The sequence below is a fragment of the Rattus norvegicus genome, chromosome 3, assembly GCF_036323735.1.
Source record: "Rattus norvegicus strain BN/NHsdMcwi chromosome 3, GRCr8, whole genome shotgun sequence".
Classification (NCBI taxonomy): Eukaryota; Metazoa; Chordata; class Mammalia; order Rodentia; family Muridae; genus Rattus; species Rattus norvegicus.
Genome location: NC_086021.1, coordinates 22,313,747 through 22,385,835, shown reverse-complemented (window position 1 = coordinate 22,385,835; position 72,089 = coordinate 22,313,747). Strand labels below are relative to the sequence as shown.

The following is a 72,089-nucleotide window of genomic DNA, read 5'->3' as shown; positions in this document are numbered from 1 at the left end:
ACACAAAAGAATGTGCTTCCAGACAGCTACAACTTCTGCTCTCAGTCTCCCCAGACTGACTGCTATTTTAACAGTACACACAAGTGTGAATGGAGCATGTGTAGCATCACAGGGGACAGGTGACCTGCATAGGAAACAGGACAGATAGTATGAAGGAAAAGGGAGTTTGTTAAACATTGTCTCCAGAAACTGACTCCAGGATGCTTAAGAGCAAGATGGAGGGAGAAGCGGGTACATGGGGGATGAGCAGAGAGAGGAAACTGGAGAACCTTGGTGTGGGCCATGGGTGCCCCTGCCATGATCTGCAAAAGGTGGAAGAGTGGATGCACCAATCAGCTCAGCTTAGCACCATTCCCCACCCTTCAGCCTACCTGTGACCTGGCAAACTGAATGAATATTACAAACTATTACAATAGTCCTTATTGTCAAAATACTCAAACATGAAGCCAAACAACTCCTCTCCTGAAGTTCAACACTTTCGTTCCCCCACCTTACACATTTGAAAAGAGTTTGCAAACACAAGAATCAATCAGTACTCTTCAAAACTGACTTTGCAAACCTGTTCTTTCCCCCCAGAAAGACAGATATTCAAATAAAAATCGCCCTCTCTCTCCCTCTTTCTCACTCTCCTTTATGAATTCAACTTCATCATTCCATTCCTACCCCTAGAAAGTTGCATGTTTCTCTGGACACACATCTGAAAAGATGAAAAGATAGATACAGCTTTATTTCAGGAGCTACAGACAGAGCTTCTTGCTAGCTGCATCCCCAGCAGGCCCTGTCCTGAAATGCCACAGTGGGGGGGAAAAGGAACTGAAGTTTGGGGAAATGTTTTTTTTTTTAAATCTATTTCCACAGCAGTTATTTTCACTAAGACAAATGACAAAACATTATTTGTGAGACGGAAAAATACACACGTTACAACGCAGTTCCCAAAGTCATTGTAACCCAATAGTTAGTCATAGAATGCATTCTGTTCACCCCTCACTATACCACATCTTTTGTGCCAATGGACAAATACATTGATTTCCTGTCCTCAACCATTTAAACTTTTAAGTGGAGTATATAAATATTGAAGCAGATTTCATTCCCCCCCCCCCCCGCTGCTGGTTTTGATTTTTGCTTGGAATCATTTCTGTATTCAATTTTTTAATTCTTTCATAACCCTATTCCATGTTTCTTTAAAAAACTAAATTCATATGGCTTGAATGAAACGCCTTGCTCTTGTAGAAGTCACATACAAGAACATGAGATGTCTTATTACGCACAATACAACCAATGCAACCTTAAACAACTGTATAGAGGAAGTTAACAGTTATGGCGTTACCCTAATAGGAAGAGTATGTGAAGCAACCTACAACACTGCTCTTGTGGACAAAGAAGGCATTCTGGAGAAGTTCCGTCCTAAAAATGTGGCTCCCCTTTAAGGATTCCAACAGTCATAGAAACAATGGTTGTAATCAATAAATCTGGGGTACCTGTTGCCATTGCCAAGGAAGTGGAACTTCAAATAGGAGCTGATTTGTCATATGTATTTACCCAATGTGTCGGCTTACTGAGTAAGTCTACTGAAGCTTCACGGGAATATTGAAAAAGTTTTACCAGGCCACAAGCTTGACAGAATTCCAACCTCTATATTTGGGCTATGATCAACATGTTTGGATACTTAGCAAAAGATTTGCTGGACAGTATTTAAAATGTGCTCATTATTTGTACCAATTGAGTAATGTCATTAAATGTACTCCTGTGCCAGAATATTATTAGTCTGTAAGGAATTTAGAAGGATTAGGTGCCAAAATACCCAGCACAATACTTGTCTATTTTTTAGTATCATACAGAATGAATACTCCAAGAACTAAGAACTCTGTAGACCTTCCGTGGTGTATTCCTTCAGACATCTCAAACACCATGGGCTTCTCTTGCTCTCTGACTGCTCACTCTATGTTTACATCTCCCACATTACAACAGAATCCATCAGGTTTGCGTTGCCATCATTCTATTTTTTAAACTAAGTATTGCGGTGATGATTTAATGTCTCTGTCCTAGTTTGTGCTGTTTGGGAAACCCCCGTTTGAAAATCAACTTTTTACAGAGGCACAAATCTTCAATAATGTCTCCAGACGATATGCCTTATAGCTAATTTAATGTTTGCACTCAGAGGTGCAAACTAACAAGAAGGGCCTGAAAAAGAGAGGAGAGGAGGCCATTAAATATTTTTTAGTAATATGTTGCCTTTGTCTTCTGCAGAACATGTAGAGTTGAAGGAACACCAGTATAAAATCCATCTGAGTATTCAGAGGGCCTTGAGACTTGATGCTCACACATGTCCTGCCTAAGTGGTTTCCACCAGGATTGTGTCACTGGCAAATATGACATGTTTTAGAAGCATCCTCAACAACCCTGCTAAAATTCGCCTGCCTGTTAATCTCATACTATTGCCAATTGATTTCTGCTATTATATATGATATCAACAGAAGCATTTTCACTAAATTCCATACCCAACATTTAGGCATCACCTATTAATTATTTGCAAAAGTGTCAAATATTTGTCTCCAATAAACATTTCAATTTGCTTCTTATTTTATTCCAGATCAAGAGTTAAGAATGAGAGTTAAGAATGCCTTCTTTGAATTATTTTTTCTGTATTGTTGTAGTGACACTTACTTGTCTTGGTTAATATGACTCTTTCTGACCTGTGTCACCTCTTTGGAAGTCTGTCCAAAGTGAGCGGTGGGGTGAACAATGGCGGGTAAGCAATGGGAAAGCACATGGCCTCACACCTATACCCGAACCCCACCCACTGTGGCCCCTCCCTCCTATTTCCCTCCCAGGCTGCTGCAGAGCTCCCAGCACTCAAGTGTATTTTCCCTATGTTTAATTTTGTCCTTTAACCCCAAACTCTGGTAAAATTAAGGAAATTTTCATTATGAAGTTTTAGATCCACTTTACATTTACACCTATCAGTTTTTCTAGGGTGTTTTTGCAGTAGCTAAGCAGGTTCTGAGTAACTTCCAAAAGAATGTTACATTGTATTCTTTTAGAAAGGCCTTGCTCTTTCCCAGGCCACAGGAGCAGCCTTCCTGCCAAGAATAAACAGGTTCTAACTCTGCAGACTCCTACAGCATTAGGAATCTATTACATAGGTAGGAATCTATTACTGAACTGCACTTTCAGCTTCACTAAAAAAATTTGAAAGAACAGGAAATAGTGTAGAGTGAATGGACGGGAAAGACGTGTTCCCTCAGAAGCCAGGATCCCTAGCAAGCTCCCTCAGGCAAGGGTGGGGAAGATGGAGCAGGCTGCAGTCTATGGGCACTAGCTATCCATTCATGTGCATAGCCAGTCAGCAGTTCCTTACACATAAGCACAGACCCCTCCACACACAAAAAGAAAGAAATTCATCTTCACAAGGAATAAGCACTAGTTTCCAATATGTGCAGAAGAGCAGCTACAATTGAAGTGGGACATCCCAGCGATGACACAGACTGAGGGTAAATCTGAGGAGAGAGAGAGAGAGCCCTTAAGAGTTTAGTCCAAAAGCTTGGATTACCCAAAATTGAATCCACAGAACACATAAAGCTCGAGAAGAAGAACGACTAAAGTGTGGATGCCTCAGTCCTTCTTAGAAGGAGGAACAAAAATACTCACAGGAGGAAATACAGAGGCAAAGTTTAGAGCAAAGACTGAAGGAAAGACCATCCAGAGACTGCCCCACCTGGGGATTCAGCCCATATACAGCTACCAAGGCCAGACAATACTGCTGTGCCAAGAAGGGCAAGCTGATAGGAGCCTGATATAGCTGTCTCCTGAAAGGCTCTTGCGCAGCATGACAAATAACAGAGGCTGCCAACTTGAACAGAGAATAGGGTCCCCATTGGAGGATTTAGAAAAAGGACTCAAGGAGCTCTAGGGGTTTGCAACCCCATAAGAACAACAATACCAACCAACCAGATCTCCCAGGGACTAAACCACCATCCAAAAAGTATCCATGGACAGACCCATGGCTTCAGCTGCATATTAGGAGAGGATAGCCTTTTGAGCACCAATGGGAGAAGCCCTAGGTCCTGCCAAGGATGGGCCCCTGCAGTGCTGGGGAATATCAGGGCGGGGAGGGAGAAAGTGTTGAGTGGATGGTTGGGGGACACCCTCAAAGAAGCAGGGAGAGGGGAGATGAGATAGGGGGTGTATGGAGGGGAAAGCAGGAAAGGGGCTAGCATTTGAAATGTAAAGTAAAAAAAAGAAATTTAAGAAAAAAAAGAGGTACCTGGCTAGGTCACTTGGACATTGGCAACCCCGCTGACAAGCTGAAAAGGGGAAGGGCACAAAGACTGGGTAGGACAGGTCCTTGCAGGCCTCTGCACGTGCACCAGGCTTCCTTCCTACCCTTCCTGAGGTAGGAAAGTTCCCTGGTTGTTCTTTTTTAGTTTCCCATTACTTTTGGGCTGAGGCCAAAGTCCCTGGACCCTGTTATCAGCACCCAAGGAGAGATGCCACAGGGTGATCTTTCAGGAATTGAGATAGCTGTTCTCAAGCACCTGTCCACTTGGTTTCGCAGTCATTATCATGTGAGTCAGGGGATGAGCTAAGGGTCTAGGGTGGTGGTAAGGTGCAAGAGCCACTCTAAACCTACAATAGAGAACTCTCTGAAGTTAGCCCCAATCCCCATCCTTGGTTTCCCTGGACTCAGAGAGCATTCAGACCAAAAGCCCAAGAAGAAGGATGACCAAAATGTGGATGTGCCATTTCTTCTTAGAAGGGAGAACAAAATACTCATGGGAGGAAATACAGGGACAAAGAATGGAGCATAGACTGAAGAAAAAGTCATCCAGAGACTGGCCCACCTCGGGATCTATTCCATAAACAGCAACTAAACCAGTCACTATTGCTGATGCCAAGAAGTGCTTGCTGGGGGTTGGGGATTTGGCTCAGTGGTAGAGCGCTTGCCTAGCAAGCGCAAGGCCCTGGGTTTGGTCCCTAGCTCCGAAAAAAAAAAAAGAATAGAAAAAAAAAGAAGTGCTTTCTGACAGGAGCCAGATAAAGGGTGTCTCCTGAGAAGCTCTGCCAGAGCCCTACTATACAGATTAGGATGGTTGCAGATAACCATTGGACTGAACATGGGGACCCCAATGGAGAGGATAGAGAAAAGACTGAAAGAGCAGAAAAGGTTTGCAACACCATAGGTAGAACAACAATATAAACCAATTGAACCCCACTAGACCTCCCAGGCACTAAACCCCCAACCAATGAGTACATAAGGAGAGACCCATGACTCTAGTCACATATGTGGCATAGGATGGCAGTGTCCATCATCAATAGGAGGAAAAGCCTTTGGACCTGTGAAGAACTTAGATACTTAGATTGTCAGCAATGACCTCCACCTTTACAAAATATTGGGAATAAAAGTTGTTAGTGAAGCTAGGCTGAGATGTTTTCTACTATTGGCTATGATGTAGAAAATCTTAGGAAATAATTTGAAGTTCAGAAAGGCACACTCGTATGGGTTAAGCTAGGATCTTTATGATCAGGAAATAAGTACAATGGCACAAGTAGCTGACATAACTGTCACTCAGGCTGGACTGGTGATAATTGATTTCTTACACCCATTTTCCCCTCAGCATCCTGATAAGACTTACTACGAATTTCTGATAAGTCAATATGCATTCTGAGGACTTAAGGAAGATATGACTGATTTTTATATAAAACTTTAGTGTAATTCTTTTAAGATTCTTAAAAGATTACTTTTAAGAAAAATAAGAAATTAATTACTCATTTCTTTGTAATTGCTAATTGCTGCCTGCCAGTAAGAGAAACTGGCTGAGAAAACTATCTTGCTTGCTTGCATTTTGTTAATCTATGATAACTTGCTTTGTTATGAAGGTTCATGAGTTTTTGGTACTAATATTTGTCCTTTACTTGTACTTGTAATGTTATTTCTTATAAGGTATTGAAAAACACATCATTCACTAACCATTCAGTACAATAAAACTAAAACAGAAACACGTTGTAATTTAATACTGCATGAAAGATTTTGCTGGGATATATATTGGATGAAATGAAGAATAAATTGTGGGGATTGGAGCATCCACCAACTATGTGTCTCTGTTGAGGTTTATGTGTGGTGGGCTGCAGCATTATTTCTTCTAGCATAAACTATGGGTATGTGTGAATATGTGTAAGGGTTGTGTGTGTGATGGTTAGAGCATTGTTCTTTTATCTATCAATTGTGTATGCTTGTATGCTTGCATGTATGCATGTATGCATGTATGTATGTATGTATGTATGTATATGTGCAGAGTTTGCATGAATGAGGGTTGGAGCTTCCACCCTCATTCACCACATATGTGTATGTGCAATGTTTGTGTCTATGGTAGTTTGGAATATTGTTCCTTTCACCCATCAACAATGTGTATGTATGTAGGTATATGTGTAAAGGTTGTTGCCTTTCTGGGTGTGTGTTGCTTTCTCAGGCCACCTATTGCGTGTACTTATGCATCCAGGTATGAAATATTTGAAGCCTGCTTGCTGGAGGTCTGCATTAACTAATCTATGTGTGAATGTACATATGTCTGTCTATAGGTCTCTATGCATATACGTCTGTGTGTTTGTACGCATATATTTGTGTATATGAAATTATTGGACTTTGTCTTTTGTTTCATCTACTCAGTGCGTGTGTTCCTGCCTCTGTGTGTTCATGTGTGTATTTGTGTTTGTATGTGTGTGTGTGTGTTTGTGAGTGTGTGTGTGGAGAGAGAGAGAGAGAGAGAGAGAGAGAGAGAGAGAGAGAGAGAGAGAGAAAAGTGTCTCTCTTTCCTTTTCTTTCTTGCTGGCCCCAAGGAGTTAGAAAAAGTTCGTACTTTTTCCAGTACCCTCAGGAAGTTCCAGCCCCAGTAATTTAAGCGTTGTTCCCTCATAAAAAGGTCTGCTGAACTCATTGATAAGTGGCTATTAGCCCAAATGCTTGAATTACCCTAGATCCCTAGAACAAAGGAAACTCAAGACGGATGATCAAAATGTGAATGCTTCACTCCTTCTTTAAATGAGGAAAAAGAATACCCTTGGCAGGGAAGGGAGAGGCAAAGATTAAAACAGAGACTGAAGGAACACCCATTCAGAGCCTGCCCCACAGGTGGCCCATACATATACAGCCACCCAATTAGACAAGATGGATGAAGCAAAGAAGTGCAGACCGACAGGAGCCGGATGTAGATCGCTCCTGAGAGACACAGCCAGAATACAGCAAATACAGAGGCGAATGCCAGCAGCAAACCACTGAACTGAGAATAGGTCCCCCGTTGAAGGAATCAGAGAAAGAACTGGAAGAGCTTGAAGGTGCTCGAGACCCCAAAAGTACAACAATGTCAAGCAACCAGAGCTTCCAGGGACTAAGCCACTACCTAAAGACTATACATGGACTGACCCTGGACTCTGTCCCCATAGGTAGCAATGAATATCCTAGTAAGAGCACCAGTGGAAGGGGAAGCCCTGGGTCCTGCTAAGACTGAACCCCCAGTGAACTAGACTATGCGGGGAGGGTGGCAATGGGGGGAGGTTTGGGAGGGGAACACCCACAAGGAAGGGGAGGGGGGAGGGTGATGTCTGTCCGGAAACCGGGAAAGGGAATAACACTTGAAATGTATATAAGAAATACTCAAGATAATAAAAAAATAAAATAAAAAAAAAAAAAAAGGTCTGCTGAGTAACTTCTCTGATTTCTGGTTTCCTTTGGCAGCAGCATCTTTAGGTATCTGGATCCAACCATCAGAAGCTCTAAGCACTGACCCCCAATGGCTGCCTCAGTTTGCCCACCAGATGGATGCCAAAGCTGGTCTTTGTCAGGAAAGTACAGATTTCCTAATGGTTCTTTCAACCTTAGTTCCTATTAGAGTAGGTAAGTGAAGAGGTATCAGAGATAACTCTTATGTTTCTTTAACATGATAGATGTCCCTCATATTTTTCTAAATTTAGAAATATCTTGACCATTGTGCCATGTAAAGTATTGATTATCGTTCATGTGCATGTTTTAACTTTTGCGATTTATTTATTGACTTTTAAAGCTTTTAATTTCAACATTAACTTCCAAATGGCAACAGAAGAAAAGTAAAACAACATTAGGAGCAGAAGAATAATTTGGATCATGTGCGTTGGAATAGAGGTACTCAACAGAACCACTGGAGTGGGAAGGTAAGAGTGTCCTTATCTCTTAGTGACTCATGTGGTAGAAACAGCACCATGACATGTGTGAGTGAAACTTTCCAAGAGCTGTTGACTGGATGGGGTGGTGGTACATGCCTTTAATCCCAGCACTCAGGAGGCAAAGACAGACATATTTCTGTAAGTTTTAAGCCGCCCTGGTCTACACACCAAGTTGCAGAAGAGCCAGGGATGTTTCTCAGGGACTAAAACGCAGGAGTATAACTGCAACTTTTTAAAACCTATTTTTAATGATGGTTCTTACGTATTTTAACTTTCCTTTTAGCCATTTTTACCAGAGGTAGTGGGAAAGAAAGGATATGGGGGAGTGGACTTGTTTAGAAATGGTTCTTTAGAGCAACTCCCATCTGTTTTTTCAGATGGAAAATCGGCAGTTCAGTTCACAGGTCAGCAGCAGCAGCTTGATCTACTCACAAACCCTTCACAGACAAATCAGCGATCCAGTTGGGTAGACTCTGGATAGTAAACAGCTTTGGGACTACCTGGCAGAGCCAGGCAGGCCTCAGCAGGCATGAGTCAGCAAGACATACTGATTTCATGACTCCCTGAAAATGTCTGCACAGCATGCATATCAAAATCTTTCTTAGCAGGGAGAGACTACTCAGTTCTTGCAATTATTCAGGGCACTAGCCTGGCATGCTCGCACACGCCTCTAATTCCACCATTTGGGAGACAAAGGCAGGCAGATCTCTGAGTTTAAGATCATCCTGATCAATAAAGTAAATTAGAGAATATCCAGAGGTACCTATATACCCTGGGGCTGAAGGGTAACAGGGCCCTTCAGAAGTTTTAGTAGAATTTCTTGATTACCATACACAAGATTTAAGGAAATAGGTGGTCCTTTCTCTGACCCCAGATATCTTAATCAAACAATCGGCTTTTGAAAATACTAATAGAGAAACACTGTCTCAAAAACCAACTAACCAACCAAACAGACAGACAAAGACAAATGAAAAACAACAACAACAAAACAAAAGAAAGAAAACACTAATCCATACTCTTAAGTGAACTCACCCCCAAGTTATTTCTGAATTGTAAATAAAAATGCCTACACTCAAAAGCTGTGCAGAATTGAAATCGGTGTTCCCAGGTGTTCCCAGCTTGGGGGTGGGAGGAGACCATGACAGGGGCAGATAGAAGAAGGTAAACAGAGCAGAGGAGAACCCACCATGAGGTAAGAATCTTTAGATAATGGCCATGTGAATTGGCTAATTGGGGTTAAAAGCAGTCCAGACAAAACCATGGCAAATTATGTAATGAAATTATTGGCTGAGAAATATACATAATAGTGTACAGGAGAGCTATCTGCACAGTTCATGTGCTAATTAAGGATTATCATAAATATAAAGCTTGTATGCATCTTTTATCCAGAAACTAATTGGACAAAGGATTGGTAGAAATTCATGGTTGAGATTAAATACTTTCTATCACACAAAACCAGACTCCAGCACCTAGAATTACAATCTTCCCAATCCCAGATACCTACAGACTAGTATAAAACCACAACCAGTAACAGCCAGGGCATTCAAATGTCTATTAGAGACCATCAACACTATCACAGAAGGCCCTGAATATGTCAACATGACTGAAGAACGAGAATAAAAAAGAGTGTAAAACAGCATTTGCACATATGATAGAGGTCTTTAAAGAGAAAAATAAAGAAATCTGTGAAAACCCTAACTGTGGAAGGAAATGAATAAAGAAAACCTAAACAGGGAGATGTCGATGAGAAAAATGTAGGAACTCAAATAGTCTCTCAGAGGCAGATTTTAATAACAGACTACAACAGATGGAATAGAGAATCTCAGGCACTGAAGAGATGATAGGAGGAATGGATGCATAGATAGAGGAATATGTTAAATCCAAAAGGAGGAAAAGAGTGGAGGGGGAAAAGGAAGACAGGAAATGGAAAGAAAGAAAGAAAGGAAGGAAGAAAGGAAGGAAGAAAGGAAGAAAGGAAGAAAGAAAGAGGGGTTGGGGATTTAGCTCAGTGGTAGAGCCTTTGCCTAGCAAATGCAAGGCCCTGGGTTCAGTCCCCCGCTCCGAAAAAAAGAAAAAAAAAAGAAAGAAGGAAGGAAGGAAGGAAGGAAGGAAAAATAAATAAAGTCAATCCTGTAAGAAAACATCCAAGAAATAGATAGGGCTTTTCTACAAAATAACAAAGATAATAATAAAATGATAAAGACAATAAAGTATATAAGAAGGAGGAAAAGAAACTCGGGTCAAAAGCAAAAAACCCAAAAAACAAAACAAAGAAAAATACATTCTCAACAAAAATACAGAAGAAAATGTCCTTAACTTAAATAAGAGACTTATCAAAGTGAAAGGAGCAAACAGAGTATGAAATTGCCTGGAGTTGAAAAAGAATACCCCTGGGCGTATATTACCTAAGCCAGTAAGCCTGGAGAACAAATAAAGGGTAATAAAAGCTGCAAGTGGAAAAGGACTAGTAACATATAAATTGAGTCCTCCTATAAGAATTACACACTACTTCTCCCTAGAGACTCTAAGAGCCATAAGAGCCTAGATAGATGTGCTGCAGACTAAGAGCCCAGACTAATAAAATTGTATTTTAGTTGACTCTACAGCTAGGGCACGGGCTCGGGCTCGAACTCGGGCTCGGGCTCGAACTCGGGCTCAGGCTCAGACTCGGGCTCAGGCTCAGGCTAGGGCTAGGGTTCAGGCTTGGGCGAGGTCTTGGGCCAGGGATAGGGCTAGGGTTTGTGCTCTGGCTCAGGATAGGGTTTGTCTCCTACTCGGATCAGTTCCGGAGCTCGGGCTCGTGCTCAGACTAGGGTTAGTTCTAGGGCCAAGTCTAGGGCTAGGTCTTGGGCTAGGACTCAAGCTGGGGCTTGGGTTCTTGCTTGGGTCACAGCTAGGGCTTGGGCTCAGGCTAAGGCATGGGCTCGGTCTCAGGCTCAGGCTAAGGCATGGGCTTGGTCTCAGGCTACGACTTGGGCTCAGGCTAGGGACAGGATGGAGTTGGGGGCTCACCCTTGGAAGTGGACTCTGACCGGGGAGAGCAGGGGCACCAGGAGCATGAGGGTATGTGTCACACCTAATACAGTGCTGCAGTCTTTGTACTGGACAAGGTAAGGAAGCAATGAATCTGTAAAGATCCTGGCCCTGGTTTTTCATGCTATGAAACCAACCAAATCAGAGGGAGGGGTATTTTATGATTTATGTACTTGAAAGGGGACACAGAGACTCTATGTGCAGGGGCAGAGAAGCCTAGTCGAAAGACTCCCCTCAAAGATAAAAAGGAGTCAAAGGTTCTGTCCTCTAAATGTGAACAAAAACTATTGTTAGGCACAGCAGAATTCAAACCACTAAGGTTAATGATTGAATTCAACTTTGTGGCTATAGGATATTACCAGGAGTAAATCCATCACAGCATGGTGTTTTTTGAACAGGCACCATGGCCATCAGAATACAAAGGGAAAAGCACAGAATCATGGGAAATCAAAGTAGTAATACCATGACACATGGCAGAAAGATGCAGGCAAGATGGAGCTGGAGTCAGGTAGCAGGGAAAAAGGAGATAAGTACACGGTGGCTTAGGAAGCAGAGCTAATGGAATCTACCCTCTGACTCATGGGATCCACCATGTGATTGGGGTCTGTGTCCTTTCAGTTCCATTGCAGTTGACCACTTTCTGTCTCTTGAGTGTCTGTGTTCCCATAAAATGCTTGTGAATGGAGAAGCTCTGTGAAAGAGTGTCTCTTCCTCCTGAATTTCCAGTTTTCCTGGAGAATAGGATATGATTCCTGGCTGAGATTCCTGTGGATTTTGACGAGCTTAAGTGAAAGTTGATTGGCTTTGTCACTTCTCTGTTGCTCTGATTAAACATGTGTACAAAAGCAACAGTTAAGGGAGAGAAGTTTACTTTGTTTTATAGTTGCAAGATGCACCATAGTAGAAAGTCAAGACAGCAGGCGCTTGAGAGCTCTTGTACTGACTGCAAGCAGAGATCAGAGGGAGATGCTGGTATTCAAATCACTTCATCGACCATATCCAGTCCACTATCCCAGTCAACCATAGAGGGTGGGTCTTCCCACTTCAATTAGTCTAATCAAAAGAGTTCTGCACAGGCATGTCCAGAGGCTAACCTAAATCTAGCAATGCCTTATATAGTAGAGCTAATAATCAAATGATCTTCCACTTGGGTGCCTAGAGGTGTGTCTCCAGTGAGATTCCAGGTGCTGTCAAGTTGATGATCAACAAACATTACCCACCATGCAAACTGTGAAGACAAGTTATTCATTTAGACTGAAGCCTACTTGCCATGTATTCCTAGAAGTTCTGAAAAGAAGAAATCCCATAAATATCAAAACCTGAACAACCTCCTCACTTACCAGTCAGGCATACTAGACCAACACTTCTGAAACTGTAACCTGGACAAGCACCAGTAACTTCATTTCCTTGGGAATTATCAGAAATGCAAATTTTAACTCTACTCAACCTATTTTCTGGATGAAGCCAATCACTTCCTCTCATTGGACTGCCTGGAATGGATGGCTTTCTCTTCCAATAATGGCCTCCATGTGTAGCAAAGCTAAGTTCACAGCGAATTGCAGTTGGGTGTTTGGAGCTTCCTTTTCCTGCCCTTCACTATTACCTGACTTAGTAAACAGAATCAGCAGGCCCCATCTGTTATTGACAAGGGGACCATTCCAGTCTTTGAGAAAAGCAAGATTTAGAAATCAGTATAGTCTTGAAAATCATCACAATGAAGGTAGGTAGATCTTACCATGCCCTGGCAAAGAATCTACAAAATCAGAAAGCTTGATTTTTGTTGTTATTTCTATTTACAGAATGCTAGAACTAAGAAGGACTAAACAGGTGACCCAGGCGACATATAGAACAGCATATTTAACTGGGGACTTGCAATTTCAGAGTTTTAGAGCAAGAACATGTGGCATGGACAGCTGAGAGCTCCGATGTTGATGAAGAAGTAGAAGAAAACAAATGCTAACTGGGAATGGTGGGGGCCTTTGCAACCTCAAAATCCACTCCCAGTAACATACCTCCATCTCGGGTCCAGACCTTGAAACACTGGTGGTCTTGGAGTTTCCTGGAGATGGAAAGAATGTAATGGTCAAGAACTCTGAGAGTTGTACAACCTGAGATGTTCCTCATGAAATCTCTTTGATGGCCAATGCTTTTAAAGAATCTGATACCTCCAGCCCAAAAATGGATCAAAATTGAAAGTTGCCTGGTTTGTCACCTCTAGAGTTAAGTTTGGTTAAGGCACCTTCTGTTTAGGATGTCAATGAGTTGCAGGTGGTGAGGATCTATGACTGGGGTCCATATGGTCTCTTCAGGTGCATGAATGTATGGTTGGGACCCTGATAATTTTCTCTATGTATTTATCTCTCTGTATATTTCTGTCACTTCTATTGATTGGAGTCAAAGATCTAAAAGAGAAGGGAAGTGAGCCCGCCTGGGACAACAGCTACTGCTGCCCCTGGGATGATACACAACTTCCAATAGGCTCATAGGTCATGCTGGCCCATCCATGCTGCACCCCTCTTCTGGCAGCAACTGTGGCTCCAAGTCGGTGCTACGGTTGCTATGGTGATGCTAGCAGTAGGGGCTCCTGAGTAGTATTGTGGGTGGTGGACACAGGCCCAGAAGGAATTTTGTGGAGTAGGATAGCTATGATGGATGTCTCAGGTACTGTGACCCTGGAGGAGGCTAGTCGCCTATCTATCCAAAAGAGTTGATCTTGTTTGGCCTGCTTTTTTGTGATCAGTTGCTGCTACAACCATACTAATAAATACATTGACTTTGTGCCAGCAACTGTTATTAACTTACATCTCCAACATTGTAATGGACCTCCTGAGGGGAACTGCAGTAAGTGGATGCATAAGACTGAAATAACCCATTATGAGGCACGTCTTCTGGGCCAGACCCATATCTGACTTAATAAAACAATAGCCGTCAGCCCACCCAGCCCACTACCAGATGATAACCCAAAGGAGCCACTCCAAGACAGCAGCCAAGTTCAGGTCATCAGACTCCCCCGAACAGAGGAGGGACATAGCCGTGGATGTGGAGAGGTCCCATAACAACCCTCATAAGGGGAAATGTACTCCAGGAACTTCCCAGGCTCTGGCTCCTCCAGTTCTGATCAACAGGAGCTCAAAGCTCAGATCCTGCAGGCAGGGTCTGACAATACAGAAACAACCATAGCTGTGGTAGAAGGTGGATGTGATCAGCTTCATCTCCCGTCTTAAGCAGGAACCCAGGCCTGATTGCTGCTACCTCTGGAGTTGTGGATGCTGCATCCTGCTCTGCTCTGGGGCTGGCTGGAAGCCTCTGGCTTCCACTCTGGGCTCCACTGCTGCTGCACTCTGCACTTCCTACAGGCATGAAGAGGTTTTATATGGAGCAGCTTTGCTCAACATGAAATCAGGTATACTAGGTTGCAGTGGTCACCTACCCAGGATGTTATAGGCCCAGTCCCTCAGCCAATGGACTTCAACACAAAGGGCTGACCTTCTGGCTTTATCCCATTCATTTTTCTGGGAGAAGGGCAAAGACATGCATACTGCAATTTGCCAATGCCAGTGTCCATAGGGCCTCTTTAGAGAGAGGGGACTCCTCACCTTGACAGAAAGAACACAGGAAGAAACCAAGTGACAAAAAGAAACAGGAGGCAAATGGATGGCAGTTCTTGTTGAACAAGAGACCCATACTCTCTGCTGTTATCAGAAGACAAAAAATTCTGTATATGGGTTGCCTCTACCTCTGAGATTTGACAATGCCCTCACCTTCATGATCAAACTTTCCCCTAAATCTGGCAAAGGCCCTAAATGTTCATCTAAAATTACATTGTGCATAGAGGCTGCAAAAATCAGGAAGGGTAAAATAAATGTGTCAATTAAAGCTATGAAAATTGGACTAACCTCCTACTTTTTGCCCTAAGGGTCAGATGCCACCCATATTGAGATGTTCACTAGGCAAAAGTTACTAGCCATTCCCCTGTCACATTCTTAAAGACCCTGCAACAGACCCAGAGGAATATTCACAAGGCTGAGTCCTTGCTCATGTCTGAGCTTGACCAAAAGTTCCAGACTGGAAATCTTATGTGGACAGAGAGGATCCTGCCACAGAGCTTGGAACCAATGGTGAAAACCCATACATTGTGGTCCTCAGCACCCAGTGTCACCACACCCTGCTAAACGGGGATACAGAATATAGGTCATCACCAGAGTCTCTAACGCACTAAAGATAAAACAGACACAATTCTTATAATGATAGTTTTCTCATTTTCTTTAGATTTATATGTTTCATTAATCGTTTAATTAAGCCATACATGTTTGAACACATAAAACATTTTAAAATAATATTTGTATGATTATAACAACTTTCCAAGCTTAAAACTTTAAAATCTTATGTTCTTAAGTTACCAAATATTTTCTATTACTTCATCTCTCTTGTCTTGGTCACGTAGCAAACATGTTTTGGCACAAATTACCACATGAATGCTAGAGCCCAGTTTCATATGCTATTCACAGAATGATGTCATGGTAATGATGCCAGCCACAGACAGTGGGCTTCCAACCTCAATAAATTGTACTTTTCTTATGTTTTCTTTTTTTGTAGGAAAGACATTAAACCCTGATAATCCAAAAGAACAGAAGCAGGGAGCTCATAGCCAATTTAAGTGCTACCTCCAATTCTATCAGCTAGAAATGGGACCAATCTAAGGTCACTCCGGGGCATCTCCAGGGAAAGAGTACATGTCACCAAGCTACCGGCTAGTAGTTCCTGGGTGCAGATTCCTTTAGAAATGCACAGTAGATTAATTCCAAGAATGACAGTCAAATGTTTTTCAGGCCCCAGAGACTACATACCCTGCTCTCACTAACAATTTACCCAAGTGTTGAGGAGCCAAATCTGGACCAGTAGTAGCTGGTTCCCTCAAGAATTGCAGGACTGAGGGGGGTCCACAGCACTTATGACTTCGGACTCACCCTGTAGACTCACCCAGCAGTCAGTGTGACTCTGCTTCTTGCATCTTGAAATGGAGGATTTGGATCTGAGAAGGCAGATCCTCTAATACAGTGTACACAGGTAAGTGCTTTCACGATCACAGGGTGTGTGCACACCTAGTTTTATTTGCATAAAAATGTTTTCCAACTTACACTACATCCCAGGATTTTGAGTGCCCCCTATCAGTCTGCATCCTCAGTAACACTTCTATTGTTGGACTTTTCTGTTTCTCTATTCTGGACTTGTTATCTCACTGAAAAAAAGAATTCTTTTTAGACAAACTATGAGGTGGTTTTGAACTGACTCTGTAGTCCTGGCTGACCCAAACTCACAGAGATCCTCCTGCTTCATCTTCCCAGTGCCAGGATTACAAACATGTGCCACCATGACTAGAATGTCTCTCCTTGAAATCTGGATATGTTTTACATGTTAATGTTGGTGTTATACATACAGTATACTTAAAGACTGCAATTTGGATATTCTCTTGTTTATGAAGCTTCCTCTGGACCCTTTCCCTATTTTTAACATGCCTGCCTGTTCACACGGATTTGTACATGTCCTACCACATGAGTCCCTTCCCCATTACTAAATCACATGCCCAAGAATCAACTTAATGAATGGGTGTATGTTGGCCAACAATTGGAGGCCACAGTCCACCATGGCAGGTTGAGCAGCTGTCTATATATTATCCTCTCTGAGAACGCAGAGAGCAATGAATACTTATGTTCCACTCCCTTTCTCTTTATATACAGTCAAGGCCTATTGATTGATCAGTGCTGTTCACTCTTAAGATTTATTGTCCAACTAGCCTGACCCCAGTAATCTCTCAGGGTATCCAGAAGGTTATGTAATCAAGATGTGGTACATTTCTTTAGGCTCTTTTTTTTTGTTTGTTTGTTTTTCTTTGTGGGTTTGTTTTTTTTATTTATTTTTTTTGACACAGGGTCTCACTCTGGGCTGAAGTTGGTCTTCACCATTACTTATTCTCTGTCTCCAGGTTGTTAGAATTACAGGGCCTAACCACCACATTTGCCTGGAAATCTCCACAGACCTAAATCTATTTGTTTCTTGGTGATCAAAAAGAGAATCTAACAATGGTCAAGCTAGGCCCAATGTCTTTACTCCCTTCCTGCTACCTGCTGATTGGAATGTAGAAGTCTCAGCTATCTCTCTAGTACCATGGCTTCCTGTGTTCCCACCCCCCCCCATGACAATAATAGACTACACCCCTGAAAATGTTAAGCCAGTCCCAATTAAAAATTTTCCTCTGTAAGAGTTGTCATGGTCATGATGTCTGTTCATAACAATAGAACATTGACTACGACACTGGTAATATGTTTGATCTTAAACAACTGTAAACTCAACCAGGCATGATGTTACTAGAACATCCAGGTGAGATGATGTTGGGGCTACAAGGTCACAGAGAACCCCAACCAACAGATACCTGTAAGGTCTCATGGGGAGGTCTCTGTTTTCTTTACTGTCCTCTTTCCGTCTATCTTACTGATTTTTATTCTCCCCATGAACAGAGTGTAAAAATACATTGCCTTTACTTCTAAGTCATCCTTAGTTTTCTCTTTAAGGCCTGAGTTTATGGGACAAGGTTTCTTGCTAGAATCTTCACCTTTGGTATATTTCTACTCTCTGGACTCTTGGGCCCTGAAGAATAAAATAAGAACCAGGTTCTCAGAGACTCTCGAAGAGAAGAAATGAAGTCCGTGAACTCAGTGAATATTTTTATCAACCCAAAGTCAAACTGATTCAAATCAACGCTGGCCCACTAAATTATCAGAGCATCTTCAAGAGAGAAAGCTCCCAGTACTGGGGACAAAAGTTGAAACTTGAGCTTTTAATCTCATTTCAGATGAAAGCAATGTGGACTGGGAGTCAGAGGCAGGAGGATCTCTAGGTTGTGTTAAGTCTGGGCTGTACATTGAGAGCCTTTCTCAAAAGAAGAGCCATAAGGAAGTGACATGGAAACAAGCTGTCATCTCAGGGGATGTCACTTTATATGATTTGGTGATTTAATCCTATGAAAAGAAACTCAGATATGGGGTGACAGTCTAATGGCAGAACTTTGTCCAGCACAGACAAATAGAAGGACAGGAAGGAGGGAGGGAGAAGGGCCAAAGATGAGCGATGCTACAGGCATTCAAATGTTAAGAATGCTATCCCTAAGAACAGGAGGAAAGCTAGCTGTCCCACACTGTAGCAGTGCTTACAGTTTACAGCAGTTCAGAAACTGGAGATGATTGTCCCTGTGTTGCTGTACAGAAAGGACTGGAACAGTAGCAAAGACAGTGGCTGCGCCCATTTCATGGGTGCTTTAGAGCAAGACATCTTCTGAAGAGGTTTCCAAATAAAAATGTCCAAGTGGTACCTCTGAGCTTAAAATTTCATAGCTTACATAAAATCAGATTTTTCTTATTTCCAAATGAAGTTTTGAAGGTTTTCAAGTTGTTCCTCTAGAGGGTGCCCAAGTGCTTGAATATTCTGACAGTGAACCTCTCCAAATGAAGTTTTGAAGGTTTTCAAGTTATTCCTCTAGAGGGTGCCCAAGTGCTTCAATAATCTGACAGTGAACCTCCCCAGGCATCTCCCCAGTGGTCAAAGTTTAATATGGGAACAGTTAGTTATTTTTACACAGTTCTTTTTGCTTGTGTGTGTGAGTTGTCCCTTGTCGAGAACAGCTTTCTGTTTTCCTCCATGAGGAGTGTTGCTCATTTGTGAGCTTTCATTAACTCAAAGTGAAATGGTTAAAAATATTTATCCTGTTAGAATAGGCTACATCATTTTCACAACTCCTTAAAAATGACAACAACGATAACAAAACTCTGGCTTTTGAGAAGACGTATACTAATTCACATTGTTTACCTACCTGTAGTGCTATATGAACACTACTTAAAAGGCAAAATAAACTTGGTTTATATTTTAAAAAAAAGGTTTCAGAGCTGCAGAGGAACAGCCTTGAAAGATGCTACTGACATGGAGACTCCAGGCTCAGCCTCAGCCCATGAAGAAGATAACAGAACACAGAAATCTTGCTGTTCCTGTTAGCACTGTGGCAGTGCACACCTACCCTCCTGATGCTTGGGGAACTGAGACAGGAGAGCCTGGAGTTTGAGGCTACAAAGGGAGGCACTGTGCTTTCTCATTACCAAGCCTATTATAGCACAAATCAGCGCAACTCAGAAATCGGTCTCTCCCACTCTTGCAGTTGCAAAGGGAAATGGGATGTAGCTTTGGACAGTTCTCAAGTTCCAACTGAGTCTCCCCTCTCCAGCTCTGAGCCCAGTCTCGCCAGTTTGTTGGATGTGAATTCTATGATCCCAAATTAATGTGCAAAATCGTTTTTCCTATAATTCAGCTTTTCATCAAAGCCACTAAGAACCAGAAGCTAAACAAAAAGCCACGGCTTCTTAAGAACTTTTTACTTCTTTTGTTTTCAAGGGCCCAGGTCACCATCAAGGAGACTAAAGCTGGGGTAGGAAGAGCATGAGACGGTCTCAGAGGTATTGGGACTGTACTGGGAAGATCTTTTCAGATACCCCTGGAATGCTCTGAACTCACAGGCAGGGGATTCAGAGGTGGGACTCATTATCCTACTAGGTAGATGTGGAAATGGCACTTCCAAGTCCTATTTGGGGATGGCTTGCCCAGGGAGCTTGGCTCAGTGGAGTGTAGAATGAATGCCAACATTAACAATAATTCTGGTGCAAGTGCAAATGTCTGCATCAAGTTCTCAAAAAATCCTTTTATGGTCCATCTGTTTGGACACACCCTGGTTCCAAACCTTGTTTTGCCTCAGGATCCACATTCTTAGAAGCTTGCTAGCTTGCTGAAGACTTGGCCTGCTTCTGCCTTCTGTTCTGCAACACTGACTGGATGCTAAGATTCATTCTTAGGCACTGTGACATTTGAGCCTTTGCAAAATATATTATGTTTATTTACGTCCCCCTCTCTTTGTGTGTGTGTGTGTGTGTGTGTGTGTGTGTGTGTGTGTGTGCGCACTTGTGCACATGAATTCCACTGTGCATGTGTGGCATCAGTGGATAACTTTTGGGAGGAGTTCTGTCCTTTGGACCTGATTCCAGAGATCACACTCAAGTCACCAAACTTGGTAGCAAGTTTCTTTACCTGTTGAGATGGATGGTCCAGTCTGAGCTTTCACTGAACCCTTAGCCCCTCTTTCCCCATCAGCCACAAGAAAGCAATCTCTGCAGGGTTAATTTTGGTCCTACATGACTTTCTTAGGTCCCAACAGCTAAACATTTTAATTAGAATTCAACATAGTAACTAAATTGCTAAATTTAATAGGAATTACAGAATGTAGGCTTTTCTGATTCTGTATTGCTTTCCATATTCTTAATTAACAGTTTTCTATTCAATAGAACAGTTATCATTTGGACATATTTGGTTTCTTTAAGATACATTTTTAGGAAGATTTTACGAAGTTTGGATGTTTAATTTGCTCCTCAAATACCAAGTTTCAAACTAGGAAGTGAGTGTTCTATGAACTTCAAATGAGAACTCAGTCAATAGATTTTTTTTAAAAAATGCTTTTGAGTCATTTGAAAGCTGTTTCTACCTCCTTCTTTGCAGGTCTCAGAATTCCTGGGAGGCCTTTTGTTTTCCTAATGAGAAAGCAGACTGTGGTGGAGCAGTGGATGTACTGACACTGTCTCTGCTCTGGCTGTGCCTTCCATGCAGATGCCTGAAGCCTTGGAGGGGCTGAATGGTAGAGTTTTCTTGTATCTTCCAGAGGAGAAGAAAATACCATCCAGAATCTTTGTGACAAGCACTCGCTTGCGATTGAGCAAGTGTCATGTTGCCTGTCATCTGAAAGGCAGCAGAGAAGCATCATCATTGTGTCCCCACTCTAAAAACAAAATGCAAGTCTCTGGGCATGCTGGTGGCATCCCACACTCCCCCTGACCTGCTGGCTCATCCTGCTGCATAGGACATCATCTGCACTTGGAACTCCTCGGTCTCCACCAATGGTTCTTCAAGTCTCAAGTCATGTACATTTTCAGATCATTGAGCTCCTCTGCAGGATACTGGTGCTACTAAGGCTGGAGACGGTAAGACATGTGCACATCCAGTGTATCCTCAAAGGCTTCAGTCCTTCGTTAGTTTTAGGTTTCCTTCATGGTTCTCATCTTTCTTGCTATCCTCTATGACCGGAGATCTACTCAGACTGCTGTTCTAAGTGGTCTTCAATGAGGTTCAGGCTCAAAAAAAGAACCAAGGATAGTGACTGATGGTGCTGGAGGATAGCAAACATCCAATAGCCAGCATCATAGAAACTTCATAGGACTTTGTGGACTGTGTGGATGACAGTGCACATCCTTTAAATCTAATCTCCAGGTTTCAGTGACTTCTGTTTGATACAGTGAATGGTGTGAGCCTTGTCTAGTTTACTACCAGGCAAAGATGGAGTACTTAGAACTCCCTTTGTAAACATTTAGACATGTGTAGAAATCAGGAAGTAAAGACTGAGTGTTTTGAAAGACACGAGTCCTGCCAATGGAACTATGCAAGCCCAGTGTTAACATCCTCCATGATGTTCTCCTTTCCTTCATGTTTATCTTTGCCTTCCTTTGAAGAATGACCTACAGCAAGTAACTTGCCTTGCAAAGCCTCTGACTTACAGATCCATAAAGAAAACTATGAATTTCAGATTTCAAGTACTAATATTAGTCAGAGTTCTTCAAAGAAATGAAAGAAATAGAACCAATTGTATATGTCTCTCTCTGTATGTGTGTTCTGTATACACAGTCATATGATGCACAATGTTTTTTTCAATAGTGTCTTTCACACTCAAGCTACAAAACTGCCTAGGAACAGTTTTCTCAGTCTGTATTCCAGCCCTTGACTTACATGTGGCTCTCTCTGTGTGTCTACTTGTAAAGCCAGTGTTATGTTTGAAAGAAATCTCAAAACAGTAGAGCTCACAGTTGAGATCTAGTCAGCCTGAGAGCCTGAGAGTTAAAAATATCACTGACAGATCAATCCCCCAAATCAAGCTAGGAATCAACCTTCACCTATATTCCTCTTTCTATTCAGCCAGCCACTGGCCAGATGTCACACATACATACACACATACACACATACATAAACACACACACACACACACACACACACACACACACACACACAGGAGCAGTTATGTCCTTTAGTCCACCAGTGTGGATGCTAAGCTCTTTAGAACACTCTTCCAGATATGGTAAGGCATACTATTTAATCATCTCCTGGGCATCCCATGCCTGACCAAGTTGACGTGCAATTACTAATCACATGATGTTCCCCAAATACAATGGCCTCAAGAACAGGAACTGAAAATTAGCCAAGCTTTATGTCTCAGTTCTAAAGCTGAGGGTATCAATATGTTTTCTCTTAAGAAATCCTTGACTGTGTATAAACTAAACTTGTACTGAGATGCTGATGCTACAATTAGAAGTGGGAAAAAATCACTTTTGAACTACAAAATGAGGATTCCAATTTACTAAGCCAGTCTGATGGTCTAACTGCAGAAGTAGAGACAGAAAGGCAACCATCCAGTCATATGTCTGAAACACAGAACACAGTAGAACTGCTACCTCTCTCTGTCCAATACTGGAAACAAACAAACAAATAAACAGACAAAACTGGTGACTTGAATATGTGGCGACTGAAAGCACGCAGCCCAGAAGTGTAATTGATAAGATATGAAGTTCTAAGAATGTAAGACTCAGCTCTGGTCTCTTTCTTGTGACAAGTCCACCTTTAAGTAGGGATTACTCACCTCTGTAAGCCACCTGTCAGACAGACAAACTTCCCTGCACCTGAGATCAGGGTATGCCCTTCTTAAATGTTTGCCCTAAGCAAAAGTCCGGGGCTTCATACTGGCTGTCTCACATTACTGGGATGCATATCCTAGGGTTTGAGGGGTTGTCATTGAGGAAGTGATGTAGACAGAGCTTGTTCATCAGAAACTAGACTGTCCACACACCTCTCTGAGAATCCTCTCACGATGCACTACTGAGTTGGGGTGGAAACTAGCAAGATAAAGGCAGAGGGGTCTGGGGTGTGGATCTCGAATGTTCTCTGCTATCTATTAAAATCAGCAGAGTCTGGACACCATGTACTCGTGTAGCTCATGGTCACAGCTAGAGACAATTACATAGAAATAGTGCCACAGAGGCTTTTGTTATAAGGGGAACATGAAAACAGAAAGGATATAAAAACATTTGGAAAGTAAACACAGTGGAAACAGCATCAGAGCCTGCATATCCTTCTCATTCCCCCAACCACATGGGATGAGATGATATAAGATGGAGATGCCACTTTGGGAGGCAGCGTTGAGGATGCTACTGGCCTGCAGTTTACAGGTTGAAAGAAAACTAGAGGAGTTTCATACCCACTCCATCGATGCTCTGCAGAGTTTAGCAGTGGGGTGGATAGTACTGCTGTGGGAAATGAGCCTGCAGGCTTCATAAGTAAATTCTGCTTGCTTTATTTTGCTAGAAAACCCTCCGCACTCCAGTCCCCAAGCAAAGAAACATAAACAGATAATCCAAACTTTTTAATAAAATCGGTTCTTCCTCTCCCTCCCTCTCTCTCTCTCTCTCTCTCTCTCTCTCTCTCTCTCTCTCTCTCTCTCTCTCTCTCTTCTTTTGTTGGAGGCTAGATTTTTTTCAGTGATGCACAAACTTTTCCTGAGTAGCCTATAGATCAGCCTGGTTTCAAAGTCAAGTGATTTGCCTACGTACCTCTGTCTCCAGAGTGCTGAGATTAAAGGTGTGTTACCGTTTCTTGTTCTCTGTCACTTTTCATTGTTGTCAAAAGATAAAATAGAATTCATTTTTATTTATTTTTGGAGTGAAATGTTGCTGCCTACCAAAATTTGATTGCCTTTCTAAGTAGTTTATCGGTAAGTCTACAATGAAATAAAAATGAATTACTGAGAATGGGAAAGCTACAGATGCCTTTCCTAGGTTTTGCTTTGATGTTCTACTGGAAATACAATTGTGGTGATGAGAGAACTTACTGGGGCATCCTTTACGCAGACAGGAAAACCCTAGAAGATCTCAGGGAATTCTGTTTCTTGTAGTGTTCAGGAAGGAGAGGTGTCTTACTATCTTTAGTGTGATGTTTTCTACCATTTTGTACAAGGAGCTTTCCTACATGTTGTATTTTGGTTCTCAACTTGGAGCATATTTTTACTTAGCATTTGTCCTTGGCAAATAATGTTTTGTTATTCCTTTTAGTCTCAACCTTATATCATAGGATTGTAAGCCTTGTGCCTGACACTTAAAAATGAACATGAAACTCTACTTCTTTTTTAACATTTGTTCCAAAACGTAATAATAATTGGTGAATTCCATAGTATGCACTATGCTCCAGAACTCTTTGCTAAGTGGTTTCCTATTTAATATCCCAAAGCACTATTTAAATTTGGCATACAGACAAAAGAACAGGTTTACAGAGATAACAATACTTGGTTGGCTCACATGGTATAAAAGGAACCAGAATTCTTACTTCCCGTTGATTCATAACCCAGGTCCTAACACTTTTGTGAGCTACATTTTAAAAGGACAAATTTTGCATTTTTGCCATATATTTGTAAGTGTGTGCTCCTCCAAATTACTGGCAGTATTTCATTATTTCTGCCCAAGAGGATGTTGTCTGATTCCTGGCAGATGTAGTGGCTGGTGTTTGCAGTATGATAGGATTTGGACTCCAAAACTTATGATCACACAGCAAGTTCTTTTAACCTGGAAACCATGTGTCTAGCCACCAGATCTGTAGTTTATAAACAAGTGAATATAGATTTAAACATGGACACTAAGAGAGGAGAAACACACACGCAAGCATGAAAGGCATGCGAGAAGGAGAGGCAGATATGGGGAAGTGAGCTGTGTAAACCAAAGACAGAAGTGAGCGGGGGCCAAGAACAGATGATTTGAAAAACCTTTAATTAATTTATTAATGCGTTAATTGATACATTATCATATTCTGTATGCATATGCATATATGTGTTAGTGTGCATATGGAGGACAGAGGACGATGAGTGAGGAGGTCGTCCTCCTACCACATGGGTGTTAGTAATAGAACTTGGATCTCCATGGTTGATGACAAGTTCCTTATCCCCCTTTTTGAAATTACATTTATTTGTGTGTGTGTGTGTGTGTGTGTGTGTGTGTGTGTGTGTGTGTGTAGAGGGGGAGGAATTGTGAGAGTAGATGTGGTAGAAATTATTTAATCCCAACCCAGGTTTCCTCCCCTGCCTCTGACCACTTAGTTCCCAGATAAAAGACACCCACAAGCTTCATATTTACATTAAGCCTTAATCAGCACAGGAGGTGGGCAGCCATGGACCCTCTGGCTGTTATGTGTGTTTCCCTGATAATAATCCCACTATATAATTTGCTGTGTTTCATCTGGGCTGCTCTTAACTCCAATTAGCCAACCCACCTGACCCATGGCGGCTTCCTCCTCCCTTCACTTTCTTTATTACTCATGGTTCTTCTTGGATGACTGAAGTCCTGGGATGCTAAACCCTGCCTGTGCCCAGCTGTTGACTGTTGGAATCCTTATTCACTTATCAGAAATAATTTGGGGACACAAGTTTCCATAGTATCACTTGGGTCTACATGTGGACTCTCTTGTCTCTGGGACAATCAGGCCATGGAGGCCTGCAGTTAGCATTACAATACAGAGCAACAGACCAAACCTCAAAGCATGGAGGTCAGGGCCATCTGGTAGGAGTCAGGTTTCTGGGTAGGTCCCAGGTAGTGAACTGATTATGTCAGGCTTGGCGACACAAGAACCTTTACCCATTGAGCTATCTTCCTGGTTCATGAAAAACCTTTTACAGGCTAGTTTGGTCATGTGGCTCTGCATATGTGAGCTTGCATGTGTGCAGGGCAGAGGACAACCTTGGGGTTTACTCTTCAGGTGCCATCCACCAGTTTTTATAAAATGGGAGTTTTCATTTGACTAGGAATATTAATCTGTCTTAATACCCAGCCCGGCTAGCTGGGTAGGGAGGATATGGAGTCTCTTTCCCCCCCCGCTCCCCAGCAAAGGTCTGTGCCATCAAACCAGGTTTCTTTATTGTTGTTGTTATTTTAATTGGCTTCTTGTGTCTGGGCTGAAGTTTATCATCTGAGTTTCTGGCTCCATGGCTTTCCGTGTAAGCAGGAGAGGACAGAAGAAAATGTCTGTGATTGATGTGTGTATGTATATGATTGTTCTTGAGTCTAGTATAAAAGTGAACCAGAATGTTGCTCTCTGGCTCAGTCTTGCTTGGTCACACTCAAGGTTTAAGAGGAACTTCTTGAAGGTTTAGTTATCCAACAAAGACTGTATAATTCTCTAAAGTCCCTGACTCTTACATCTGAGATTACTAAGAATTTACTTCCTTTCATTTTTCCCATTTTAGGCACAGACTGAATTATGAAGCTGAAATGTGGAATACATTATTAATACTAAAATTATTAAGTGTTTTTAAGTTAATTAGTGCACAGGCCAAACTATTGGAAAAGACTGGATCTGGTGCAAATATTGAGAGTTTTCCCTTGCTTGTGATAGCCCAAAGGTAGGCAGCCAATCCACAGAGGGCAGCATTTCTCTGGCTATTCAGGGCCATGGGTCACTCTGTCTGCTTAGCCATTCTCTAGGGATTAGGGTTGACACTATTTTTCTTTAATTTAGAGAAATGTCATCAGGCGACTGCTCCTAGCTTGCCAGCTGCAGGGCACCCTAGGGTGGTTCGGTCACTCTCAGCACACTGAGATACAGAGGAGGCAACTACCTCAAGCAGAGGATCCCGGTGCTCTGTCTCCCAAATAAGCTGTGAACCTGAGGACGTGGACTTCATGGTCATTTTCTCATGAGAAAGTAATTTTGTTTATAGCTTAATTAGATAGCAGCACCTCTAACACGTCTAAGAGTTGGACTGCTGACAGATGTCACAGTCTCCAAGGAGGTTTGGGTCACTTTGATCCAAGATGTGCTATTGCTAGAGAAATAGCAGCTGGTGAGAACTAGAAATGGTGGGAAAGTTTTATCCTGCTTTGCATTTAAAAGAAGCTGAAACTGAATAAACTGTGCATTGGCTGACTGGGCTGTGTAACCTGTGTCCAGGGTAATGCGACACTCAATTGGGACCTCAATGTACCAGACTGTAACAGTGAATTAATTAAACAACTTTGGCTCCTTTTTACAGTCATGGCTCCTGCCCAAGAGTTCTCTGGTTTTGAGAATGAAAGACATATTTCTAATTCTCCTGACAGCTAGCATACATCTCCCTTCCACCCAGCATCCCAGGTTTCACACCTTTAAATCTATGTTTTATCTTTGCTGCCCTGTTACCTTCTGGGAAACACCCCACTCCCCCAATAGGGTCCTATTCCCTTCTACCTACATTATAGGCTGCTTTCTCTCCTGTAGCTCTTAAATCTGATCCTTCTAACTCTGGATCATGGTGACTCTCTTCATCCTCTCCTCCCAACCCCATGAACTGTCTTTCTGTCTTTCTGCTCAGCCATTGGCTATGGCAACTCTTTATTATCAGTTGAAGCCCTCAGGGGCACTCAGGTAACTTCTGTCCCTGTAAGCCAGCCTCAGCCACATGTTGTCCCTGTGAGAGCTGCCTTGGTCACACTGTCTGTCCGCAGCAGTAAAACCTTAAGTAAGTCAGAAGTTGATACCAAATCCTGGGTATTACTGATAATCCTGACCATACTTCTGTTTGAAAGAACGTGATTTTTGGGACTTTGGATTTGGAAAGCCAGAAAATGGTTTGAGTGGGGCCCAATGAGCTATCCTGGCAGGAAGACTTTGTGGCTGTGAGTGAATTTAACTGCATAGACCTGGCCCAGGAGTCTTAAGGGAAGAATAATTTCAGTGTGTAGCCTGGAGATTGTTTTTGTGGTGTTTTGGTGAAGAATGTGGCTGCTTTTTGCCCCTGTCTGAAGAGTCTGCCTGAGGCTAAGGTGAAGACGCAGATTCATTGCAGAGACAAAGGAAGTCTCAGGAAATCCCAGCAGAGACTTTGTTCTCTGGTTAAGTCTCAGGAGGAGAATTTTGGGCAAGTGCAGCGAGATTAGTAAAGAGACAATATATAATATATTTTTCGCGTATTAAAGGGACACCCACAAGTGAAACGGAGTCATGTCTGGACCCAGCACAGAGGCCCTAGCAGATGCTGAGCAGATGCCAATGCCCACATGTACTCAAGACAGATAAAAACTATGCCTGTGTGAAATCTTCTATACGCCCATATACAGATGTTCACAGCAGCACAGTTCTTTCATGACAGCCTTCGGTCTAGCAGTCCATCCACTGACAAATAGCAAAGTAAAATGTTTGGTGATATATGGAAAAGGGCTCGGTGATATAAATTATTATAAAACGATGAGGAGAAACTGGGACAAGGGCATGAACATGAGATCACGATGTATACTGACTTTTTAAAAACACATATATTCAAAGACATGAAACTGTGACCAGGACAAATGTCCTGTTCTGATTGAATGCAAAGATTATAAAATTATGATGCTTGCCTGATTGAGGTTACAGGGACCTTGTCACTATAGCAACCACCTTTACTTGGATGGACCCCATAGAATAAGGAATTACTTCAGTGAGGAAGTTGTGCTCAGTGGTTTGAATAAATCTTGTCCCCACGGAAACTTGCGGTAAAAAGTGTGATTCTTCCGTTCGGTGCCACAAGAGCAGGCAGTGTTGTCTTTTGGATCTGTGCCCATTTGCCCTTTTGTCTTTCTGCCATGTTAGGGTGCAATGTGAGTCCTTCACCAGATATAGCCACCCATCTTGGTTACCCGGCTCCCAGAACTTGGAGGTGAACAAAAATCTTTCCTTTATTAATATTACTATTAATTATTATTTATTATTCTTATAGGGAAAGACAATGGGTTGAGAAATTATGAATTAGCTCTGCTGTTAACAGAAGTGTCAGACTTTCAGCAGCTCAGAAACAAAGACGACAATGCACACACACACACACACACACACACACACACACACACACACACACACACATGTCAGCCTCGAGTCCTGTGGAGCCACTTGCTGGGAGAGGCAGGGACATGAGGCAGGAGTCTGCCCCTCTCTGATGGCCACCTAGCTTGTGGCTCCCATCGAGTGCCTGACACATCTGGTTGTCAAGGACACAGAGAATCATGGGATGGTGGAGTGATTATGTCGACAACTGCTGGGGACTCTGTGAGTGTCCCAGGCTTCCAGCAAGAAACAGCAAGGGCTTTTAAATATTTTTAAAATGTGCTTTTATTGTTTCAAAAAATAGCAAGAGAGGTACAGTGTTTTTAAAGTCAATAAACAAAGCTACGCCAGGTGGCGCCACCCTTGAACCTAGAGAGCTAAGTCAGAAAGCTCGCTACATACAGGCAAGCTGGGGCTGTAAAACAAAACCCTGCCGAAAAAAAATGTAATAAGAACAGAAAAAAGTAATAAAAATGGGGAAAATATTGCTGTAAAAAGCTTATAATTACTAAAAAAAGTAATAAAAAGAGGAAAATATTGCTGCAAAAAAAACTTATAATTGCTAAATAAGAGCAAACAGAGAAATTACTCCAAAATGTACTATCTGGGCTAACGACCAGGGAATATAGTATTCCTGCAGTTGCAAAATCTCTCACAGCCATGTTCATTCATTTCCTACCACAAAACTGAGACTACTCTGTAGGTAATGCGCTGTTATCTACATCAAAACATCCAATGTTATACATGAAGAGCAGCTCAAAAACTTCCCTATGTTCATGTTGCACTCCCTGATCTGTTGGAGCGACTGTGGGTGTCTGATGTGTCTCCTCACCATAGAACAGTATTTCCCCACATTAAAGCCAGAAATATTGTGGAAACGACTCCAAAAAACCTCTTTGGACCTTCTCTCATCCACAGTACGAAAAGAAGGCCACTTGCAAAAAATGGCAACAGTGTGAGTCCTGAAAGGTCAAAGGAGGAGGAAGAATGGAGGGTTTGCAAGCCACTCACTTCAAGAAATGCTAGAGGACTCAGGTACACACTCACAGTATGTCAAAAATGTTGTCTTGAGGAAAAAATACACAACGGATAACATATTACTTGACAAATCCACGCCAGAATGACTGAAGCTACGTTGTAAAAATTGGAGTCGAGGAAGTTTGCTAATTGTGTATATAATGTATGGAAATTATATGATGCTTCCCCTTCGCTCCCCATCATGAGCTTGTTTTCGGTGGAAGGGACAGTGTCTGTGAATGTCACCCATGTTCCCGTGTCCCCTTTGATCTTCTTTTCTGACACCTACAGTGAAGGGTGATGGAGGGAGTAACCGTAGCCAACAATTAATTATTCTTTACAAGATGAGCGCCAACGTGAGCCCAATTAAAGAATTTCCGGGGCTGGAGAGATGGCTCAGTGGTTAAGAGCACCGACTGCTCTTCCAAAGGTCCTGAGTTCAATTCCCAGCAACCACATGGTGGCTCACAACCATCTATGGGATCTGGTGTGTACTTGTATACATAAATTAAATAAATAAATCTTTAAAGAAGTAACCACTGCCCTTCTCTCCCCTTCTGGAAATACCAATTGTCACCCTTTAAATGCTCCGTGTCCTCCTGATCCCTGGAAGTTTAACTTAGAGGCTTTTACAGCTTTTTCCTTGAGATGACACCATCTGGAAAGGTGTTTCTGGGAACAAACATGACTGCGGGGCATTTTAAGCAACAGAACACTGTTCCCATATGCAAGGCATAGTGCTTGCAAGAATGAAGCAAATGCTCAACTTCAGCCTGGACTCGGAAAGAGGGGTCTTGATGGACTCAAAGCTTGAATTCTTCGGACCCTGCTACATCCATCCATGGACCCTTTCTCCATCATAACATGAATAATAAACAAAGGGTTTCAAACACCACAACATTCCAACATCTTGTCAAAAGTGATTATGTGAAAGGTCACAACTGTGGCATGTGACACCTATGGGTTCCAACAGGAACGTACTTCACCACACAAGACTCAGACACCTCACCCCATTCAAGCTTAAGATCCCATCTGACAGATGTGTGAAGAAAGGTTTCAGTCATGAACAGCTGTGGAAACTGCAAACATGAGGCTTGGGAAGGACATGACTGTTCAAGGGGCAGCATGCAGAAGAGATTTTATGATAATCTCTCCCTGGTTGTGTTAAGGGCTATTGAAATCTAACATGTGATAAAATTTCACACACACACACACACACACACACACAGAGACAAAGACACACATACACACACAGGCACACATACACATAGATGCACACACAGGCACACACACACAGACACACAGACACACACACACACACACAGGCACACACACACACACACACGCACACACACACACAAAATGAGATCTAACATAATTTCCAAAATGTCAATAGGTGACTTTATTTCACAGATAACAACTTCCGATTTAGAACAACCAGCTCTATGCTTCTACAATGGAGGCTCCTTGGGCGAGGCTGGATGAAGATTGCGTAGTTTTCCTGAACCAGTGCTACATTATTTTTTTAATATTAAGGGCTTTTTTTTTTCAGTTGGTTGTTTTTGTTTTGTGTTTTGTTTTGTGTGTCAGACTGGATTGAAACCTCTAGACAGTCTGATCCTGTGGTTTAATTTTCCTACACATCTAAACACAGTTAAACCTCAGGGATGGCTACCTTGAAATTCTGTTGCAAAGTTGCAAAGCTCCCATGATCTTTAAGGTAAGAATGGATTCCATCAGCTGATAAACAGGACCCGGGGCTTGGACCCAGCAAGGGACGATGTGGGATTTTTTATCTCTCTCTTATTTTTAATTTTTCATTAAATAATTTTTTTATAAATAGCTTTTTGTATTAAATTTTCTTTTTTTAAATTTTTTATTAGATATATTTCTTTACTTACATTTCAGATGTTATTCCCCTTCCCGCCTTCCTGTCCATCAGCACCCATTCCCTCTCCTTCCCCTCCCCCAACTTTTTGTCTTTTTAATTGAAAATAGTTTCTTTGCTCACAGGATACACCCCAAGGAGATTTTCCACTTCCTGGAATCCAATAGGAGGGAAGTGTGAATCTTCCTGGGAAGGGGAAATGGAATCCAAAGGAATTTTGTAAACATCTGATTTGCTAGGGGCTTCTTTAAAATGTGTGCCATGTTAAGTTTGAACCCTCGCACTGCATGGAAAACTGGCTTATGAGGTGCACCTAGGTAGTGGGGACACCAGCTCAGGCTTAAAGAGCAACAGAGCAAATGGGTAGCATCCCAGAATGGCTCACAAATGAGCCCCCACCCACAAGAATGAGAGCCTACTGCACATGACAGGTGCACATGTCAAAGCCTGATTTGCCAGAGGCTGAGAGTGACATGTTTACCTGGTGGCCGGATGGTTAGCATTTTAAGGAGAATCCATGTGTTGCCAAACAAAGCAACATTCCTACCTTTATTCTTGTCAGGTTTGTATCCCCCGCCTCCCAAGATATCTTCGAGATCCTTGTCTGATCAACCTACAGAAAAACCACACACTTCAGTGGCCAAAAGAAAAAATCTCAGCAGCAAACCTTTGGATTAGTCAAAGTTGTCCATGACACGTGAGTGTTCTTCATGGAACTGAGAGTGTGGTTCAGTGGCACAGCAGATGTAAGGTCTCAGAACCACACCTTGTGCTCATACTAAGGATCGATGGGGAGGGGGAGAAGGAGTGGGGTGGGCAGGAGGTTGAGGGAAATGAACAAGGAAGAAAGGGGGTAGGCAAAATTTCAACCGGCCCCTCAGACAGCTCACTGCCGATGTATATGTTCTGTAGAACGGCCAATCATCTTGAGTGTTTGTGTGACCACAGAGAGAAGAAATACAATCCTATAATTAAGTTCAGATGAGACGCCATCCCTCTGCCTCGATGGCAGCTCTCTGAGGCTCTGACTCTATAGAAGACTCTGCTTCTTAACTGAACCAAGGAGATTAATGTCTTTCTGCAAAAATAAGTCTCAACTTTCTCACGATCTGCAACACAATCACAGATGACTAATACAAGAAGCAGAATCATTATTAACCATAGTTCAGTGATTAAGTACACATCTTCCTGAATGTCCTATGCTCTGTGTGCAAAGTGTGCTTAAAGCCGTCCCGCTCTATTCCAGAGGACAGAGGGGTGATTTGATAAGCCCCTGGCGTCACTGTTCCTTCTCTTACTTGGCTTTGTCTGCTTTGTGTCACGAGACCACTTTTGCCAGGCAGAATGAATGTCATACCAACTGGATGACTTGGGAAGCATTTCTTAAAACTGAATGAAATGAATCTGTCAGTCCAGGACAGCCACTGATGGTGCTTGTCGACAAGATTTCGGGTGAAGCCTATGTAAGCTACCGTGAGTCTTTTCCAGTGGTATGGGTGGTGTTAGCAGCAAGTTAGATTTTTTTTTTTATTATACCACGCAGCATTACACTGAACTTTTATAAATCATAAGAGAACAAGGTTTTCCAAAGACTAACCTGCAATGCTAGAAAACAACAAATGGGCACAAGTCCATTGAACGGGTGTTGTAGTTCAAACGTGAAATGTCCCTATAGGCTCATGTGCTGGGACTCTTGAGGCCTGCTTTTGGAAATACATCACTGGAAGGTGACATCTGGGTTTTACTAGCCCACTTCCTGTCTCTGTCTCTCTGCTTCCTGTGTGTGGATACAACTCGAGCAGCAGAGTCATATCGGGGCCTCATTGCTTCTAAAATGATAAGCTGAAAGAATCCTTCCTCTTCTCTTCGCTTGCTAGGTACTTGGTCAGGGCAACCAGAACAGTAATGAAAGGAGAACTAAGTGAGGAAAGGTACTAAACACTTTTTAAAATGTATTATTCATTTATATGTCTGTTTTAAACACTTTTGAATTTAATTGTATTCAAGTGTGTGTGTGTGTGTGTGTGTGTCTGTGTGTGTGTGTGTGTGTGTGTGTGTGTGTGTGTGTAGGTCAGAGGACAGCTTTCAAGCTGCATATCTCAATATGAGAATCCAGGTATCTCCTAGCAAGATTGACATTCTAGAAATTTCTAAGAAGTATAAAATAATGCCACTCTCTGACAAATTGTTTTTCTCTCGACACACAGACTCATACATTGTGCTATTTATGTTAATATGTATTGGTTTAGTATTATCATTTTATATGAACAATACTGATGTTTAAAAAAATTAAATATATAGATGATAGACAGAGGTAGATATGACACACACAGACAATAGTTACTGAGATTCCCAATAATTCGGAGAATCCCAAGACCAAAATATATCAGTACTACTGTTGTGTGGTTCTCCTGCAGCTCAATGTGGCCCAGATCTGGCCCAAATCTACAGTACACTGGACGTTTCAGAACGCCATTGCAGGTATAAGACAAACCGTACCAGGAACTATAGCACTGGCCTGTGATGTTGAGCATCTAGAACTTACCTCCTCCTTCTCCTGTACTTTGCTTTTTGGGGCCATCTAGATCATTCTGATCATCCAAGGCATCTTCCAAGTCAAACCTATCAAGTTCTGGGGACCACAGAACAAAAGAGATAATCACTGCTGTACTGGGTAGTTTTTATGTCGGCATGACCTAGAGCCATCTACAAGGAGGGAACCGTGTTTAGGAAAAGGCCTCCATAAGCTCAGGCTGTTAGGCATTTTCTCAGTGATCGATCAGTGGGGAAGGACACGGTACACCGTGGAAGGTTCCATCCCTACATTGGTGGTCATAAGGCAAATAAAATAAACCCTTTCTTTTCTATGTTGGTTTTGATCATGATGTTTAATTATCACCGTAGAAAAACAAACTAGGATACCCACTGAAACAGGTAGCTGATGTGGAAAATCCTTCCTTCCTTTTTTCCTCTGAGAGCTTGTCTTACCCATAGGATTTGATGGTGCTCTAGTTGTTCCTGGCCTTCTCGTTGTAGTAGTGGTGATGTGGTCCCCTCTCTCTGACAGTAGGAGGAAAAAGAGCAATAAAAAATAAATACTAATAAAATGTATACCTACATCATAGTTTAAGGAAGTCACACCGTGAATAGACCATCGTTAATACTTATTAAAGCTCCTATACAACCGCATGACTACCCGGAAAAAGATGGCAAAGAGATGGAACAGGTTTAAGTGAGGTAGATTCTAACCATTCTTCATAGGTTGGGGACCGAGAGACCCACATCTCACCACTTGACCAGAGCTAAAACATGAGTCCAGATCTGCTGCACACATGGAGTAGGGAATTCTAGATGATCCCTGAAACCTTTGAGCTATGGTTTCCTCCAATGTTAATGCAAGAACTGAACAGCAGATTACGATGCCCAGAGATGAATGAGCTGGTGTTGTCTGTAATGTGCAGAGAACTGTTTTATAAGCTAGCATTTATGTGATGTACAGAGAACTGCTTTACAAACTGAAAGTGGTTAAAGAAGCAAATTTGACCATCATGCTATACCATACATTAAAGTCAACTAAAAGTGGATCAAAGATCTAAAAAGCTAGTTTCTAAACACTCAGCAGAAAACATTTTGGAAAAAATATATATCCGGTTCCTGTCAGCCTGCACTTCTTTGCTTCATCCATCTTATCTAGTTTGGTGGCTGTATATGTATGGGCCACATGTGGAGCCACATGTAGGCTCTGAATGACCGTTCCTTCAGACTCTGCTCTAAACTTTGCCTCCCTATCCCCTTCTAAGGGTACTTTTGTTCCCCTTTTAAAGAAGGAGTGGAGCATCTGCATTTTGGTCTTCCTTCTTGAGTTTCATGTGATCTACGGCGATGCACTCTTTTAATCACAGCACTCCGAGGAACAGAGGCAAGAGGATCTCTGAACTTGAAAACAGCCTGGTCCACAGAGTGAGTTCCAGGACAGCCAAGAGAAACCCTGCATTAAAGAAACAACAACAAAAACAAAAAGAGAAAGAAATGAAAAGAAAAAAACAACAAGGATTTCCAAACAACTCACTTGCACCGTCACAGAACAACATACAAATGGGTGTTGTAGTCAAACGTGAAATGACCCGACAGGCCAATTGTTGGGAATACGTCACTGGAAGGTGACATGTAAGGTTTACTAGTCTACTTCCTGTCTCTGTCTCTGTGCTTCCTGCGTGTCACTCCAACGTGGGCAGTGGGGTCACATGGGGCCCAGTTTAAGAGTAAAGGAGAACTACTCTAGGATTTTGTAAGTGATGGATTGGATACTGCCTTGTCATCACTATTACATGTCGATGCTACTGAACTCATTTCAGCAGTGTCTCAGAAAGCAAAGTATTTAAAGCAGAGGTAAGGGAAATTACTATAAACATAAAGTAAACCTAAAAGTTTAAAACCAAGAAGATCCAAATAAAGACACACACCAGAAAACACACCACACTGGCAACATCAGCTCCCACACTCTCTATGGTCAATGAAAGCCTATAGAAGTCCCACTGATTGTTTCTTTCCAGAAATCGTCAAATTTGATCTAAACTTTTTGGGGAAGGCAGAACCTGAGATTGTCTTTTTAAACCTTAAAAAGAATAAAGTGGGATGAATCACTCTACCTAATATTTCATAGTTAACATTTATCAAAGAAGTGGCAGACAGATAGATACAGGCAACAGAATAGAATGAAGAGCTCAAAAGACCTCAGATCTGCTCAAGTGATTTTTCTTATACATATGCAAAGCAACTCAAGGGAGGAAGAAATCTTTTCAGCAAAAGGTGCTGGAATAATTAAACTTCTAAAACAAAAAGCAATGGGTTTCATTTCATATAAAACTAACTGCAAATTGATAGGTTCTATTTGCTTAAATATTAAACCATTAAATTTTCAGAAGGAAGTGTTTCAGAATTGAATGCTTAGTAAAGACTTCAGATATTCGACACAACAGAAACACGGCCCATAAGAGGAAAAGTTGTTACGAAGCTGGAAAGAGCAGACCACCTGGTGCACGGCCACGATCCAGGAAGCTGAGATGGGAGGACCTGGCATTTGAGATCCAGCTAGGACTGCTTGCCAAGATAGTAAGATTCAGTCTCAAAAGAGGGAGGAAGAGGAAGAAGTGGCATAGTAATAGGATGTGCAGAAAGTAGGGAGGACAAAGAATTCTAGACAAGAAAACCATCAGGAAGCTTTAATGGAACTAAGGTTCTTGTGGGCTGGTGGCGTAGCTCAGAAGCAAGCATGCATTTACTTAGAGGTCCTAGGTTTTCCTCAGAAAAAACAGGGAAAAACAAGGGGGAGGAGAGGAAAGAAAGGAAATTTGGAGTTGGCTTTTTGAGAAAAGAAAACAAAATTCAAAACTTGTTCTAAGGACTCAAAATTATAAATGGGAGAGGAGGCATTGCAACTAATACTAAATAGGTACAAAGGAAACTACAATGGACAATGTATTCCAACAAATCAGACACGCTAGAGGAAATGGATAGAGTTCTAGAAGCACACAAACTATTAAGGTGATTATGAAAAATCAAAATATAAATGGATGGATGATAATTAGAATAATTAATAACTTCCAACAAAGAAATATCCAGGTAAGAGAAGGTTATTAAAATGAATTCAAAGAAAAGTTAAAGCTAATCCTTCTCAAATCCTTGCAGATCTGAAGAGGAGGAAAGAATTCCAAATTCACTTCATGAGAACAGCATGACCCTCACTCGAAGCCAGAGGAGAATGGCAAAAACAAGCAAAACTACATGAATAGAGGCAAAAATCAAGGAAACATTACATTAGCAATGAAAATGAACAGCATATTTAAAAGATTGCACAAATCAAAACTGGATTTATGCCCGGGACACAGGATTGCTCAAAATAAATTAAATCATTAAACATTAAAAGTATGAAGCATAAAAACCATGTGATCATGTCAGTAGGTATAGAAAGAGAAATTGGTGCTCGCTTCGGCAGCACATATACTAAAATTGGAACGATACAGAGAAGATTAGCATGGCCCCTGCGCAAGGATGACACGCAAATTCGTGAAGCGTTCCATATTTTTCTAGAACAAACGAAACTCAAGACGGATGATCAAAATGTGAATGCTTCACTCCTTCTTTAAATGAGGAAAAAGAATACCCTTGGCAGGGAAGGGAGAGGCAAAGATTAAAACAGAGACTGAAGGAACACCCATTCAGAGCCTGCCCCACATGTGGCCCATACATATACAGCCACCCAATTAGACAAGATGGATGAAGCAAAGAAGTGCAGACCGACAGGAGCCGGATGTAGATCGCTCCTGAGAGACACAGCCAGAATACAGCAAATATAGAGGCGAATGCCAGCAGCAAACCACTGAACTGAGAATAGGTCCCCTATTGAAGGAATCAGAGAAAGAACTGGAAGAGCTTGAAGGGGCTCGAGACCCCAAAAGTACAACAATGCCAAGCAACCAGAGCTTCCAGGGACTAAGCCACTACCTAAAGACTATACATGGACTGACCCTGGACTCTGACCCCATAGGTAGCAATGAATATCCTAGTAAGAGCACCAGTGGAAGGGGAAGCCCTGGGTCCTGCTAAGACTGAACCCACAGTGAACTAGTCTATGGGGGGAGGGCGGCAATGGGGGGAGGGTTGGGAGGGGAACACCCATAAGGATGGGGAGGGGGGAGGGGGATGTTTGCCCGGAAACCGGGAAAGGGAATAACACTCGAAATGTATATAAGAAATACTCAAGTTAATAAAAAAAAAAAAATAAAACTTCAGTCCCTTTAAAAAAAAAAAAAAAGAAAAGAAAGAGAAATTGACAAAATTTAACATCTTTTTGATGATAATTCCACATATCAGCCATAGAAGCTGGAGTGGTTAGCGCGAGTTGTCAACTCAATGAGTTCTAGAACCTCCTGAGAGAGAGGCCTCCAGCAATATGGTAGGAGATCATCTTGACTCGGTAAACTGTGTTGAAAAGAATGGCAGATGACATGGTTCTTCGGTCTGAGATCCTAGCCTGTACACAGGTGATGGAGTGAGCTGAGTGTATGCCATCATCACTCAAACTGGGCAAAAATAACTTTCCCTTAAGCGACTTCCACCCTGGCGCTTTCTTACAGCAACTAGAAAAGTAACGAAGATGAAAGCGATGTCACCCAACGGAATGAAGACCACACAGGATGAGGCACCAGGGTGCATAGTCAAGGGGGAAACACTGAAAGATTTCCTTCTAACCTGAGGAACAAGACAACCGTGTCCAATCTACCAATTCTATTCAATGCAGTACCAGCAGTCCTAGCAAGAATGAGGAAAGGATATTGAAACGGTCTGTAGGTGACAGGACTGTATGCACAGAAGATCCTTGAGAACCAAGTGTGGTGGTGCCCACCTATGAACCCAGAATCTGACAGGCAGACTCAGGCGGAGGAGGACTTGGAGGGCAGCCTGAATTATATAACAAATTTCAAATGAGCCTGGGCTACAGATACGGAAAAATAGACAAACTGAAAGAGGAAACACTGGCATATTCATGGTTTTGAAGATGAACGAAGTAGTCATAAGCCAAAGAATGTATATGGCAAAAGGAGAGAAATAACTCCCCCGCAGAGCCTCCAAGAGGAATGCTGCCACACAGGCACTAGTGCTTTGCGCCACTGAACTATCCCTGCAGCCTCCCTTGATCATATCTGCTGCCAATAACGAAACTTGGAATTTAAGACAGTTTTCCAAAAACTTGCTGGTGGCTGTGATATGAGCAGTTTTTCAATATCTAGGTGGTTTTTTAAATCATTGTTTTACTCATCATTTATTTGCTTATTTGTTTTTGGACAAGAGATCTTGCTGTTGTAACCCTGAGTAGCCTGGAACTTGCAATACATAACAGGATTATCCTCAAACTTTTGGTATTCTCCCCACCTCTGCCTCCACAGTGCTGGGATTACAGGTGGTGCCACCCTGTATGACTGACTGAACGCTTTGTTCAATGAGATAGGTGGCAACAGGAATCGGGGTGATTCTGTAATATATTACATTGTGCATTGGTTGGGATATCAGTGTTTCCAAGTGACCAGTGCACAGCGCTAGCAAACTGTGAATGATCCATTCAAAGAATAGGAGAGTCCAATGGAAGAGCTGGAGGAAGGACTGAAGGACCAGAAGAGGTCACGGACTCCAAAGGACCATGAACAGAGTCAACTAACCTGGACCCTTGGAGCTCTCAGGGTCTGAACCGCCAACCAGGGAGCATGCACATCTGGCCCTAGGTCCCCACACATATGTAGCGGATATGCAGCTTGGGCACATTGGCTCCAAACAACTGGAGCAGGGGCTGTCCCTAAAGCTGTTGCCTGCCTGTGAATCCTGTTTCCCTGGCTGGGCTACCTTACTAGCCTCAGTGGAAGAGGATGAATCCAGCCCCAAAGAGGCTAGATGTGCCAGCTAGGTGAGGGGGGGTGGGGAGCGGGGACGGATACCCTGGGGGCTCCACCCTCGCTGAGGAGAAGGGGCGAGATAGAGGGAGAGACTGTGTAAGGGAGCAGGGAAACTGGCAGCAATTTGGACAAAAAGGGAGTAAATAAATAAATAAGAAAATACTAAAGAAAAAAAGCACATTGAGTTCTTTCCCCATTTTCTCCTACACATTTGCATGAGTCTGGATTTTCTCCGCATGTTGTACTGAACCTCAGGAACTTATAACTGCTCAGTCCAGATGCAAATATTAAAAATCCAGGAGGAGTGGTAACACACATCTGTAGTCCCAGCACAGGGGTCGGGGGGTGGGGAGGTAGAGGCAGGTAGACAGATCTCTGTGAATTTCAGGCCAGTCTGGTCTGTCTAGTAAAGTGTGGTCTACATAGTGATTCCTAGGTCTGTCTCACAGTAACACACACACACACACACACACACACACACACACAGACACACAGAGACACACACACATACACACATACACACAAACACACACACATATACACACACAGACATACACACACACATATACACACACAGACATACACACACACACATACAAACACACAAACATACACACACAGAGGCGCACACAGACATACACACACACATATACACACACAGACATACACACACACACATACAAACACACAAACATACACACACAGAGGCGCACACAGACAGACATGCACACACACACACACAAACACACACACAAAGAATCCAGATGCATTCTATTGAAGCCAAACATTACAGAAAACTATAAAATAGTGTCATTCATTACTCTAAATTATGTTTTCACCTTATAAGCACAGTTATTTCTCATAAAAACCCACCACATATGTCAATGCATATGGCTTTTTATTTTCCTCGGATTAATATCAGTTTTTAGTTCTAAGTTCTCAGATGAGAAGTATTTATAGATGTGACCCACATACACAAACTCTCCCGAGATCTTCAAAAACTTAGAGAATTTCAAGAAAACGTCTGAATATCTTCGTTGAAGACTTCTCCTTAGGCCTCAGGTTGCCCAACTCTGCTCGTCTATGAATGGCTCATGTTTAACCTGGGAGCTATGGGGATCGGCTGGGGCTTAAGTCAAGTTCAGCTCACCCCTTCTGCCTCCTGTACCTGGATTCTAGCAGCCATCGTCACCCAAAGCAATAGGGAAGTGGAAATGCATGGCTTTCACGTAAGGCACAGTGACCAACCAGATGGGATTCTGTTGAATTAAATCTAACATTCACATGGGTGCCTTTGCTAACTTTTCATATGTGCCGCTAAAAATTCTACACGGCTCCTTTTGACCCTGTCCCAGATGGAGTCCTAACGAGTCCCTCCTTGTGTCCCTTCTCAGGTGAGTCTGGCCTCCTCACTTCCCACACCTCATTACCTGCTGGATTTGATGGGGCTCTGGTTGTTCCTGTCCTTCTAGTCGTGGTGCTAAAGTGGCTCTCTGAAGGGAGAAGGGAGGACGAAAGGAAGCAGATTGTAAAACACAGTGGCTGCTTTATGGTTTACAAAAGTCACATCGTGAGAATGGTCTCAGTATAGGTCCCCGAGGCCATTGTGGGGATCACACTGAAGAATCATAAAAAGTCATGGGTTCTGAAGCTAGAAATGCACATCAGTGGCCAAGAGTCACTGTTGCTCTAGCACTGGACCCAAGTCAAAGCCGGGCTTCTCGGCACAGAGAATTTCAGGACAACTCGGGCTAAATCAAGAGACCCTGTCTCAAAACAAAACAGTGAGAGGAATGAAACGGGTCAGAGTTCTCTTTTTGTACAGCAGAAAAAAGGCGAAGGCAGATGCATGTTCTCTTGTGGTTTCAACATAATGAAAATTATGAAATTTTCTAAATGAAAAAGGAAGATGACACACGTATGACAAAACGACACAAGCCTTGCACAACAGAACAAACAGGTAGATGGAGGCACAGCTAGTCTCATATGCGTGTACTTTTCTGAAGGCAAGATTGTCAGTGTGGTGCATGGCCGACCACTTGTGTTTGCTTGGTGGACTTGTTTCTTTGAGTCATGCTTTACTGATGAAGTTTCTTTCAGCGCATCCTCCAGATTAAAATCATCGCAGTCTCCATATCCTGCAAAGAAGAAGACAATTTTAAGTTAGTTTTTTGGTAGTTTTAATTTTTAGGTAGTTTTTAAAATGAAGGAATGATTGTAATATTTTCTTTGTCCTTACCATTATAATTTGTGGTTCTGAGAACTGAATCTAGAACCTAGAATGTACTAGGCAAGTGTTCACCACTGAGGCTGATGCTAAAATAGACTCTTGACATGGTGTTTGTCATTTAAAAAAAAAGGGGGATGTGAATGCAAACGGAAAACAAAAATCCAAAGTAGCTATACTTACATGTAGGGAGCCATATTGGATTTGGGCCTGGCCGCTTTGTGGCTCAAAGTGTCTACGTGACTCTTGGCTGCATGGCCACAGATGTTCAACCTTGAAATGACTGTCATAAGTCTTGAGAGTGTTGGACAAAAGCCTCTCCCATGAATTTATGACACAGGAAGATAACATTCACAGGATGTTTCAGTCTGAGCAAACACCAGACGTCTCCAGCGTCTCCATCACATGACCTCTTCACCTTCTGCTCTCGCTGCTGGAATGCCCTTCTCCCTCCATCCTTTGTGTTTCACTAAGGACACTCCCCCTACCTGAAAACCTTAAAAGCTACAACGTTCACCCCAATAAACGAGACCTTGACAACAGAACTTTTGCTTGGTCTCCTTCTTCTCTTCACCCCCATTTGATACACAGGTAGAAGGCCTCTTCGGGACCCTGAATAACTGGACCTGCTGGACGGGTCACTTACACCAAGAAAAAATAGAGCAGAAGTCAAACACTCCATTGTGATAGAAAGAAACAGATCATTACAAAATGCAAAAGGGCTACTTCAGCAACAAGTCAAATGCATTTGTGATATGTGCATATGTGTGTGTGTGTGTGTGTGTGTGTGTGTGTGTGTGTGTGTGTGTGTCTCCATTGTCAGGCACCCAAACATATATGGCAACCATTAATAGATATGAACATAGAATGTAACACAGTAATAGGAAACTTCCATCATCAAATGGATGACCTAACCATGGGGAGAAACAGTGGGTTTTACAAGTGTTCTTTGCAAATGCACACATAGGGAACATCACAGATCATGTGATAATACACGAAGCACATTCCAGCGGTGATTATGGAAGAGTGGGATCATATCAAGTCTCTTTTCTGACTACAACAGCATGAAACTAAAACTGAATGGTGAGAGAGACAGCTCACAAATATATAGAAATTAAACAACACTCTTCTCAACAATCCATAAGTCAAGGAAAACCAACTAGACGGAAACCAAGCAGGATCCAGAGACAAGGGCAAATGGGATCACAATACATGCAAATGGAAAGCAGTCCTGACTGGAAGCCTGCAATACATCAGCCCTCATGTTACACCTCAGAAAGCTAGAAAGCAGAACAAAGGGAAAGCCAAGCAGAGCAAAGCATGTTGAAAAAACAACAAAGTGGGTAATCTAAAGGAAACGATTGAAATTCCTTTATGTGTGTGTGTGTGTGTGTGTGTGTGTGTGTGTGTGTGTGTGTTTGTGTGTGTATGTGTATGTTTTGGCGTGCCATGTATGTTTCTGCATGGCATGCATGCAGTGCCTTTAGAGGCCAGAAGAGGGTGTCAAGTCCTCTACAACTGGAATACAGATGACTGTGGTCTGTCATGTGGATGTTAGGGATCAAACAAACCCACGTCCTGTGGAAAAGCAGTCAGTGATCTTTACTGCTGGGTCATTTCTGGAACCCCACAGAAGAAACGGTTGTATACAAGGATTAATTCAGAAAGCTGAATATCACACACTTTGTCCCAAATGGGAGAGTCCAGATTTTAATTTTTTTATTTTTAATTTTTAAAGATTACATATATATGTGTATCTGTGGACATAGGTACAGGTGCTCTTGGAAACCAGATGTGAATATCAGTTCCCTAGGAGGGAGACCTAGCAGCCCGCCATGGATGCTGGGAACCAAAATCTTAATGAAAAGCTAGTTTTCAAGTCTGAGCCTAGATTTTAAACAAGTACTTGAGGAACAGAACAAATAAAATCACACATCACAAATCCTAGGACGCAGTTCAGAATAAGTGAAAGCCCTGTGTGGCCAGTGCGGAAAGTGACAGGGCCAACATTGGTCAGTGACAGGCACGAACTACAAGTTGGCGATAATATAAAAGTCAGAAATACAAAATGATCTAAAATCCGTATAAGCGGTACTTGACCTGTATGCTACAAAGCTGCCAAAAATAAAAGCAAAATAATAGTAGTGTAAAATACACAACCCAGAAATAAAGTCGAACGTAACTCTTATGGAGAGTTGAAAATGCACAAAGGGTTAAGGATAGTGTCTTCAGGAATCACTGGTGGGAAAACACAAAAGAATAAAATTAGACCTTTATTCCAATACAGTAACTGAATCATAACTAATTTGCAATTTATTAAATGTGATACCCAATCCTGAAGAGGTACTAAAAGAAGTAGCGGGCATTGGTCTGGCTTATGGTTTCCTGAAGAGCATTCCCAAAGCATAGGCAAAAGAGCAAACTGCAGCAGTGAGGCAGAGCTTACAGGCCAAGAGCTCACTCCGCAAGTGGAAAGCCCTGGGTTCAATTCCCAGCACCACAAAACAAGGAGACTAACATGCATCCAACCAAAATGCTTCACCACAGCTAAAGAATGACCCATGCAATTAAGTGACATTTTCCACAAAGAAATGATGTTTATGGTCAACCGATGAATTAAGAGATAATGTACGACAAGTCTTATCTTTTACGAAACAAAAACTACAAGTGCAATGAAGCTAGCTTTAATCCTAGCCCATGGAAAATGGTATGGACACTCCTGAAAAGTAAGCATAGAATTATCCTATAATCCAGTTATATGAAGCTTGGGAACTGAGGTTGGTAAATCAGAGGCATTTGCACGCTCACGCTCAGTGCACAACTATTCACAGTAGCCAAGGTATGGGGGAAAAAACTCAAGCTTTATCTAGGTAAATGAATACAGAAAACGGTTATTAGACTAGGGAAATGTCTTGGTGATAGCACATGTACTTGGTGTGTGCAAAAGGCCCTTTATTTTTGAGATTATAACTACAACACTTCTCCCTTCCCTCCCTCCAAATCTTCCCATATACCCCTCCAAACAGCACTGTCAGCCCCACTTAAATGGAACCACCCAGGGTACCATACTCAACCTGCCCAAAGTTGTGGACCCTCTCCACAACCTGGCGATTACTGCTAGTGCCAAGCTTACAAATGCACCGAAAAAGTTTCTGAGTCAAAAGCTTACAGCCTAGTAGCCAAGTCTTGCTTCTTTTCAGAGTCCTTTACATATTACTTCCAAATCCTGAACATGGGATTCAGTATTATCAAATCCAACTCTTACAATCTTCCTCCCACAGTGACACAGGGGAGATCAAGGTCCCCTCTGGGATTCGGAGTCACACTGACAACAGGACTTAAAAACAGACTCACAAAGAACCACAAGGACGATTTATTAGAGTTCAGAAGAAGAACCCCAGGACTGGCAAGCTCTAAAGCCCTAGCAGCTCCCAGAGGACGAGAAAGGAGAAGGTCCATGCCGTGCTGTTTAAGCTGCCATGGAGGTAAGACTCATGGCCAGCAAGCAGCCACATGTGGGGTTACAGGTTTTAAGGAAAGAGTAGGGAGGCCCAAAATGCTGGGGATAAAGACCCCAGTACTAAGGAAAGAACACTTAGAAAAGAGATAGAAAATGTGAAAAATATGTATGCTTTTCTGACTTGGTCATAGGGTAGGACTTAGGAACTTTTACATGACTGGTCGGTAAGCTTCTGAACAATGGTGGTGGGAATCGTGGGAAAGAAAGTACAGTGTCTCATTTTAAAAACCATTCTATCTTTTCAGTAAGGTTTTAGCTGGTGAGCCAACCTTTCTATGGTGATCCCTTACCAAAGGGATCGAACCAGTCTCCACTCAGACTGGAGATCTTATCCTCTTGACCGACACTAACAGTACCATAAACCAGTAGAGATGGACAGTTCTCTCTCTAGCCCTGGGCCCCAAGCACTACCCCAGAAACACACACTTGAATGCTAACCCAACTTACAGAACAAGCAGTCCATTAAGCAGATACCAGTCTGGAAGTAATGCGAAATTATTTTGCCTGTTTTATTGCTCCGCTCCCCTTCTCATGTTCTGGTCCATCTAATTACTGCTGCTCATAAGGAGATTCAAGACTTGTGTGTGAGCTGGATGATGGCTTAGGGGCAGCTAATTTGAAAGAGGAAACCTTTCCTCAGCAAAGGCAAAGAGTGATACTCTGCACCTACATAGGCAAGAAATAAATATATTTTTTATCTATTTAATATATGTTATTAATATGATACACACACACACAAAGAAAAAAATCAATGATTGTGCAAGAATCCTTAGAGATCAGAAGAGGGCATCGGACCCCCTAAAACTGGACTTAGAGGCATCTGCGAGTTATCGTGTGGATGCTGGGAACTGAATCCAGGTCCTCTCGAGAGCCTCTCTACTCCCAGAAACTGGGAGTCAGCAGACGATCTACTACAGGTGCAAGGCGAGCCTGGTATGCACAGCGATTTCAAGTACAGCTTGGTGTACGTGTCAAGTCCTAGGCCAGCCAAGGCTACACGCTGAAACCCTACCTTAAAGAAGAGGAGGAAGGTATATCATGAAGGAGGCCTATTGAAGATAGAAACGGACTGGATTGAAGCAGCTCTAAACAAGGCAGGGCAAGGATTTTAGTCCAGTCTAGCTACAACCTACCCTGTGACTCTTTACTGCACACCGTTTTCTTTAAGGACTTTTGTCCCTTCCAACAGCTCAAAGTATGGTCCTCCATAAAGTCAGTCACTGCTAATCCCTTCCTAGAGTGAGAAGGTAGACTTGTAGGGCACATAAAACTTAACAAAATGCCTCTGGTTCCTCGGGCTACCTGTAAATTTTTCAGAGCGCTCTATGTCTACAGCTTTGGTGAGCCATCACCCATGCTGGGGTGGAACTTCAAAACCAAACTTTGTAGATGTATGTGCAGGTGTGTGTGTGTGTGTGTGTGGATGTTTCTATGTTTAGGTTCACACACACCTTTGTGGGTATTTGAAGGCCCTTCTTTTTTTGAGACAGAATCTTTCATACATACACAGAACATAGCAATTAAGTCAAGTCAGCTTGCTACTCAGTGCCAAGGATCTGCTCTCCCCCTTTCACCAACAATGAGAGCACAAGTGTGTGCCACTAGCATTGGCTTGTCACGTGGGTGTTCGGTATTGAGCTCAGACTCCTGTGCTAATGCAGCAATCACTTTACGGACTGAACCCTCTCCCCAGCCTCTGTGGTGAGCTTTTGGTGATGCACCTACCTTTCAGTCACACAGTTTCTTCTCAGTAACTAAGCCTCAATAAATTAATTGATTTACCAAGCTAATAGACATGTCAAAGTGGATGAAAGCCCGTGAAGCCTCAACTCTACACAAAGAACTACATGCAACTAAGAAATGCTGAGACTTTGATCGTCTTCCCCGGGGAAGAGCAGGTCAATTTTTACCCAATACCAAGTAGTCAGTACTGAAAACATAAACATACAAGCAACATTAGACAGGTTGAATAGGTTATATTTATGTATGTAGGAAAATCTATACATAGTTGCATGTAACAACAATTAATGAAAAAGGAGGTCGTGGCCTTGAAGGAGAGCTAGCAAGAGTAGATGGGAGTCATTTTAACATTTTATTTTATTTTATTTTTATCCTGTGTATGTGTGAATGCCCAAGGCAACCAGAGGCATCAGAGCCTGTGAGCTAGAAGTCCAGGCAGTTGTGAGCCATCTGCCAAGGGTACTAGGCACCAAACTCAGTTCTTCTGGAAGAGTAAAATACACTTCCAAATACTGAGCCATCTCTCCAGCCCACATGGAAGGGTTTGGTGGGAGGAGAAGTGGAGGGAATGGAGAAATGTTGGGATTATGTTATAATTTCAAAAGTAAAAGTGATAATTTTTAAAACACACTTAAAGCATCATGTCCCTCCCCCCCAACCAGAGAATCATTATGTCCTGGCTATCTCCCCACATCCCTGTGGGATCACTGGGTAGATGAGTTCTAACATTTCTGCACAAAGAATGCCCAAGAGGCCTGAGGCAAGACACCTGTGGTAGAGCCGCTGAGACACAACCCCACTGTACACTCAACATGTTTGTCACACTTAGACCTGTGTTGTGAGTAACATAGATATTACCAAATGAGACACATGCAAAAACATGAATACCAGACCTGTGCAAAAATAGCAGAACCCAGGCTACAAAAGAAGAAGACTGCATGCACAGTCCATTTAGCTTACTGTGTGCTCATTAACCACCACTTAGTGGAAGGAAAAAGTACTTAGGCCCCTGCAATGGGTCTGAGTCATTTCAGCTGACCCCGCACTTAACACACATATTGTGGAATTTTCATTTCTGGTTTTCATAAGATCTTACATTTTTTTAAAACCATATATGGAAGTTGTCTAGATATGATCTTTTCTGAGAATCTATTGTGGTTTTATGTAAAATAAAAAGTGTGACATCATGACACAATGCTAATGATATAATGTTCAATTTCCTGTAATGCATGCAGTCCCTCAGGGGTGTTCTCATTTCGAGTGTCAGGGCATACACAGTTGATACTTTATGAGGCAGAAATTACTATAAAATGTAACTAAGCTAGCTTCTAAGGTATTGGAGATACAGTTATTATCTTGTATTATCTGGACAGGCTCAAGGTGAATTCTAGGGTCATGATAAGAAAAGAAGAGTGATAATCAGACAACATGTAGTCAGTGGATCAGGGGAAGGAGCCATGATCCATGAGATGAAGACACATTTCACAAAACAAAAAGAAACAAAACAAACAATAAGAACAAACTCAGGAAAGGCAAAGAAACTAGAGCCTTCAGAGGAGGACAACGCTGCTAAAGCTGAACTTTATTCTAGTGGGAATCTTTCAGCTGCCTAATACCCAAAATGTTAATGGATGGATTTGTGTTGCTTTAGGCATCTAAGTTCAAGGCAGAAATAGAGAGACTATTTCCCCCTTTCTCCTATGTATATAACAATCCATCACAGGCCTGGAGAACAGTAAGAACATTGTATTCTTTGCCTGAAAGAAGTTTCCACAGCAGGTGACATCTGTTTAAAATAAACCATGTGCTCGCCTTTGTTCTTCTGAGGTCTGCAGTATTCATTGGGAAATCTTTCCACATCCTATTAAGTTAACTCTTGAATGTCACAGTTTTAACAAGCAAATATTCTTTTTGTAAAAAAAAATGGAGTCCTACTTACAATTATGTATATTCTAACTGGGCAATATGACTGGCAAAGGCCTTAATTGAGGTTCATAATTCACACCTAGTGTATTATTAGGCCTTTGCTACATATTGGCATTTGTGAACATTGTACCATGGCCCTGTCGTCTGCACAGCGTCTTGCAATTACTGTGATTACAAAGGACTTGTGAAAGCTGAGGTGACAAAGAATGGCATTCCACTCACCTGAGGGACACATCCTTTGCTCACACTAATCTAAATCCAGAAGAAAGGTTTCCAAGTCATCACATCTATCCACAGGAAACTGGTTAGCTGTTCTTATATTTTAGTGAGATACAAAGTAGTTAAGAATGGGGCGGGGGGAGGAAGGAAGGATTCCATTCAAATCCAGGAACACTCAGGAGCATGGCTCTGCTGATATTTTGAACTCTGGGGAATTCTATTCTGGGGAATTGGAAAAAATTATTATTTCTTTACAAATTTTAAGTTATCCAGTTTATTGTACAGTTATCTTCTACATAAAAAGCAGAAACCCTGATAACCTGAACTCAATTCCTTGAACCAATGTAGAGATGGGAAATTATCAACTCCATAACTTTTCTTGGACTTCCACAGGCACCATGGTACATATCAATCTCTCTTTCTGTGTGTGTGTCTCTCTGTCTCTCTGTCTCTCTCTCTCTCTCTTCTTACATATATACATACACATACACATAAATGTACACACTCTTGTGCATGCGCGCACACACACACACACATACACACACGCACACACTCACTCATGCTCACACTAAATTACCCAAAATGTAAGCTCTCAGCTGCTCCTGACACCATGGCTTCTCTCTGCCATCATGGACTCTAACCTTCTGGAAACATCATCCTAATTTTATTTTTAATTTGCTTTGGCCATGGTGTCTTTCAAAGCAATAAAGAAGTAAATAATACATACTGTCATGTATTCAGTCTTTAATGGATCAAATGTTGCTGTGTGGCCAGTTGTTAATGTATACTTTAACTCCATTGTGTCCCAGTAGCCCTAAGAAAGCAGTGCAACACAGATACCTACAGTGTCCAAACATAAGAAATAGTCTGACAAGACTTCCTAAAAGCTGCCTGCAAGCCAGTCTTCTCCTATCTGCCCTTGGAAGATGTTGATCTCTCAGCTTCTCCAGCCCTACATCTGTATGGACACTCTCCTGCCCCCGCCCTGATGAAAATGGACTGAACCTCTGAACCTGTAAGCTGGCACCACTTTTTCCTAAAAGCAGGAACCATAGAGGTTGGCAAGGAAAAAGACAATGGACAAATGGGTTCTGTCTTTGATTAGAGTACTGAGCACACCTTGAAGGAGGAGGTAGTGAAGATATACTATTTAACACCTATCCTGTGATCAAAAATTATTACACAGATCAATAAGGAGGCAACAGAGAATCATTGACAGAGTGTTTGTCTAGCACACAAAAGGTCATGGTTTCCAGCATCAGTACTCAAAAGAATGGAAAGAAGGGAGGGAAAATGGAGGAGGGTGTGGTTGAAACATTAGAAACTATAGTGTGTCAAATGACTATCTTTCCAGTATCTTTTTCTCCCTCAATGACCTGCTCCTCCTCACACTGTACATAGTGTAGTAATGAACGCTCATGAACAGATCATAAGCACAAAAATACACGTGTCAAACTAGGCTTTGAAATCAGAGCAAGTTATAATGTGGGATGCCTCAGTAGGTATGGTTTCTAAAAGCACAGATAGATCATCTTCGACTGGTCCGTTAGTTTTTATCTAATACCTGTCTGCAATTTTCATGTCCTCTTTACATGGGTACATGGGTATGTTACCTTCTTCATCTTCTAGATTTTCCCAGCATTCTCTGCTGACTTAAGAGTTAGCCTGTAAGAGAGGGTGTGTGCTCCTGGCACTGTTTGTTGCCAGCCAAGGCAGGCTGGTGTGCACACGTGTGTTCTTTCTTCACACTCAAGAGAGAGGAAAATGGACTCCCATTTTGGAGTGTTTTCCTTAGAACTATCTGCAAAAGCAAACAGACTCTTTTTTTTTTTTTTTCCGGAGCTGGGGACCGAACCCAGGGCCTTGCGCTTCCTAGGTAAGCGCTCTACCACTAAGCTAAATCCCCAGCCCCCGCAAACAGACTCTTAAAAATCCCTCTGGTGCATTTGTATCTTTGGCCTTTTGCGAAGGGGTGAGAAGGAAGAGAAAGGACGACTGACTGAAAAGGTTGTTCTCATTCCCACTGCTGGCGAGGGGTTTGATTTCCTAAGTATTAATCAAAATCACTCTTGATTATAGCAAAAACAACCTTTGCTATAATTTTAATGAAATTAATGAGAATATATGGTAATTCTGAGCAATCTTGCTCTAGAGATTAAAGAACAGCCTGCCAGAAACATACAAATAAAGCATTAAGATCAAAATTTGCATAATTAAGTTTCTTCCCTACACTGCCCACCCCACCCCCAGCATCACTAGCTGTGCTAAGTTCTATGAAAAGAGATGTTTAAAGTCAGGTTGGCAAAGCCTGGGTTTCCCCCTGAGCCAGAACATCCTTTTCCAATACTGTTTTCGTGTTTTTAAAACTCATGCCTGCCAGACTAACAGATTGCCAATGACGATTGACCAAAATTACAGAGTGCAGAGGTTTTGAGCCCTCCTCTTAAATTCTTAAATGAAAAAAAAAAAAACTGCCTTCCTGCCACTTTGGTACCATACCAGTCTGTGTGTCCTGCTCTATGGAAGTGTCCTGCCAAGTCATAGCCTAAGCAACATATCAAAGCCCCAAATGACAAGCATTGTTTAAGAATACCGGACAGAAAGGCTCCCCCCCCCCAGTACTACTCCCTCAACAGAGGCTGTGAAGGCCTCAGCCCAGTCTACCACATGCCCCCTCTATCAGCACAACAAACTGTGGTCCTTTCAGGAGGGTATGTGTTTGTTCCAAGAGTACACACAAAGCAGTAGCCGCCTGTTTCCTGAGAATGTAAGGACACTCAGGACAGTGCACACATTACAGGTGTCTGTGCCCTTGGCCCCACCCTCAAAAAGATCTTTAACATTTCAAAATATCCTGTAAAATGTCAACAGGCCCATTTCCCCCCTTCAATGAGTAGTTCTTGGCTTTGTGATAAGGCTATAGCTGAAAGGTTAACAGTCTTTGATCAGAGGGAACAGAAATCATCATTTTTCGTTGTGTGCCTCTATACAAAGAAAAAGCAGAGAAGAGGAAAATGTCAGGAACAGCTGGCCCTGTTTACAGAGAACTTCAAGCTGGATGCCACACACATCTGTATAATTAAAACATTATGTCCTCAGACATGCATGTCTGTATCCTTGGTCTGTCCAAACACCTGGGAAAGAGTAAAAAAAAAAAAAAAAAAAAAAAAAAAAGAGCACATGAGTGTCCACAGACACTAGCTAGACACAGGAGGCATTCCAAACTGGTTCTACCATGTTTCTGTGTTTCAGTCAACATTTATTAGTGATTCAAAGCTCTTCTTGAGTGAATTTGTTTCTCTGATTTAAGCCACTTCTGTTCCTCTGGAAGTTCCTCTTACTCTGAGGAAGGATGGAATGTGCCATGCATTGCTGCTGAGAGTAGAACATGGTAGGAACACTTTAGAAACCCCCAGAAGTTTCTTAAGACATTAAACATATATGTGCTCCATTAGTCAGGAATGCCCCTCCTTGGGCTCTCAGACATGTTTCATTTGTAATAAAAACAAAGCAACTCAAACATCTATTTTCAGGAGAAACACGTGGAATACGGAAAATTACCCAAGAACAATAAAAAGGGTGATGCTGGCCAATCACATATCACTTGTAACACTACTGAGCAGACAGCAACACAGCCATCTTCCATTGCATGACAAGCAGAAGTGCAGGATCACTGGGGCAGTCCAGTCTGCTGAAAGGAATACAAGAAGAAACAGGGTGGGGAGAGAGGAGAAGGAAAGAAGAGAGAAGTAAAACTAGAGAAAGGTGAGGACAGGTCATCTCCTATGATGCAGTCCAGCTACGCAGTGGGCTATCAGTCAGGTGCAAAGGCACAGAGTCCTGAGCCATGCTGCAGCTAGAATGCACCTTGACAGCGTGTGTAACTGCAGTCTCTGTGCCTGGGATTATCTGATGGTAGGACCAAGCAAGTTCTGAACCAAGTGAGGAACAGCCCAGCCCATCTCTCCACTTTCTGACTTCTAGTCTTGTGGCTGGGACAAACACTTGACAGAAACAACTTGCAGAGGAAGGCCTCACACTGACTCGAATCTTAGAGGATAAAGTGCATCATGGTGAGGGAAGCCTAACAGAGTGGCTCGGTAAGGGACCACAGGAGTCAGCAGATGACATGTCTCACATCTTAGTGGATCAGGAGTTCTGCAGCTCCCATCTGCATCAGTGATGCCCTGTATAATGTGTGCTGCGAAGAAGGATGAGAAATGGCCAAGTATTCACGGTGTGAAATGGAGAGAGGGAGGTCTTATGTCTTAAGGACCATAAATATACCTGGCTTCCAACCAAAACCTAAGTCTGACTGCCCAAGCACGAAACCAGCTGTGCACATGAGCACGAGGAACTGGGTGCTACAATTCCAATGTCAGAAAAGTCTATTCTATTTCAAGCAGTCAAACAGGGTTAGGGAGACCTCTGTGAACCGTTACTGCTGCACAAGCATAAGAGCCTGACTTCAGGTGTGCAGCAGCCATGTAAAGGCCGGATGTGGTGGTGCTCGGCTGTAAATCTAGCACTGGGTATGTGTTACCTGGCTTACAACCACCTGCACTCCAGTTCAAGGAGATCTGGTGCCCTCTTCTGGCACTGCATTCGAGTAATGCACTTGCGTATGAGCAGCCAAAACAGACACAAAAGTGCAAATAAATAAATATATTTTTTAAAGTAGAGAACAATTGAAGACACATGGTGTTGCCCTCTACCCATGACATGTATGCAGATGTCTTCAGAATTACTGAGCCACAGGATCTCAAAAGTTTGCAAACATAACTACAGGTTCACAGAGTTGTAAGAAGCAACATAAGAGGTTTCTTGTGCTTTGCTCAGTTTCCTCCAAAAGTCACATTATGGCAAGACATAGTCTATCATCACAATAAAAATACTGAAATTCACACAACCATACACTGGGTTTAGACTTCCGCTGTTTTACCTTCGTTCATTGGAGAATGTTTGCTCATCCATACTTTTGTCAAATGTGTCATGTGACCCCCACCACAGTCCAGGCAAAGAACAGTTACATCACTATACTGGCCCCTTCTCCTCACCTCCGATTAACACACATACTTCTCTCTACCTCTCCTAGGTCTCCATCCACTACCCACCTCAGACCCCAAATGACCACTAATTTGCTTTTTGCCTCCATAGTGAGGTAATTCCAACAAAGTAATACTTGTGGCATCGTACTGCTTGAAGTGTTTAACACTGTCTGAGTCCATTCACCCCAACTGTGAAGCCATCTCTCCCAATGGAGTGCACCAAGTGATTGTTACAGTTCATTCCATTGTCTGGGACATATGCGTTCATTCCAGTACCAAGCAATTTCAAATAAAGCTGTTATGAAAATTCATGAATAAGAAGCCTGGTGAGGCAGAGAGCTACCATATAAAAGGAATCAGAGAATAAGAAGACACACAAACCATCTTCTTACTTCAACTTCTCCACTATGCCTGGTTCAAAACAAAATCACTATAGCTCTGTGCTTGTGAATGGAAAATTTGGTATTTATCTGTTCTTCCTTCCATTGAACTGAAAAACACCTACCCTCTTGCATGTCCTAGGGATATAACAGTAAATAAAACAGACCAAAAAGCCTGTTTGTGTATGAGTCATATATTCAACTGGACTTAATAGATAGTATTCTGTAACTATACATTTTAAAAACTTGGTCAAAACCAAGCATCCCGACACATTCCTAGGCTACACAGCAAAACAAAACATGGGAGGAGGAATGTAGCTCAGTCAGTAAAGTGTTCCCTGTCTCCCTCTCTCCATCATGGTTTGTCTCTATCTCTGTCTCTGTGTCTTTCTGTCTCTGTCTTTGTCTCTCTATCTTTGTTTCTCTATCTTTGTCTCTATCTTTCTCCCTCTCTAGCTCTCTCTTTCTCGTGTGTGTGTGTGTGTGTGTGTGTGTGTGTGTGTGTGTGTGTGTGTGTGTGCATGCGTGTATAGACTAGAGACTACGGGTCATCCATCATCATAAGCTGTTCATGTTATACATACACACACAAAACTTTAGAAAGTAGTTAAGAGTGTTGCTGCTAATTTCAGATATATGAAAAAAAATCTTAAGTTTTCTCAGGCAACAATATTCATGAGTTAGAGAAATGGAGGAGGAGGAAAAGATCCTATTCATAACAGGAATCTATACTATACAATGCTTGGCAACAGCCCTGTGAGAAATGAAAATGAATAAGATTATGAAAATAAACCCAAAGTTAAAAGAATCACATAGATCACATTTGAATGGGAAATATCAATAATGTAAAAGAAAATTACATCTTATAAGATTTTTTAAATTATGCATATAAGGGGCCGAGGGGTTAAATCTGTATTAGTGCAGTCCCTACAGAGAGGGCCATAGATACTCTGGACCTGGAGCTGTGGTGGTTGTAAGTGACCTGACTGGGGTGCTGGCAACTGATTTCCAGCATCTGCCTGGCTGCTTATATCTGTAACTCCAGTGCCAGGGGATCGAACACCTTCCTGACCTCTGAAGGCGCAAAGCACCACATGATACACATCCATGCATGTAGGAAAAATATTTCTAGTGATTAAATAGTAAAAAATAAATCTAAAACAATATTTTAAAGCCCAAGGTAGCCCAGGCATAGTGGGGCAGGCCTCCAGTGGCAGCACTATAAACCCTAAGGCGGAGGGTTGAGATTTCATGGCAGACTGAGCTACACAGGAAGATCTTCTCTAAAAAATAAAAAATCAATGGCAGTGGGGAGGAAACCTAATAGCATTTAAAACTTTGAAAATTTTATTCTCAGCTGTACGTGGCAGAAACTTGCAGGCAAATAGATCTCAAAAACAAAGCATAATTTTAGAAAGATGAGGTTGGAGCTGTGCATAGAGCTCAGAAGCATTTGGCTAGTAAGCGACTATGCTAGGTTCAATCCCTTGTTTATATTATATTCTCTTGGTTTTGTTGTACTAGATTATAAACTGAGAGCAAAGAAGAATATTTTACCTCCTTGTCTGTTAACACAAAGTATATGACTTGATAAACAAAAGATACTGACTTTTTAAAATAAGTCAATAAAGAAATTATCAGTCCATTCATATACTACTTAAGATTAGGGCAAACAATGGGAATGACTTGGATAGATAGACAGACAGACAGACAGATCAATAGATAGATATTGTAATGATAATGAAAAAAATACCGCAAAGGAAACAGGAAAAAAGAGCATTGTGAGCAGGAACCAGGAGAAAATATACACAAGGAACTGAGCCAAAGGGTTGACCAGGCAATTCATTAAAGAAGAAACTATCTTAGACTACCCCGTAGTAATCAGAAGCATGTAAACTAAATATAATTACAAATAAATAATTATAATATAATTGTATAATAGATGTCTAAATCTTGTGGGTTTAGATCATGACAAAGTTGACAAGTGCTGACAAGGCCATTACACAATGGCTACTTTAGTACACTGCTGGTGGCCAAAACCAAAGACAGCCACTTCAGGAGACAGTCGGGTATCACTTCATAACAATAAAGTGATAAACACTGTGCACAACAGAAACCACTCTCCTGAGTATAATTTTGCCAAAAGAAGTACCAAACTTTTTGGTCTTACAACCCTAGATGGTAAAACACTTGAAGACCTTCATGTGCTTTTTAAATATGGTTTCTGACTATTGATATTTATCATATGAAAGGTTAAAATAGATTTTAAGGCATAAGACAGAGTGCATCTTCCACTAGCCATCAAAGTACATTTTTTAAAAACTTTTGTTATAAAAGATTTTCAAATTAAAGAACAAACAAACAACAACAAAACCAAAAATAAAATAAAAGTCATCATGCACTGAGACTGGCGAGACCTAACATCTACCCATCTCAGTGACTTGCTATACAGTTAGGACAGCCAAAGCTCACCAGAGTCCAGGGTAGGTCTGAGATGAGTGGAGCTGACACCAACCCACAAAGATGGCCCCTGACCTCACTTCTTCCAACACATCTGTACTAAGGCAGCAAGGAAAACAGAAAACCTTGGTGTTTGAGTATATTGAAATCAAGAGAGGGAACTATTAAAAAAAAAAAAGAAAAACAACAACAACAACAAAAACACATCTGCACATCTGCAAGCTGTCTGAAACCTTTATCCTTGCATTTCAGAGCAGAAGCAGGAGGGGCTTATAAGTTCAAGACTAGCCTAACATACACACAGAGATCCTGTCTCTGAAAAACTCTACCAAGTTCTAGGCTGTGTCTTGGCAGTAGTAGAGCACCTGCGTGATATGTACAAGGCTCTCCTCCTTCCCAGCCCTAGAACCACACGCATATAGAGATATCTCAAGAGTCATGCGATAGACATCTTTGTCAATATCACTGGTGCTCCACCAGTAGAAATCTACTGCTTGGCACACACTGGGCGCTCTCTGCAGTCGTCTTCAGGTTGCAAGGCAAGTGAGCAGGGTGCTGTACCTGCTGGGTAAAGGCAAGAGATTATATGCCAAACATCTTACACCACACAGGACAGCACCCACATTTCCCTTGCTTACAAGATATCTACTATCAATCAACCAACATTCCTTTTCCTGTTATTGCCCCACCACTACTCCCTGGAACCCTGTATATGCTAGACAGGTTTCTCACACTATGCTACCCCAACCCACATACAACTTCCAGGCTAAAATTCAAAGGCCTGGTGCTAAGGAACTGCTCTGCTGTCTGCATCTAGAAACAGGCAAACCTAAGTAACTTTTCTCTGTCATAAACAAGGGACCCCAGGTTGCCCCAGCTCCTGATCTAGACTTCTGAAGACCGATGCTCTGCCAATTCCACTAACGGAGCTGTCCCACTGGACATTGTACTCTCTGTATGAAGCTCCAACCACAGAGAAAATTCTAGAAAAATCTTTGGATCCACCTAGCTCACGCCCAACCCCAATGGAGAGGGAACGTGACAACCGACAATTGACAGACACATCATGGCCTCATTCAAAGGGCTAGAAATAAAGAGATGTGCAGGTCACCAAATACCTCTAATGGTCATTGCTACTCAAAGAACTAAAGGGACCAGCTTCATGCTAGAGGTATACAGTCACTGCCACTGGGAAGACTGGGGAGAACTTTAGGGGTGCAGCATTTCAGCAGGACCCTACAACTCCATGAGTTTGTGCCTGTTGAGAAACTGGGGCTAAAATTCATTGGACACTCCTCCACTTTCATGGTGGAATATGTACCATGACCAATGGGACTTACAATGTGTAGAGTTCAATGAAAGCAACACTGTGTGACTGTGAAGGCCACAAAGGGCAGATATGCAGATGTATGGAAAAGTGGAGTCAAGGTTTCATATACCAGCGGGTAGCCTCTAATTGGCTGTGTGGTTGAGGCTAGCCTTGAAGTCCTGGTTCTCCTGCCTCCACCCCCTGAGTTTTGAGATTACAGACATTCACCAGAAATCCAATGGTGATCTTATATATACCTATTTTAGAACAACAAATCCTTAGTCACTGGACCTCTGAGAAGGCTACTGGGAGAGCTGAGTCTAGAATAAACAAAGGTTCAGGAGCCTCTGAGCCAGGCTTTTTGGGAACCCAAGAGCAGCAGAGGAACAACATTAAAAATGTACAAAGTGACAGTAGACATAAAGTTGGAAAAGCCAAACCATCAGGTAGGAAGCACAACTGGAGACAGGAAAGTCAGTGTGTCTAGAAAGTCTACTCTCAGAACCCAGTGAAGCTTCTGGCTTCAGGCCCCTCTGAGCAGCCTTTTCGTTGTCATCTCACACTGTGACCCTTCAACACCATTTCTCACGCTGTGGAGACCCCCAACCATAACTTTATTTTTGTTGCTACCCACCAATATCCATTCAAATGGCTTCTGTACACTTGATACAGGTACCTGGTGTCTGTCTTGTACTGAAAAATGAAGACATGGCCTATACCACCAAAGAAGGGACTGAAAACTTATCAAACGTCTCAAGAATGAGGTTCTAGATCTGTGGAGGACTAGCTAACAAAATGGTGACCCCAGTACCACTGAGGGAAAGAAAATTCTCTCTGTCCTCATGATGCCCAATTCCCAGGACTGATGAAGGCACTCAAGGAGCTTGAAGCCAATCCCACACTCTTTCTAGGGCACATGTATAAACCTTGATACCCCCAAATCAGTGCACAAGTTCCTGTTTGGAACCCAGCCTGTCCACTCAGTATAATTAGCACCGGGGTCATTGTGCTCTTACCCACAATTATGTACACCTTATTCTGGTTGGCTGTTTGCTGAGGGGAGTCTAGCCCCAAATTCAAGATCCTCCTGACTCAGGTCCTGGAGCACTGAGATTAAAAGGCTTGTGTCACCATGTAGGGTATAATTAGGAGAGCATTTTTTTTCTATTGGACATGATGTGGTATTTTGGATTCCTTTCCTTTCCGTAGGCTAGTGTTGTTCAGGTACAACCCATTACTGAGGTCCAGGAACAAGAATAAAGGGACACTGGGGCAGAGCTCCCTGGACCCTGCTACAGAAAAATTAGGTCCCTACCTTTAAAGCAAAGATACTTCTGGTTCAGTATTCTTAGGTCAAACGAAACAAAACAAAAAGGTCACAGAGTGGCGTTCTTATCTGGTTGAACCCTGCTATTCTTTCTGACCTGTAGCCACAGTCCCCTCACTTGGAAGTGAGGATATCTAACCTAAACAGTTGTAGTGTTGATTCAAAACAAGATGCATGTCAGACATGGTGGCACATAAGTGTAACTCCAAGTCTCAGGTGGGAGAGGCAAGAGAATCAGGAATCTAAGCCTAGGTCTCAGGAAGCAGAGGCAGGAGGATCAAGAGTTCAAGGCCAGCTTTGAACACATAGCAAATTTGAGACTCTATCTTTTAAAAAAAGAAAGCAAGCAAAGAAGGATGGAAGGCATACGATGGGCACAAAATACACCCAGGGAGTAGTACTTGATCTAAGATGGACACATTCCTGGACCAGAGACATCTTTTGCGATTATGAGTCATTATATGGACTGATTGAATGGGTTTAGAGAACTCATTTTCAGAAAGCGACAGAAAGTTAGAAGTGGGGCAGCCTCCAGGTCTAAATGAATTATGCCGCATGTTTTTAGATGGTGACTGTGGAGTCACAGAAGCCTGGGAGCAAACCCTAGCTGCCAATTATTCACTGTATGACTTCACCTCTACCAGCTTCCCCCATCTCTCTCACTTCAAAGCAGGAAAACCTAAGGGCATTCACAGTCTAGTTTCAAAACCTCCATGCTATAAGATGCAATTATCTACCATGCACAGGGCTTTGCGTTTCAACTCAGCAAAGCAAAAACAATTGACATTTACAGTCTCAGGCATCTCCTGCAGTGTTTTGGACACAAACCTCAAGGATAAGGTGTGCTACTGGATACTTTTCTCTACAAAAGGACACTAGACAATAAAAATTTTATGCCCAAAGGGAGACTAAAATCATGAGCCACTCTTTATCCCTGTCATTGTTTGCTTTCTTCCCTCCTTAGCAGTCCATGACATAGATCTGACATTTATGCTGGGTTTCTTCCTCTACCACATTGTCATCGCAGAGATACAAGTGTTGGCTGTCTTCACCCTCTGTAGCATCAGTTCTTAGAACCCAGAACCCAGACTGGCCATCTCTCTGTAGCTCACTGAAAGATTCTTGTACCAACACCAACAGAATTGCCTTAAGAAAACCATTTCTGCATTCATTCATTCATTCATTCATTCATTCATTTATCATAATGACCTGGGCAAGGAGTTCTCTTTCCCAGTGTTCCTTATATGTGACATAAACCTTGCTAGAAGTCAGTGCTAAGGCCAAGTTTGGTTTGCCTAAGCCTATGTTTCTCACTAGTTGGGTTTGCCTTCATTTTTAGAAAGCTCAAAGCATAATGCTGCTTTGAATCAACTACAATTGCAGTGTTTTCTTGAAGCCATTTTTCCCCTCCTGATGTGGAGACCGGACATAATAAATGAAAGAAGACTCTGCTGGTGCATGCTTAATATGCTATTCTGAATCACCGATTGTATTTATCATAAGAAGACACTACTCAGACTTGAATGTGCCTGCAAATTCCTGGGGATCTGATTACTATGCTAAATAGATCATTGAATCTGACAGAGTAACTCAGGAGCTACTGCATTTCGAACCTTACACCCCAGGTGATGACACTTAGGCCTGGTCTATAAATTGAGTTGCACAAGGTGAAAGAAACGTGTTCCCTTGATTCAGCACAATTTCTGTGTCCACCTCCTCCACAAAATATGACCAGAGTCTCTAGAAGTGTAGGGACAGACACCAAAAGCACATAAGATGCTGTTAAGAAGTACAAGTCACCCCCACCCTAATTTCCCTTTGTCTCTCTACTAACCCTCTGAGTTCCCGATGAAAGTGGCCAGAGAGTCTCCTGGGAAGCTCTCCAGATGCTTTTGCTGCAGGTGGCCTCAAGGCCAATTTTCAAAATGACTGCTTTTTCCAAGGTTTTTCCCAAGGTACACTGCTGGGGACAGCTGTTATCACTAATACTTGGCTAGGATTTTATCATCCTAGTGTTTTCATACCAGCCCTAAGAAGGTCCCATCCCTCATCTTCAATTCAGAGTTGGTTCAGTTCCAGTAAATCTTAGACCCTCACCCCTAGGCCCAGAGGAGCCAGGTCTCCCTATTCCTACCCCAACGCCACACCTCAGGCCAGTCAGGTAGAGACAAAGTCGCTCATGCACAGAACGACCCCCAGGCACCAGGGCAGGGTCCCCGGGTGCCCCAGCCCTCACCTTACCTGTCTGGACCAGGATGGCCAAGGAGAAAACGAGGTAAAGGAGGAGAGCAGTGAGCTAGCCACCATGGCTGGGAGCAAGTACAGGGCCCCAGAGGAGGACAGCTATCCCAGGAGGGCCTGAGAGGTGTGCGGGGAGGAAGGGCCGGAGAGGAGGAGCCTATCACAGCTGCAGGACCCCACCAACAGCTAGAACCACTTGAGCAGCTTGGCCGCAGTCTGGGGGTGGGACATGGGGGGCGGAGGCGGGGCTAACAGACACCCTTGGGTCGCCTGATCCGGATTGGGTGGTGTGTCTACTTGTTGCCCACAGTACCCTCCCCATCCTGCGTCACTATGGGAATGTCAGAAGCAGCCTGCGAGTATCAGAAGCCAGGGGGTGAGAAACAGCAGTGGAGAAGGTGCTCAGAAATGGCCACCTGTGATACCACCACACCCTGGCCCAGAGCTTTCGACCTGGCCGCACCTTCCTCCTCTACTTCAGTTCTCCCAGCTGCGAGGACCCCAGCACCTTAGCAGCGCTTTCTACTCCAGGTTGAAAGCTGCAACAAAATCCCTGCCTCAGACTAAAAGAACTGGTCTGTTTGTGTAGCTGCTGGGAACCAGGTGGAAGCTGAGTGTCTCGCGCTATCGTCTCGCCAGCAAGAACACTCACGGACACATGAATCCTTCTGTAGCAAAATGTTTATGGTATCTTAAAGAGAGGGGACTCGGGGCGCCATCATGGCGCGGCTTATATACACCCTAGCGCGGCACATCCACTCCTGATTGGTCGCTTACCCATGATCTCATAGGCACGCCCCGGAGTCGGCAAAGACCTGGCAGGAAGACACTCTTGCACATGTGCACACAGTTAACTTCCTGAAAGGAAGTCGGGCTGGCATGGCGGAAGCCAGCGCCATCTTGTAATGGCAAATGTTATCTCGGCTTTCCACGTGGGGTGCAGTGGAAGCCAGCGCCATCATGTGGTGACGAATGTTATTGTGGCTCTCTACAGCTGAGGATCAGGGCAGGCAACAGGGAGGGTGAGCTCAGTCCAGAGTAAAAGCTGTAGGGAACAGTTCCCGAGGCTTGAGTTAGGGATGGCCTTAGTGAAGGGAAAGTTCACAGCTGCTCAATCTACTGAGACTAACAAATGCGCTGCAGCCTTTCCCCAACAATCTCTCTCTCTTTGCAAATGGGGTCTACCTCCCTGGCGGTGAGAATGCAGATACTCTCTGCTGTGACAACCAAAAACCTACTGCAGCCTGGAATTGAAAGCTCCCAATATGAGCAGGGCTGCAGGACAAAGAAACACTGCTCAGGGTGGCAGCATGGAACCTGTCTATACTACCATGCTGCATAAGCTGACCTGGGGCCACTTCAGAGCACCTCTCCTATTCCTATGCCTATGGGGCCTATACAACACATATACATATGCACAGGCAGGCAGGCAGGCAGGCATGCACAGACACACACACAAACACAGACACAGACACACACACACACACACACACACACACACACACACCCTAATGAAAACAATACTAAAAAGAAGAGAAATTTTCTGAGCCTTTAACAAAATCCTAATTCCCTGACTCAGCAAACCAAATCCTATATGCTTAAAGGGGAAGTTAAAATTTATTGAGAAGGGTGCTCTCTGTTCAGAAAATAAGGTTCAAACAGCATCTGTGTTCAAACTACACTGCGGGGGAACTCAAGTCCATCCACTACCAGAAGCCACGCATTTCCTACCTTGAGCTGGTACTACAGCTCAGCCCCATGTCAACAGCTGCCCAGAGTAAGCCCACAGCTGCTGGATAAACCTCCGGGAGAACAGTGTTTCCTCTGAACATAAATAATAACAATTACGTGTTTCTATGGTTCACACAGCTCACCAAACATTCTTTCTTAAGGGCTAGGCTTTCCCACACATGAACGTGTACACATGAACACACATAAATTTTTTTAAATAAAATTTAAAAGTATTTTTCTCCTCTAAGACTTAAAAGCTTCCAGTTGGACAATCTCCCCCTGAATGTCTTTTTCATAAACATTCTAGCATTTAGATGTCAGCATTGACTACATTTGGCAGCTGATTAAATAGCACAGATCATGTCCCTCCTGGGTTATGCTGTTACCCTCAGTTCCCAGTGACTGGCTCCATTTCAGGCCTTTCTGAGCTCTTAAACAGCCACGCACAACCTTTGACACCGTGACACATTATCATCTCCAAAGTTCATGCTTCAAGGACCATGACCGATTGCAAAAGAAAACTCTCTGAAGGTTTTAGGTCAGTTTACAGTTTCGTGCTGGGCCATAGCCCGCTCCTCAGGTTTCAGACAACTGTACATACAACCACTTTCCAATAACTGTGTGCTCTTCCTGGGCCAGGAAAATACAACCCGCAACAAAAGGCCACTCAAAAACACATCTGTAACACAAAATCCCTTTGAGGAAATTTTTGATTCGTGCCTTTAAATCTCTTTAGATAGAAAGAACTCACACTGAATATTATAGGAGATTGTTAGACGAATTTGAAAGTTCTAGAACGTTGAAAAGAAATCCATGCCTTTGGCTTTAAAAAAAAAACAAATGCTCATCAAACGTCATCAAGCAGAAAAGGAGCCAGGAGGCAAAAGCTTTTTAATGAGACTTTCTGTTTTCAGTTTCTCTGTTTTCCAGCCCAGCTGTTCACCCCACCATCCTCCAGTTTGCTATGTTTTAAATCCTCTAAAGATTAGTAATGATGGTCTTAATTGTCTTCTGAGGAATAGACTAATGCAGACACTCAAAACATAACATACACTAACAACAAATCCTGGCGATACGTTTATAAATGAAAATCAGAGACTTGAGGGTGAAATAAGTTGCCTTAGCATGGCCAAGATTCAAACTTGACAACAACGGTCCTACCCTAACTATTACTCTATACTCTGTTAAACACAAAGTGTTTTCTTCCCTCCTGAACTATTTCTCTAAACAACTCCTGAACCTGCAGAAAATGTCCCAGCAGAACCAGAAGGTCCTCTCTGCTAGGTTAATGTTTTTGTCAATACACGGACAGAAAAACTGTGAAGTTGAAATGCTGTGGAGAGAGGTGTGACCTCTGACACGTCCTCCTGGCAGAGATCATTGAGCAGGGAGAGCGGGAGATAGGTGTAGGGGAGGATGAATCTAGGACCAGTTTCCCAGTCCATCAGGATGGATGAAAAGTTGTTCCCTCTGGGCATTCCCCTGCCTTCTTCCTGCTACCTTTAGTGCTAGTGAGTCACAGAACCAGGTTAAGGTGGTTCAGGGGAGGTGAAGGCCACAGCTGTGGGGACAAGAACCAGAACTAATAGCAGACACAGGTGTCTATACCATGTTCTCTCCCTAAGGCTCTTCAGCATGTTTGCCTAAGCCTGCACAGCTAACTACCACAGTCAAAGCTAAATGGCTATACCCTCCATCCTGCAATGCCTATGAAGCCTCGAAATGGCTCACCTTCTCTGAACTTGCAACCCGAAATTTTTCATTACACTTGGGAGGAGAGCTGGCTGTATAATCCAGGCTGGCCTACAATTCTCTATATGGCCTAGGCTACTCTTGAACCTAGAAAATCTTTCTGTCTCAGTCTGCCCCAGCCTGTCCCAGCCTGCCCGGACAGGAATGGGCCCAGGTGAATGACCATGTCTAGTTTGTCAACTCTGCTATATTTTCTTTAAACAAAACCTCAAATGCCCAGTTTTTCAATGCACTTGCCTTGAGCTTTAGAACTCACGTGGTCATCCAGTCCTACCACATACCTCCCTCCACTCAGGGGTGGCATGTACCAGACTCGGGGTAATTAGGAAGGATTTCTCCTTCCAAAGGAGCGAGGGGAACATCTGGCTGTGAAAGCATTGACCGTGCCTCTGGATAGGACTGGGTGTTTCTGTTCCCAAGGTCTTTCCTGCCTGGAGTTAGGAAAGCTGCATCTGCCTGTGGAGGAGCTGGGGTTCTGGTGCCCACTGGATCCAAAAGCAATGCTACGTCCTTGAAATCCAGGACCCCTACATCTCCCACAGGTGGCCCCTGTTTGATTTGATGGACCAAAGAAGCCGATTCTGTTTCCCGGTAGGATGGCCAGTTACCAGGTGCTGGGTGTGGCAAAGGAGAAGCGTGATCAGAATCTGGAGACGTGGTGCCAATATCCACAAAGCTCGAATTAGCCTTTGATTTGAAAGACACATCAATACATCCATTCTCCTGTGGCCTTCTAGGGCCTCCCCTGGTTCAATTGGTGGGTATTCTACATCCTCTCCATTCTCATTGTGATAATTGCAACTGTCCTCAGTACAGATCTCCAGGGCTGCAGCATGGTTGGAGGAGTGCTCCAGCACTGAGGAACAGGCTGTGGAATGGTCACCTCTGACCGTGGCTGGCCAGACATTGTCCAGCGCCAGCCTGCTGCTGATGTGAAAAGCCCACGCCCCAGGAATCCCCAGGTTGCTTAGTCTAAGAACAGAGGAAGGAGTGGATTGTAACCAGTCCATTCATCCTCCTTCAGAATTCATATTGAAATCAAAAGATTTTAACGATCAAAGCCAAACTTTCCATGCTATGTCAAACAGAAGCAAAGCATCTAAGTAACTGAGATAAATACCATACAGGAACTTTGTTAAAAGCTGCCTTTTGTCTGGCATTGTGTATGGAACACTAAGCCATCAGGTTATATGTCTGCTCCAGAAGCCCAAATCAAATATTCTGTCAAAATCCTGGCTGTCTTGAGAGCAAACATGGAATGCAAGAATATTTTATGCGTTCTCGACATGAATGAAAATTTAAATCGGACTCAAGCTTACTTAAGCTTAAAATTCCTAAAACACTTAAATAGTACTGATTTCTACAAGCCGTGCCTACACAAGTGCTTATCAGTCTTCACTGTGCTCTGCAAGATAGGGGTGGTAGCTGTGCTAGATCTTAGTGAGGAAAAAGTTGGTTTTGAGGGGTTAGCTAATCTTCAGATCATACAGCCCAAAGTTGGCAAAGCCACGGCAAGAATTTCATGCTAAGAAGAAACTTTGTCTTCCAAACATCTCTGTGTACTCTGATTCACATAGACTAATGTATTAATGACAGAGAATGATAGATCTATCAGTACTTTTTAATGACCAAGTCTAAAACAATTTTTGAGCAAAAGTTCAACATGGGTAAGATACAAATGTATTAATCAAAATGAGGCTCAGTATTTGGGAACAGATCTTCATTTTCTCCGTAGAGTAGACCATGAACCCCTGTTAGTTCCCAAGAATCTCTTTTCTCAGAGGAATTTCACCAGATAGACCCAGCTATCCTGAACCTCGAGATCTTCTGCTGGGATGTGGCACTACTCTTGCCAGCTTAGTCACCTACTATCTCAGTGTCAATGGTACGCTTGCTGTGAAGAGGACAGCCATGTGTAGGATGATTCCTAACGCTAAGAGAAAGCTCGGGTTAGGAAGGCTCTGGAAGGCTGTAGGAACACCCATTCAGAGCCTGCCCCACATGTGGCCCATATATATACACCAACCAAACTAGATAAGATGGATGAAACAAAGAAGTGCAGGCTGACAGGAACTGGATGTAGATCTCTCCTGAGAGACACAGCCAGAATATGGCAAATGCATAGGTGAATGCCAGCAGCAAACCACTGAACCGAGAATGGGACCACCCCATTGAAGAAATCAGAGAAAGGACTGATAGAGCTTGAAGGGGCTTGAGACCCCCTATGAGCAACAATGCCAACCAACCAGAGCTTCAGGTGACTAAGTCACTACCCAAAGACTGACCCTGGGCTCCAACTGCATAGGTAACATTGAAGAGCCTAGTAAGGGCACCAGTGGAAGGGGAAGCCCTTCATCCTGCCAAGACTGAACCTCCAGTGAATGTGATTGTTGGGGGGAGGGTGGTAATGGGGGGAGGATGGGGAGGGGAACACCCATATAGAGTGGGAGGGGAAAGGTGTTAGGGGGATGTTGGCCTGGAAACCAGGAAAGGTAATAACAATTGAAATGTAAATAAACAATACCCAATTTAATAAAGATGGAGAAAAAAAATGACTCTGGAAACTGGGACCTAGCCAATGATATCAATCCTGTGTTTGCACGAAATACCAAACCTCAAATTATCCCAGACTATGTAATTTCCTCAAAAGTCAACAATCAAGAATAAGAGGGAATGGCTAAAAAGAAGTATTAAGATCCACTGAATCATATAACGAGATCTTTGTTCACTGGGGCAAGTATTCATCATTCTAGTCTACGTTTCTACTGCAATAATGAAGAGAGTTGAGGTTTTCTTCAGTTCTCTATCTCTCTCTCATTCTGTGCACTGTCCACTAGCCACTACCTGTACCCAAGTGTATTCACGATACTCTGCTGTACTGGCTGGATTTCGTCACCATGATACAGACCTGAGAAGAGATTGCCTCAATCACACATGCCTGAAGGCAAGTCTGGGGGAGGGGCGCTTTCTTGGTTAATGATTGGTGGGAGGAAGAGCAGTTCACTATGGGTGATACCACCCTAGGGTACCATCTCTGGTTGTGTAAGAAATCAGGCTGAGTAAGACAGAGGAACCAAGCCAATAATAATGTTCCTCCATGGCTTCTGCTCCAGTTCCTACCTCCTTCTAGGTTCCTGTCTTGCTTTAGTTCCTGCCTTGGCTCCCCTAATGCACTGTGTGACCCAGGACAGTAAACCAAATAAACCCTCTCCTCCCCAGTCAGGTCAGTGTTCGTCCCCTCTGTGATTTGTTATATTCAATTGCTAAGGTTTCTCTTCATTTTTTGAGACACAGCCTCATGTAGCTGATGATAACCTTGAGCTTCTCTTCCTCCTGCCTGCACCTCCCAAACACTGGGATACCAGGTGTGATACTAAACCCTGTTTGTGTGGCACCAAGGTCAAAACTCTGGGCTTTGTGTCTGTAAGGCCATGTCTACCAGCAGAGCTTCAACTCTTGCCCTCAGTTGGTGCTTATAGAAATTAGGGTTGCAAATAAAACACACCACAGAAGACAAAACTCCAGGCTGAAAAAATGACTTAGCAGGGAAAGCCACTTACCTACAAGAGCTTAGAGCTATACCCAGAATCCACGTGGTAGGGGGAGAGCACAAACTCTGACAACCTGGATTCCAACCCAGACACCTCCCCGACAGCTGTGTCCAACCCCCAACTCCCACACAGTAAGGTAATTATAAAAACTGAAACCAATCAGTAAGAAGAGACCCTGGAGCCCCAGCCCATCCCACAGCAGGGTATTGCAGCTGGGAAACCTCTGGAGTTTGGAAGTGGACAGCTTCAAAGCTTCAAAGAGAAGGAAAATACAAATCATGCAAGCGTGGAGCTAAATAAATGCCTTCTAATGAGACATAAATCAATATCCTGGCGTTTGCCACAGTGCCTGGTGGGAATCTAAACAGTTAATTTACCCTCCACACTGAGGTCGTTTATGAATGCTCACAGATAGAATTTGTCTCCTAGAAAGAAAAACTGTATCACAAAACAGAACAGCCATGCTGGCCTGCCTGGGACTAATCCCTTCCCAGGAACTACTCTCTTCCCTACCTGAATATACATATGTTTCAGAAGAGGCCTGCAAACATGAATAATGTATTACCTCTGTTGGATGAAGAGATTCCAGGACTAGGAAAATGTTCTTCTCCTTGGAGGGGTACAGCAAAGCATCCAGAGGGAGCTAGGACCATGATCCTGAGCTACTTTAGTTTACAAATGTTGTCCTCAATGCTGGGCATGTGTGATGCAATATTTCAACCCTTAAGACAACGATACTGACAGAACCTGGAGGAAAGAAGACTAGGAGACATTGTTAAGTATGCAAACACTGAATGGGAGGCAAAGCCCACGCTGAAAGGGGAGGTAGCAGAGTTGTCACTCAGAGTAGTGGTAGGATAATTCTGACTTGCATTTTATGTTATTCCATGGTCTGTAGTTTGTCTCATTTTATTAAGCGTGAGGCACACCAAATTTGTCAATCACTCTGGTCATGTCTCACGCTGCTCCTTTCTGGCACACGCCTGTGTCTTAAAAATTGTAGTATTTCAAGCACTCAGCCCTCCTTCCAAGGGGCTCTAGGTACTACCTGGGGAGAGAGAGTCTTTAAGCTAGAGGGTAAGAGGTTAGAGGAGAAAGGGTAGAGGCCAACTGCTAAGTCTGTTCTAGAGTCTAGACTACACAGACTAGGGTGAGATGGAGACCTAGACCCGGTACGGATCACAGAACAGGAGGGCACACTTGTATGTAGAACCCTTGGAAATAAGGCTGAGTGCTTGAAATACTATGATTTTTAAAGGCAGAGCCCCTGGACACCAACAGAATCTGGGAAGGACCAAGAATGACAGAGTATTAGAATGAGAATTGGTACCTGCATAGCCATAAGAAGCTGCTGTGCGTGTGCGTGTGCATGTGTCTGTGCCTGTGTGTGTGGAAAAAGCATGTGAGGAGAAAGTTGTGTTTCCCTACTGGAGCCATAAAGGCCTTCATACATGTGCTCACACACACATGCATGCACATCCACGCACACGCACGCTCGCATGCACACACACATACACACACACACACACACACACACACACACACACACACACACACAAACACTGTCATCCATTCACTCTGGTTCTTCACTGTCTCCTTTGATGCTTTCCAGAAATATCAAAATTGCAGGAGAGGGGCAGAGTGAGCTGTAACCGGAGTGACTGATAAAATGACCCAAAATACAAACAACCAGGTAACATGAAATCCAAGTAAGAAACACCCTATCTACTCTGCATAAGAGATCACCCCTGTATCCATACTTCAGAGCTGTATTGACTATGGCTCGGCCATTTGACTCTGACATAAGCACCTTTCATAATTTCGGTAAGACTATTGGTAAAACTGGGAAGATAATTATACTTACCACCTATAAGTTGAGAGGGTTTTAATTAAGATAATATCTGCAAGGGTTTTATCACAATGCTCTGCAGATAAAGTGATCGGTAAATTTTTGCTCTGTCACTCTCTCTGCCCACGATCTAGTTTGACTGAGAAGAAACTATGGAAAGCCACAAAGTAACTACTGTGGGCTAAGCTAGTATTGCAAAATACAAAGACAAAAGAGCCCACCTGAAGTCAATAG

General features: G+C 42.8%; 1 long non-coding RNA gene, 1 other non-coding gene and 1 pseudogene across 2 annotated transcripts; 1 reads left to right on the top strand and 2 right to left on the bottom strand.

Moving 5' to 3' along the window:
- Positions 1-13,018: 13,018 nt before the first annotated feature.
- Positions 13,019-70,698, bottom strand: LOC134486044 (uncharacterized). Its single transcript, XR_010064716.1, has 6 exons — positions 70,572-70,698; positions 42,006-42,713; positions 35,117-35,188; positions 34,674-34,760; positions 32,676-32,741; positions 13,019-13,285 (listed from the first exon to the last, which is right to left on the bottom strand). It is a non-coding gene; the product is annotated as an uncharacterized LOC134486044 (long non-coding RNA).
- Positions 38,108-38,214, top strand: LOC134486521 (U6 spliceosomal RNA). Its single transcript, XR_010065580.1, has one exon. It is a non-coding gene; the product is annotated as a U6 spliceosomal RNA (small nuclear RNA).
- LOC134486037 (nidogen-2-like) lies at positions 53,791-70,575 on the bottom strand (annotated as a pseudogene).
- Positions 70,699-72,089: the final 1,391 nt, after the last annotated feature.